General features: G+C 44.2%; 1 protein-coding gene and 1 long non-coding RNA gene across 3 annotated transcripts; both read left to right on the top strand.

Annotated features, from left to right (window-relative positions):
- Nucleotides 1-1,619: 1,619 nt before the first annotated feature.
- CREG2 (cellular repressor of E1A stimulated genes 2) lies at nucleotides 1,620-36,028 on the top strand. 2 transcript variants are annotated; one of them, XM_082747084.1, is made up of 5 exons: nucleotides 1,620-2,307; nucleotides 4,435-4,604; nucleotides 28,252-28,365; nucleotides 30,732-30,883; nucleotides 31,003-36,028. In XM_082747084.1, exons 1-4 carry the CDS (start codon nucleotides 1,891-1,893, stop codon nucleotides 30,877-30,879), a joined length of 849 nt encoding a protein of 282 aa, XP_082603210.1. In that variant the 5' UTR covers nucleotides 1,620-1,890; the 3' UTR covers nucleotides 30,880-30,883; nucleotides 31,003-36,028. The 2 variants fall into 2 exon arrangements, with proteins under 2 accessions (XP_082603210.1, XP_082603209.1); XM_082747083.1 differs by having other exon boundaries at nucleotides 1,622-2,307; nucleotides 30,732-36,028.
- A 129-nt stretch (nucleotides 36,029-36,157) lies between these two features.
- LOC309872647 lies at nucleotides 36,158-39,883 on the top strand. Its single transcript, XR_014316036.1, has 3 exons — nucleotides 36,158-38,097; nucleotides 38,638-38,818; nucleotides 39,039-39,883. It is a non-coding gene; the product is annotated as an uncharacterized lncRNA (long non-coding RNA).
- The last annotated feature ends 21,065 nt before the right edge of the window (nucleotides 39,884-60,948 follow it).

The raw sequence follows: 60,948 nt of genomic DNA, 5'->3' as shown, positions 1-60,948 counted from the left end.
CAAGAATCAGGCATTTATTCTTCACTTCATGTGCTGGGGCTGGTGGAGGAAAACGCCCCCTTTCACCAGAGCCTCAAAGGAAGAGGGAGTCCCTCCTGGTCAAGAGCAAGAGCCTTGGGGAAAGGAGGCAGCCAGCAGGCTTGCCCAGTTCCCTGAGGAGCTCATGAAGGGAAAGCTGCTATGCTGAGCATCTCTGGCGCGTCAGTGCTGAGCTCCTCCTGGCCCACTGGGATAGATGTGACTGTCCTTATTTTGCAGACACAGCCAGTAGGTCATAGAGCAGGATTTGAATTAATCTGAAGTCGTTTGAGGCAGCCCATGTTTTTAATGACTTGCTCCAGTGTCTCTGCAAGACATCATTCTGGGGACGAAGGAGAGAGGTGGGTAAGTCAGCAGTAAATAAGGATGGCAGTGCCATGGGAGGAGACAAGATCCCTAGGAGAAGAATACCAGAACTCCCCCTGAGACTACCAACAGAAAGAGGGCATCCTGGAAGGATGGTTGAGTGGGATGGGAGGAGGCCACCCTGAAGTACACTGAGGAGGTTAAGTAGACTTTAGTAGGATTATTGATTTTTTTTTTTTTTTTTGACAGAAAGGGACACAGCAAGAGAGGGAACACAAGCAGGGGGAGTAGGAGGGGGAGAAGCAGGCTTCTTGAGGAGGAGGGCGCCTGATGTGGGGCTTGATCCCAGGACCCTGGGATTATGACCTGAGCTGAAGGCAGACTAAATGACTGAGCCATCCTGGTGCCCAATTAAGTAGACTTTTTAAAGAATAATGGCTTTGAAGAGAAGTGAAAAGGAGGAGGGTAGATGGGGGCAGGGGCAGGGTAGACAATGAATCCTCTGGTTACTGCCCAGTGGAACATTTGCCAAAATACCTACAAAAAGTCTGGTGCTAGTTCTCGTTACTTTGATCCATAACAAATTGTAAGTAGGACTATTTGATTTGGGATAGAAAATCTAGAGCAGAATATATCTCTTTATGGGCAGATAAGGGAATGCTATAAGCAAAAAATGTAAATGATTTTGAATTATGTTGATATCTATAAAACTACTATCAGAAATAGCCCAAATTTCCACCAGTAAGAGAATGTTTTAAAACTGTGGTGCATTCATACAGTTCTCTGCCTCATCCATCCCAGGCACTTTGTCTCTGGGTGTCTGCTCTCTTTTACTTTAGTTGATATGTAAACATTTGATTTTGCTTTCAGATGAACTGACGACAATGCGTTCCTGTCTGAGTAAAGCGTAAAGACGGTCATTGTCCTTACAGAGCAAGGGAATCGGCTTTGGCATCAGATTAACTCCGTGCTGATCTTACCTTCACCGTTTACTCCTCTATAAAATGATACCAATCTCTACCTTGGTCTATTACCAAATATAATGCCCGCTCCATGCCACACACCGTTCTCAGTCTTTGCAAATGTTACCTTAATCCACCCATCCAACACCCCTATGAGCTAGCTACTCTGGTTTGCTCGTTTTTCTAATAAACTGGGGCACAGACAGATTGAGTGACTTGGCACGTCACAAAGCTGGTGACGAGAGGAATGTGTTGATTCGGGATTTGAACGCCCACCGCCTTCTGGCTGCAGAACCCGTGCCATCCAACAGGAAACCAGCCCATTCCCGGAGCTGGCAAGCGGTGAGGACTCTGCGCACGGCGGCTGCAGGACGTGCGGCGTGCAAGTGGAATCGGCTTTTCCGGGAGGGAGGCTGGACTTCTGAGCGCGGGCGTGAGGCGGTGAGGACCCCGCCCGGGAATCCTGCGGCGGTCCGAAGCGGAGTCCAGTTCCGCGCGTCCGCCGCCGCAGGGGGGCGCTGCAGCCCTCGCCGGCAGCCCGCGCGCTCCAGGCGGTCCCCGCGGCAGGGCGCGCCGCTGCAAGATGTCCGTGCGCCGCGGCCAGCGGCCCGCGTGGCCCGCCACCCGCCTCTCCTGGCTGCTGTGCTGCAGCGCCCTGCTGTCCCCGGCCGCGGGCTACGTGATCGTGAGCTCCGTGTCCTGGGCCGTCACTAACGAGGTGGACGAGGAGCTGGACAGCGCCTCCACCGAGGAGGCGCTGCCCGCGCTGCTGGAGGACTCGGGCAGCATCTGGCAGCGCAGCTTCCCGGCCTCCGCACACAAGGAGGACGCGCACCTGCCGCCTCCGCCAGGCGCCGCCCGCGCCAGGCCGCCCCCAGCGCCGCCTGGGATGTTCTCCTACCGTCGCGAGAGCGGCCCAAGGCTGCGCCCAGGCATCGCCCGCTTCCTGGCCCACGCCAGCGCCTGGGGCTGTCTGGCCACCGTGTCCGCCCACGAGAAGGTAAGCCGCCCAGCCGGGAGCCGGCTGCAGGTGCGTGCCTCGCGGTGGCCTGGGGACGGGGAAACGCTAGAGGCCGCCCCCGGGGCTCGGACCCAGGTCTCACAGACGTGCCCAGCGGGCTGGGTTGCACTGTGGACGGCGCATAAATAATGGAACCAGATTGTGCTTTGCTTAACGTGGCAGAGGGGGAGGTGCTGACAGCCAGGCATCCTGCCAGGTGGATGGGGACTGAAGTGCAGTCTTGAGATGGTCAAAGAGAAGTACGCATAACCAGTGCCTGACCCGTCCAGACCTGGACAAAAGAAGCCAGACCTGCCTTTGGCATCCCAGAGTAGGCGTGTGCGGCCTCCCAGCCCACGGCACCCAACAGACCCGAACTTCCTGGTCACCTCCTGGAAAAAAGATGCCACGGGGTTTTGATGGAAATTGACATTTTGAAATAATGGAACTCAAGAATTTTCCTGGAAAGGAGGTTTAGGGTGCAAAGTGTATACATGCTGGAATGAGATGTTTTCTGCTGCAATTTTATCATTCAGTTCGCAAATGTTTTAGTCACCTGTTAGCCAGATTTCCACCTTAAGCCCAATGGCACGGATAAATATGGAGATGTGACATCCATAAGTACACACCCTCCAGAAAGCTTTCAGGGCTGGTAAGATCCATATAAGGGTTTTATTACAGGGAGGTAGTTTGAAATCCTACTTAATTTATGCAAAAACAAATTTGGGGGGAATTGTAGGTCATTGGGCAGCAGGCAGGCTCTGAGCCAGGTGTGGGTCTCAGTCTCACCCATCTGGAAACTGGCCAAGTCACTGGGTTGTCCACTTTGCTTTCTTCCTATGTGAAGTTAAGTGGTTGGCTATGTAGTTCTGAAGTTCCTGTTTTACTCTTAAAAATTAAATAAGTTTATTCTGATTATGGCAGTGATCTTAACCACAGTCACAGTCTCTAAATGGTTTCTCACAGTTATATATTATGCTCCTAAGACACACCTTATGAAAATATGAAGCTTAAATATGAAGCTGATCTTGGTTTAAAACACAAATTGTGGGGTGACTGAGTGGTTCAGTTGTTAGCCATCTTCCTTCAGCTGGGATCATGATCCCAGGGTCCTGGGATCGAGCCCCGCATCGGGCTCCCTGCTCAGCAAGGAGTCTGCTTCTCCCTCTCCCTCTGCCCCTCCACCTGCTTGTGCTCTGTTAGATAATAATTCCTATGTACACATCATGTGTGCAAAGCATGACTCTAGGCAGTTGGACAAGCTGAAAAACAGAATCTGTGAATGAACTTATATTACCATTTTGGAAGACTCCTTAACATTGCATCTTCTTCAAAAAGGAGAGCCATCCCTTATTCCAAGTCTACACACCCCTGCCATATAATACTGGAAAGACAAGGACAACCCTTGAGTTCTGAGCTCAGTGACAATAAGGAGCACTCTGTAAAGAGTAAATAAAGCTCAGGAAGATTGGGAGGCAGAAACCAGCAGGGTTTGGAAAAACCTAAGAAATATCTGAGAACATGACCTCCTTCACTGGATGATCATGAACAAAAGTGAGTGTAGCGTGTTTCTGTGACTTCTAGGGTGAGTTGCTGAATCATATAATGGAATATTGATTACAATAAAAAGTGTAACTAATACATAAGAAAATGGTGTGGCTCTAAAAGAAATAGTTCCCCCCGGAGACCAGAGATCACATAAGATATTGAAGTTAAGACCTAAGTTCTATCCCCGAAGTTTTCAAAACCTTGGGAGAGTGGGGATCCCAGGGCCAGCTTGTGGGAAAGATTCTAGCACCCTTCCATGAATTTCATCTCCCCTCCCACAAATAATTTTAAATTGTGTAAAGTGAGCATTTTCCTATGTAGATGCAGCAGCTTCAAGGACAATCTCCTAGCTGTTCTTCCACACAGAATGCCCCTGTTCAGCTCCTCTGTAGAAATTCTGGAGCCCTCCCCGTGTGAACTGGGTCAGTTGCAAACTACTGTGCCTTCATTTACTACCTGTCAAAACCACAGTGATGCCATCCTCGTTGTTATATTTCCTGGCCAGAGACACACGTGAAGCTCCCAGCTCAGATCAATCCAAAACCTTGCATTGAAAAAGCCCTTTGCGCTGTTTATTAGATCCCAGGACTGCCGTTTGGGAACTGCCTGCCCATCAGCGACGGCCCCTTGAACAACAGCACTGGGACTCCTTTCTTCTATGTGACACCCAAGGACCCTGCAGTGGCCGATCTGATGAAGAACCCCATGGCTTCCCTCCTGCTGCCAGAATCGGAAGGAGAGTTCTGCAGGTAGACAAAGGGGTTGGCCTTGCCTTCCGAGGTCCGAGGTCCGCTGCATAAAGCCGGGAGGCTGTGGGGTGGGACCGCTCTGCGTCACGTGACTTTAGCAGGGCCGTGTGATGCCAAGTGATGTGTTCTCACCAACCTGAAGTGGCAAGAGTGGCTTTCCACTCTTCGGGATCAGATTGGTTTCTGCCACTCACCAAGCTGTGTGGTTGGGAGCAAGTGGCTTCAAATTTGGGGGCATCCGCTTCCTCCTCTGTGAAATGGGAATAATAGTTCCTGCCTCATAGGGTTACTGGGAGGGGTGAGGGTCTTGTACAATACCTGGTGGGCAAATGGCAACTCTTGTTATGATGGACAAGAGGTAGGAAGGGGAGGCTGGTGAAGGAGGGATCCAGTAGTTGGTCTGTGAGGCACCCGGAGCGTGGAATCCACTTACCGCCCTCCAGGGGGCTTCCTAGTTCATTCTCTGTTGATTGTTTTTCAAATTAATTTCAAACCCGCCGTTCCCCACCCAACCAGAGATGTGTGCACAAAGACCCCAAGTTCTTTAACCCTCTTTTTCAAAAAGTCTAAAGGAAAAGACACTTAAGTGCAGATGGAACTTTAATCCTGCACTTGTGTAGAGCCTGAAATCGCATCCTGTCTGGGAGATTTCTGCCCCAAGCTCGAGTGGGGGGCTGCCTGGCAGCACCCCCTGAGGAGCAGCGAATGTAGCAGGTGGCCCCAGGCAAGTGCCCCAATCCCCAGGACTCTGTCGCTTCACTGTAAAAGGTAGTGACGCTTTAGGAACTAGGCTAGGATTCATCCCAATTCCAAAATTCCGGTATTCTTTACGCAAAGCATAAAAAACATATTAAGCAAACAAACTGATTCATTCTTTCGGGGGGTGGTAGTAAAGCAAATGTCACCCAGATAAAAGACCCCATCGCGTACCCTTGGGCACTGACGAGGAGGAGAGACTGCATCGGGCTAGAGACAGTTCAGCGGACCCAGTTCCCTCTGTAGGGCCCGGCAAGAAGCCAGAAAAAGGGATGTTTCCTCTTTCATGGAAGAGTCTCTCTGTTCTTGGGCAGCCACGCTTGCTGGCCCCAGAAGGATATTCCCAGGATACCCTTCTAAACATCTGAGCAGTTCCTAAATCAGACATCCTCAAAGTCATCACAAGGCCGGAGCGTGTCCATGCCACACCTGCTCATGAAGACCGCAGAACACAGAGCCGTGCAGCTGCAGCAGCTCTCAGGGTGTAGGAGGGATTGTGGACTGGAAAGTCCCAGGCGGACGTCAGCAGGAGCTGAAAGCTGGCAGCCCCGAAAAATCTGGCTTCGAGAGGTCCTCGCTGGGGGGATCCAGGTCCCTAAGAACTGGGCATGCCTTTGTGCATGGTGTGTGTGCTGACCAGCTGCAGAAAGGGCAAACCCCAGGGACCAGCCAGGGTAGCTGGCCGAGGCAGCTCAGCTCAGGACCCAAGGCAACCCCCTGCCGGGCCTGAGGGCCTCGGTGTCTCAGCACCATTGCCCATCTGGACTGGAAGAGAAGGAATGAGCTGCCACCCTTGGTGCCCCTGTGTCTAGATACTCATTCGAAACTCCTCAGAACTGCTCCCTGCTTGCCCTGCTTGAGCTTCTGAAGCATTAAAATCGAGCTTAAAGAAATGCACATAGAAATCAAGTTTAGCCATAGGAAGCCCCACAGCTCAGGTGACCAGGCCATGGGGCGTGCTCTCACCCCCAGAGCCACTTCTTCCAATGAACCGCCTGCACCCAGGTGTGTTTCCTCTGTGCGAGCTTCATCGTCCAAGTTCAGTGTTACATTTTGGGCTTGGCCTCCAGAATCGTGGGGATGTTGAACACAGAGACTTCACAAGAAAGACAGACTGACACGGGAGCCCTGAATAATTAAACCAAGTGGGAGCTCCTCGGACCACAGGAGCATAGCATGGCATCAGGTGGAAATGGCCATGACTAAGAACTACCCCAACACGCAAGAAGTTCAAGGTTATGGCCCGGCCAGGCTGTATCCAGCTCGCCCTCCTACCTGATCCCACAGCCCAGAGGGATGGCGGCTGTGACCAGGGCTCTTTGTCAAGCACATCAAAGCATTTCCCACAGAGCAGCAGGGTTAAAAAACAAAAAAACAACTCCCATTTCTCAGATGATGTTGATAAATCAAAGCCACCTTCGGAAGGCAGCTCATACTCAGAAAAATGAGCATTTTCTTCGGTCTTTAAAGCTGGTGTCCATGGAAATTGAAAAGGTGCCACAGCCTTTGTACCTTTACTTTCGGTGCAGGCTGTGTGCTCAAGGTCCTCTGACGCTCTCTGCCCCTGGGGAGGGCCGGAGGCTTTCCCATTTCACCCTAAGTGGGCAGACAATGCCAGGTCCCGTCTTCTGTGGGATGCCTCGCAGGGCTGTGTGGGCCCTGAGGGCCATGCATGGGCTGAGGAGCCCGCAGCCACGGAACCACAAACCAAGGCCAGACAGGAAGGAAGCAGCGTGGCCTCCGATGCTCTAGAGAAGGAAAAGAAGTGCCTTCCCAGCCATTTCCTGAATGGCCCACCGGGCATTTCAGCTATAGCCTGCCTCTGCATGCATCAGGGTCGGCCCTGGTGCCCATGGAGTCTGCACTTGGGACGGGCTGGTGAGCCCCCTTTCCAGGGACCACAACCTCAGAATGAGGGCTGCCCCAGTGCATCTGATTGTACTGCAAGGGCAGGCTGATCAGCCCTCTGCTTGTAGAGCTCCACACGCAGACAGATAGCTGTGGGTGTGAGTGTGTGTGTGTGCACATGTATGTCTAAACGTGCATGCCCTGTCACACACATATCCAACTATTACCATTCTGAGGGCGTATATTTCAGTCACCTCCACTGGTTCCCCCCCGCCCCGCCCAGTCCACTCTGTCACCTTGAATTCATCCTCAAGATGAATTCCTCAGAATCCACATCAGATCCTGGAATTCCCTGCTTAAATGCTTTTGTTGGGAAAAATAACAAAATTCTTGCGCGGCCGGGAGCCTGCCTCCCCCTCAAAATAGAGAAGAGAGCCTGTGTCTTCACTAATTGGCTTAATAGTTGGTTGATATCCTAGTTTTATTAATTTGAGAGGTTTAACCTAAAAGCTTGTTGTCATCAAAGCTGATAGAGGTGTTTAGCGTGTAGCTAAGAAATGCGTTTTTTTATTGAGATGGAATTGCCATGTAATATCGTACGTTTAAGGTGCACAATGGGTTAATTTGATACATTTGTATATTACGGTGTGATTACACCATGGCGTTCACTAACACCTTTGTCACATCCCATAATTCCTATTTATTTTTTGGAGTGAGAACATTTAAGATCTGGTCTCCTAGCAACTTTGAAGCATATAATGTATTATCATTGCCTTTGATCGCTGTGCTGTGCGTTAGCTGTCCAAAACTTACCCATCTTCCAACTGCATGTCTGTATCCTTTGACCAACATCTCCCCAATTTCCCCCAGTCCTCAGCTCCTGGTAATTGCCATCCTACTCTCTGTTTTGGTGAGTTTGGCTTATTCTGCATTCCACATGTACATGAGATCATACCGTATTTGTCTTTCTCTGTTAGACTTTTCTTGCTCAACATAATGTCCTCAGGGGCCATCCGTGTTGTCCCCAGTGGCAGAGTTCCCTTTTTATCTTGGCTGAGGAATATTCCACTGTATATAAGAAGTGTTTTTCATTCAGTAATACCACATGTATGCTGACGCAGATCATGCCTCCCAAAAATGGTACTTGGGTCTATCAGCTGGCCTGCAGATTAACAATGAAGTTGGATCTAAACTGCTATGGTGGGGGAGGGGGGAATGCCTAGGTGGCTCAGTGGTTAAGCATCTGGCTTCAGCTCATGTCATGAACCTGGGGTCCTGGAATCAAGGCCCATCAGGCTCCCTGCTCAGTGGAGAACCTGCTTCTCTCTCTCACTCTGCCTGCTGCTCCCCCTGCTTATTCTCTCTCTCTCTCTGTCAAATAAATACATACATATATATATATATATGTATGTGTGTGTATACATATATATGTGTATATATATGTATATATATACATATATTGTATATTTATATACATATATATGTATATAAATACATATATATATGTATTTATTTTTTTTTAAACTGCTATGGTTGAAAGACATTGAGTATCCAAAACTCTCAGGAAGTTTAATGATGAAGAGAATACACAGCAAATGTCCTTCCTTAACTGAAGCTGGGCGAGGCCAACATCTTGAGGATAAGCAAAGGAACAAGTATTTCTCCGTATCTTACAGGCTTATGGGGACTTTAAAGAGCTTTTCAGTGAATCTGTAAAATTCAGCCTGGGACAATCCATTCCATCTAGCTATGAGGCTCCCCCCAAACTTTTTACCACCCTGATCCTCTGGTCCCTGAACATACCCTAAAATGTCACAGTAAAGATACTAGACTTAGTTAACTGCACACAGTTGTCTTGATTCCCACCCAAGGCATATCGAATTGGGTGCTATTACCCTGCCCTTCTTCCTGGAGGAGATCATTTGGAAGAAGAATCTGACTGGATAATTAGCAGAAAGCACCTTTCAGTGCCGAAAAAGGATAGGATTGGAGGTTCCTAAGGGACGAGGCTCAGGTTTCTCAGCTCAGGTTAACATGACAGATTGAGAATAAGATTCCACTTTACAAGATTTCACCAGCAATGAGCAACCCCCGCTCTCTCACTTTCCTCTCCCCTCGAAGACACCAACATGTAGAGAGGCTCCTATGCCTAAGTGAATTTATGCTCACCAGAGACCCAATGGTATGAACATCCAATAAATATTGATTGACAAAGAAAGCCCACTGGAGACATTTCTCTTCTGCAGAAACATCTTTCCTTACGGAGTATGCAGGCCTGAACACCATGGAGCCTAGGCTTTGCATCTTCTCAGAGAACCAAGGCGAAGCAAGTCATCTGGGCCAGGGAGGGCTCTTCTGTTGAGTGACATTCTGCTCGTTGGCATTAGATGAACTTTCATTTTGAAGATCTGGAAATAAATAGAACCTAAAGGGGCTTATCAGCAGCATTATCCCTGCAATGAAAAAAATCTGATAATTGAGACACAGGTAGGTTTCTACTTAGTTATCAAGAAAGAAAGATCTGAGGGGCACCTGGGTGGCTCAGTCGGTTAAGTGTCTGCCTTCAGCTCAGGTTATGATACCAGGGTCTTGAGATCAAACCCCACGTTGGGCTTCCTACTCACTGGGGAGCCTGCTTCTCCCTCTTCCTCTGCCCCTCTATCTGCTTGTGCTCTCTCTGTCTCTCTCTCTCTCAAATAAATAAATAAAATCTTAAAAAAAAAAATCTGAGAACACCTGTTTACTTTCCCCCAAAAGGCTTTTCATGAAATATTGCCATGGCTCATTCATTTCCCCCATCTGAGGGCGTCCCTGCCCAAACAAGAAGCTTGTCAAAGCTCTTTAATTGACCAGGGCTCAGTGTGGTTGGGCGTTAAGAGGAGATGCTAAGATTTTGGATTGTAAAGGAATCTAGTTTCTGAGAGGCAGGTGCCAGATTGTGAATGGATTGCAGCTGGGTGGGTGTGTAAAACACAGTGGGATCCCTTGAGAAATGATGGTCCCTCAGAATTATTTGCTTGGAGGGGTGCATGTTGCAGAGGCAATTCAACATTAAAAAATCATACATCAAAAAAGTACTGCTCACACTAGAGAGTTTGGGACAATGTGCTGGGACACAGGTTCCCGCCCTCTCCTCTGAGCAGCCCTGGCATGTGACAGAAACTTTGACAGCACGAGAAGCTCCTTTGGTGAAACGTGGGAGGGTGTTGGTGGGAGGGCTGGTCTGCCTTTATGCCATGAGCACAGGCTAAATGCTTGTTGGGCACGTGCAACTGAAATAGTGCACCAAGTTTAATCATTTCTTTGCATAAAATAGCAAGAAATTCTGGAAATAGGAATGTCCCTTAGCCTACATCATTTTAACCATTCTTGTAAGGAAGAAAAGATGATGTTGAACAGTAGTTAAAAAACCTTAGCCCAGTCTAATGCCAAATGCAGGCTCTGGGATTTGTGCCCCAAGAGCTGTGTGTGGAAGGCTCTCTTTTTCATCCTTTTCTAGAAGAGTTCAGGCAAGTGAGCACACAGTGTAAGCATGTGCTTGCAACAGCTCGCCTGCTAGCGGCCAAGCTGCATCTCTGTCCGCACTTTGTCTACCTGAGACGTGACATGCATTTCAAAGCGCTGGGCCCAGCCCTCATCAGATGAAGAAGCTGAGTTCAATTTCTCTTCACTGAATTTTGTTCATTCCCCTCGAAGGCAACATATAAATCTTCTAAACAGATGGCTCTCTGTCCAGGTTCACTTTGCCTCTTCTCTCTTGTCTGCACATCCCTGCAGTCCTGCAGCTCGCATTAACCTGAGTTGATTTCAGAAGAGCTGTCTGGGAGAGAAGGCAGCTGTGTGGGGAGAAGGCTTCCTGAGCGGATGTTCGGGGATTCTCTCCTGTCTTCTACTCATTTCCCGGGTCAGCGCTCCCAGGAACCCGCGGCCACCTCTTTCTCCGTAATTTCCTTTCAGCTCCATGAAGTTCTGTCCTCGTGGTTCCCAGGGCACTCGTTTCACAGGTCCACCGATGATTCTGGTTCCTGGGTCTTTACACCGCCTCTTCCCCACATCTCTGCCTACCTTTCCCCATCAGTCACCTGTTAGACGTGATTCTACTTTAAGCTAAAACGATTTGGATTCGTGATAAGGATGTAACTCCCGTAAACATACACTTTCCAGAAAGCTTTTAGGGTTGTTAAGATAGATGTGTTTTCTTACGAGGCCCTTAGCCTCTGGAAAGTGCTAATCTATTTTGTGTATCTATTGAATGTGTCTATTCTGGACATTTCCTGTAAGTGGAATTATATAATGTATGCTTTTTATGACTGATTTCTCTCACTTAGCACAATGCTTTGTCAATGCAAAATGAACAAATCTTTTAGAATCTCTAACAGCACGAAAGAGCATTTAATCGAGCCCAAGTTAGGATAGCTGCCAGGGAAACATGCTCTTCATAGGGAAGAAAGTACTCCGGAGAATGAATCGTTTTTACAAGGTTATATACTTTTTACATCCTGTTAGAAGCTCAAAAGATTATGGATTAGCATATAGGCAGGAATCAAGAGTTTTATCATCAAGGAATTCAGGGAGCAGGAACATTGATCACTACTATCTCAAGGACAAGATGGTTTCCTTTGGGCTACTCCTTCACAAAGCAGGTGTACAATGTATGCGTGGAGGGCCGTAAATCAGGCTTTGGGTTGGAACAAAGTTTATGAACAGTCATGCTGACTTAAAAAGAAATCTAGAATGGTTTCTCTTGTAGATCTTTATTTTTTTTTTTAAGATTTTATTTATTTATTTGACAGAGAGGCAGAGAGGCAGGCAGAGAGAGAGGAAGGGAAGCAGGCTCCCGGCCAAGCAGAGAACCCGGTGTGGGGCTCAATCCCAGGACCCTGGGATCATGACCTGAGCCAAAGGCAGAGGCTTTAACCCACTGAGCCACCCAGGTGCCCCTCCCTTGTAGATCTTTAGAGAGTTTTGCCCTTATCAGCTTTCAGGGTTCATTATGTTTTAGCATGTCTCAGTATTTCATTTCTTCTTATGGCCAAATACCATTTTATTGTCTGAATATGCTGCATTCTAATTATCTGTTTTTACTGATCTATTCATCAGTTGATGGACATTTGCTTCCATGTTTTGGCTGTTATGTATTATGCTACTATGAATATTTGGAAGTTTTTGTACATTTTTTTTTCCAATTCTCTTTGGTATCCTCCTAAGAGTGGACCTGAACTGCTGGGTCATAGGGTAAGTATATGTTTAACTTTTTAAGGAACAGAATGTTTTCTTCACTGGTTGTGCCATTTTATCTTCCCATCAGCAATGTATGAGGTTTCCAGTTTCTCCACATCCTCACCAACACTGGTTATTGTCTGCTTGTTTATGATGGCCATCCTAGTGGGTATGAAGTGGTATCTCATTGTGGTTTTGATAGGCACTTCCCTAATGACTACTAATGTTAAGTGTCTTCTCATGTTCTTTTTTTTTAAATTTTATTTATTTATTTGAGAGAGAGCATGAGAGGAGAGAAAATCAGAGGGAGAAGCAGACTCCCCGTGGAGCAGGGAGCCTGATGTGAGACCCGATCCCAGGACCCAAGGATCATGACCTGAGCAGAAGGCAGTTCCTTTACCTGCTTTTAATTGGGCCATTTGTCTTCTTATTATTCAGTTGCCAGAGTTCTTTCTATATTCTGGATATGATCCTTGTTGGATGTATAATTTGCAAATATTTTCTTAATGTATTTTTGTCTAATTTTCTCTTCTTTTGTCATTGGAAGAAGGAGAAAAACTCAGGATTCAATATAGACATTTAAATTCTAGGGTACCTAATTGGCTCAGTTGTTTCAACGTCTGCCTTTGGCTCCAATTGTGATCGCTGGGTCCTGGGATAGAGCCCCACATTGGGCTCCTTGCTCATCAGGGAGCCTGCTTCTCCCTCTGCCTGTCACTCCCCCTGCTTGGGCTCTCTCTCTCTCTCTCTCTCTCTCCCTATCTCTCTCTCTCTCTCTGTCAAATAAATAAATAAATAAATATTTATAAATAAATAAAATCTTTTTAAAAATCATTCATTCATTCATTCTATGTAGTCTTGCTTAGCGTCCTTTCACTTTTGTGAGGTGGGTCTCCCCCATTAGAGGACATACTTGAAGTAACTCTCCTGAGACAATACAGAAGTGTACCTAAATTATCTATGTAGAACGGTAAGAAATGTCTAAGAAAAAAGACTTTAACTAATTGGATTACAAAGGAATTTGTGAGGGAAAGCTGTTATTCTAATAATGTAGAGATGTGGGGTGGGAAGATACAATTCAATTAAACATTAATTGAATTAAGTGTATTGTATGCAAAGGAACATGGTAAATATTGTGATGAAACTAGGCAAATTTTCTTTCAAACAATACTTACCAAGCATTCCCCAGGCAATGACGACGTGTGTAAAGGGCCCTTAACTGTTAAAACCACATCGCTCCACAGTAGGGGAGAAGAGTAGAAATCCACACAGGAGCTGTGATTTCCACTAGGTCAGCCTCTCCTTCACATCTGTCTGTCCACCATTTCCATCTCATCCAACCCAACCTGACCTGTCCTTCAAACTAAGAAACTGAGGAGCCTAAGTGGCTCAGTCCTTTAAGCGCTGGACTCTTGATTTCTGCTCAGTTCTAAGGTCATGGTCTCAGAGTCCTGAGATGGAGCCCAGGTTGGGCTCTGGGCGGAGTCTGCTTGAGATCCCCCCCTCTCTCCCTGCCCCCTCCCTGCCTCACTCATGCACTGTCCCTCCCTCTCTTTCTCTAAAGTAAATAAATAAATCTACAAAACAAAAACAACAAAGACAGAAACCTCTTGAAAGTCCCTTCCTTTTTTTTGCCTCTTCCTTCCCGGGTTAAAGATGTGTTCACATTTTCTAGTCCCAGTAACTACGAGTTAGTTCATTCCCCAGGATGTGCTTCGTTTCTGTCTGCCTCTCGAGGAGAGCCCAAGTCTCAGCCCCCCACATCGCCCAGTCCCAGGACCCCCTGCTCTGGGGCGTCTGCAGGCTCTCCACTGCCTTCCCAGTCCGTTCCCCTGGAGGTGCCTGTGAGCCGGCAGTGCTGAGGTTGATGCAGCTGCAGCTGCAGGCAGATGTGATTCTCGAAGTGGCACAGCTTTCCTTATAAGGTGGGACCAGGCTCCAGGATGCTTAGTGGTACCTACAGCCCCTGAGGGCCTGGCCCTAGGCTGCCACCTTCCGTCTGACAGATTAGGAGCTGAGGGCTGAGAGCTGGAGTGCCGACGTGGAGGATGCAGGGTTGCCCCTCCCCACACACAGTCTCTGCAGAGGGACAGCTCTGCTCCCCACTGAGCACGCATAGCCTCTGGGTTCGGCTCCTCTGGGGCTGCCTTCTTTCCTTCTCCCCTCTCAAGTGAGTTAAGTGGCAGAGGGCCACGCAGCTTCTCTTGCTGGTTCCATTGTTTGCTGCACGACTCCGGGCAAGATGGGTAATAGGATTTGGGGAGGGACACCTGAACAAGCAATGCCAGACAGGTTACCTCTTAGGCGCGAGCCCCAACAGCTATACCATTTTAACACAGAATAAGGACCAAAGCAAAGCACGCTCTGAGGGCTCCTGTGGGATTTGTGGCACCTCCTCAGGGAGTGGCTGTGCTCCCTCTGACCCAGGAGCCATGGTCCAAGAAGCACAATCACAGGAGCTGAGCAGCAAGCCCCGCTTGCCCAGGACGGGTTTCCAGCGGTGTGGGCAGAATGGCATAGGAGGCTTGGGTGGAATCCTGGTGGTTTGGGTGGTTTCAGGGCAGCATCCAGTCAGAGCCCAGCACTGCAGATGAGGAGCTGCCAGGGTACCCCTGCCTCCCTCTCAGAAGACCCCACAGTGTCCCCGCTCCGGTCACTGGCTGCCCCTCATTGCGGGCACGGGGAACGCCTCTGCTCCTTACCTCCAGCCTCCAGCCTCCCGGCACGCTCCCTTCTAAACACCATGTCTCTTGCCTGGGCCTTTCTTTTTCTTCTCTGAGTTTCAGCAACCTCTGCAAACAAAAACAAACTCTTCTGTGTCTCCTGCTGGTACCGGGATCCAAAATGCAATGACACCAGGGAGGACACCTTTTACAGGGTTGTATGCACTTACCTGCCTTTCCTCTCGTGCACCAGCCTGGGTGCACTGGGGAGGGGGCCTTGTCTTGTCCTGATCACTTAGACTCATTCATGTGCTCTTGTAAACAGAAGAGCAGCCCTTCCTGAGATGTGCTGGCTCCCCTTCACCCCCCCATCCACCCGTAGCATCCTCTATCCCCGGCACACAGAGACGCACGAATTCCTGGCCAGCCTCAGTCGGTTATTGTTTCTTTAGCAGTGAGTTTATTTTCTTGCTCTATCAGGAGCCAAGGAATGCAGGTAAGCGAGAGTCAAAGGTCAGGAAATAGCAGATGGGGTATCAGACTGGGGCGCTGTGCAAAGTGATAACCAGTAACAAGAAGTAAACGGACAGACGTGGAGGAGCTTCAGGAGAAGAGGCAGTTCCTTTCCTGCCAGAGCTACACACATCCCCAGTCTGGGGATGGACCAGGAGGGTCCTGGACTAATCCAGAAAGAAGAGGCCACCGCTGGATTCCAGATATCAAACCAAGAAAGTCATTTTTCCTTATTTCACTCTATAATCCCTATAACAAAATATTTTTGTTTAATGGGCAGATCGCGCTTTAAAATAACTCCTTCCCCAATTTTTGTTACTCAAAGGTATATATGCATATTCAAATCAGAGCCTGGGATCAGCATGATATATTATTTTTACCTCTCTGATTTGAATGAATTCCAAGCAAAAGCAAAGAAACTTAACAGTTTTATGTAGTGCTGACTGTGACAGGTCTTAAGACCTGACCCTGTTTGCAAGCAAGTTGGCCGTGCTCCTTCTAATCACCAAGTGAGCCTGTCGTGGTTTGCAGATCCTGGCGGAAGACACAAAACTCATGGGTCAGAGACAAGGGACTGTGTTGCTCGCCACAATTACAGTGACCAGAGCAACGGTGTGTTATGGCTGGGGTTCCCGTGGACCCCAGTTCCATGGGAGGTGATGAGGGCCAAAGGGCATCTGTACGCACAATGGGTTACACAACAAGAGAGGAACCCTCAGCCTAGAGAAACAGAGTCTTATGTAACAGAGAGCAAGCCTGCCTGCCCCAACCACCATCCCCGAGGAAGACCATGGGTGGGTAAATAAGCCTGCCCTTTGTCCCAGAGGGAAACACTTTATGTTCCAAGGCAGTCTGCTCTATAAACATCTTCTGGAAAAGACGGTCCTGAACAAAGGAAGCGAGTCCTCTGCTCACAAGAGGTCGGAAACATGAGAGACCCATGGAGAATTGCCTTCAAATGGATAGTGTGTGGAGGGAGTCTTATCTCCGAGAAATGCACAAATTTGTGAATATTTTTTAAACACGGGCCATCTTTGCTTTGCGCAATACAGTATTAGTAGAAACGGATGCGTGCGGGAATGATCCTTCCTTTATACAGTTCCATCAAGATTTTACTGCCTGTATGAAGAACAGTTTGTGGATCACTATTAATACCCCACAGCTTCAGGTGGTCTTGCTTCAACCCCAAGATCCGTTCTCAGAACAGGGAGAGTTCCAGAAACTGCAAACCCTTCTGTCAGTGAGGAACCTCTCAGATGCCAAGAAATAGGGGGGGGGGGGGGAGATCAGAGGAGCTTAGGGAAATAAATTCATTAGTTGACATATTTGAAAAGTCCAGAGGTAGGTTTTTCTTAGGGCCTCTGCCATGCCAGCCAAAATGAGATCTTCTCATTTCTTCTCTCTGCCTTCTCTGCTACACCTTAAGGGCGGCCCCACTTGTGATCCAGATATGGTGCCGGCCACTTCGAGGCCACTCCCTCTTTCTGTCCAGTGAAGGTGCACCCCTTTTCCAGGTAGATTCCAAGAAGATTAAGGGGGTTGCCATCCCGGAATCCCCAGCAAGTAGCTCCTTGAGCTTTGCTGACCAGACTTCTTGTGCCAATCCCTGAATCCATCGCTCAGGCCCGGGGATAGAGCGGGCTGGTGTAGGCGATCCCAGCCCTCGGGATCTGGGAGCGGGGGGGGGGGATAGATGGGATAGGGTTCCCTGACACTGTGTCAGGGAGAGGTGAATGCCTAAACAGTATGCAAAGCACAGTGTCCAGAGGAAGGAGAATGCGGTCTCTAGCCCCTGTTCACCAAAGGAGGCTCTCAAAAACGAAAAGGTCCCCCCAGTAACCTCAGTGTGTTGTGCTCATGTGACCAAGGCTGGGGCTGCCACCCCTCCTTTTTCAGATGCTAAATGAGTTTCCTCTTGCTGCGGAAATAGCACCACAACCTCAGAGCTTCAAACACTAATCTATTACATTACACTTATGCAGCGCAGAAGTCCCGAACAGGTCTTAAAGTAGGCTAAACTCAGGATGTAGGCAAAATTGTGTGCCTTCTTAGAGTCTCTAGAGGAAAAGCCATTTTCTTACCTTTTCCAGCTTCTGGAAACTGACTGCATTTCTTGACTTGTGACCCCTTCCACCTTCAAAGCCAACCATGGCCGGTTGTCCTTCTCATGGCTACATCTCTCTGATGCTGTGTTTTGACTCCCCCTGTGACTGCATTAGGCCCCTCTGCATAATCCAGGACAGTCTCTCTATCCTATGCCAGCTGATTAGCTGCCTCAATTTCCCTTTGCCATGTAAGTTGACACAGTCACATGTTAGGTTGCAGACATCTTTGGTGGGGGGCATTATCCTGCCTACCACAGGTGGGAAGGAACTTATACTGAGTCTAGCTGGGTAAAGGGAAAGTTTTCTGTGTACCTATTTAAATACATAATCTCCTTTTTTTTCTTTTTAATTACATTCAGTTAGCCAACATATCATACATCATTACATAATCTCCTTTCTATTCTGGGTAATCACCACCAGTGGAGAAGCACAACGCTCCCTATTTTAATGTGATGGCCCCTATTTAAATTTGGTGATGACTTACTTATGAATGCTAATTCATTGCTTTTATCAAAGAGCAACTTTGTGAAGAAATTAGCCGTAATAGTGAACAAAGAATTAGGTACAACTGCTGACAGTCTCCTCCAGTAGATGTAAATTTAGTTCCTGTTTACTGTTCTTGCTTATTTTCTCCTGTCTCAGGTGTTTTTACAAAGTTCTATGTAGACTCGTTTTTTGTGGTTATTCTGTGGATTTCTTCCCATCATTCTTTCATCTTAACCCACAAGAAAAATTCACAATTCAGCAACTACATTTTTGCGGTGTCCTGAACACAACAGACTATAATACTTTTGAACAGTACACAGTGTTCTCACATGAAGCAACTGACCTAAAGCTGGGCATGTCCACTCTCTCTCTTGTTATAACTCAGCAGGCTGTGTAATAAAGAAAAGATTCCAGGCAGGTGAAAACAAGTTCCTTAAATGTCAGCAAAATATACGCTTTGCTTAACAGATGTACCTTTCTCAAGATTTGAATGCAATTTAATGGGTGAGCATGAGTTTTAGTGAATCATGCTTCAGGGCTTTTGTTTTATGATACAGTGTCTGTAAGACTGATTTCAGTGACCCAGTCTCTGGACCCCACCAGGTCAATTGACCCTCTGTGGCCCAGGGTCTCAAGCAGACAAAACATCCCCATTAAGATATATGAATGTCAAATAATGATACCGGATTTCAAAGAGGAAAAAAGAAATGCTAGGATTTTCTCAAGGTGTCATCAAATTATAAAGCGAAACAGACAGATTGGTAACTAGGTGAGTAGATTTGAACTGAAATGCGCAGCCCAGCTAGAAACCGTCAAGGTTCTTCTAGTGGGGACAAGTTTGACCATGATGCCGAGGGACTTCATTGTGTTAGTCACCATTTCAGAGTCACCGTTCAGTCCCTGCTATCTTTGGACTTGTTCAGGCTGCTGTCACAAAATACCACGGACTGGGAGGCCGAAACAATAGAAATTTATTTTTTCACAGGTTGGGAGGCTGGAAGTCCAAGATAAGGGTGTCAGCAGGGTTGGTTTCCCCTGAGACATCTCCCCTGGGTTTGAAGATGGCCTCCTGCTTGCTTGGTCCTCACGTGGGCTTCCCTCTACATGCCCCTCCCTGCTCTTTTCATATAAGATCTGCTTATCTTCGAATGAGGACACCACCCTCATGACCTCATGAACCTTAAGTCATCCATGAACCTGAATTACCTCTCTGAAAACCCTGTTTTCAGATGGGAGTTTGTGCTTCACCACCGGACTTTGAGGGCCACACAGTTCGGTCCATGGCAGTCTTCTTGCTACTTCATGATCGATACCACCACCAGCCTAGGCTGTACAATTCTGGAACTCTCCAGCCACTCCACCCTTCCAGCCCCCAAGGGAGTTGAGCAGCAGCAGCAGCAGCAGCAGCAGCAACATCACTCTCTGAGGGCTTATGACAGGCCAGACACTCCTCTCATTACCTTACGTGAATTCATGCCTTTAATCCTCACAGAGGGATTCCAGGGGTTCCAGGAGAACCAATGATTTAAAGATTTTATGTATTTATCTGACAGAGAAAGAGATCACAAGTAGGCAGAGAGGCAGGCAGAGATAGGGAGAAACAGGCTCCCTGCTGAGCAGAGAGCCTGATACGGGGCTCGATCCCAGGACCCTGAGATCATGAGGAGAGCCAAAGGCAGAGGCTTAACCCACTGAGCCACCCAGGTGCCCCAAACAGCCCCACAGTCCAACCCAGGGGTCAGAAAATGGTTTCTGTAGGAGGAGGATGGCATATTTTGGAGGTGTGGTGGGCCGTACAGCTTCTGTCATGACTCCTCAACTCTGCCATTGTAGTGTGAAAGCAGCCCCAGGCAAACGAATGTGACTGTGTGCCAATACAATTTTTTTTTTTCAAGTAGACTGAAATCCAAATTTCATTATCAATTTCATGGGTCATAAAATTACTCTTCTTTTGGATTTTCTCCATCTTGAACAATGTAAAATCCATTCTTCTCTGTCACACCAAACAGAAATAGGGCTCAGGCCATCGTTTGCTTGGTCTAAACCAAGTGAGAAATAAAAGATTAAAGCTTAGGGGCGCCTGGGTGGCTTAGATGGTTAAGCATCTGCCTTTGGCTCAGGTCATGATCTTCAGGTCCTGGGATCGAGGCCCGAGTCAGGCTCCCTGCTCAGCAGGGTGCCTTCTTTTCCCTCTCCCTCTGCCTCTCTCCCTGCTTGTGCTCTCTCTGTCTCTCTCTTTCTCTCCAGAAGAAAAAAAAAAGAAGAAGATTAAAGTGGAGGGAATAGCGAAGTCTCACCTTTAACATTGACCAGCCAACATGGAGAACGTGGGCAAGAAAACTCCCGAATCTGACAGATTTACTCAGTCTGCCGCTTCACCCTAGACCTCCCTGAGCTGTGGCAGCTCTTTACAGCTTACGGCAGAGACAAGTAGAATAGAATGGGTACTTCCTGTAGGGAGATGTCAAGTATCTTCCTTCAGGTTCACCAATTGATTGAAGGCTGAGTAGTAGTTATCCCCACTGTTAACCCTCCTCGTCACAGTCTCCCTGTCTCCCCACACTGACATCTCACAACGCCACTATGAGGCAGGAACTCTTCATGTCTGTTTCTTACAGGTGAGGAAACTGAGGCATAAAGAGTTTGAGTCACAGACGGGATTCCAGTTGCGGAGGCTGATTAAAAGCCCACCTTTTTTTTTTTTTTCTTAAAATTTTATTTAAATAATCTCTATGCCCCACGTGGGGCTCGAAACCACAACCCTAAGATCAGGAGTCGCACACTTCTCCAGCTGAGCTAGTCAGGCGTGGCAGGAGCCCATGCTCTTAGCCACCTCACTATATGCCTTTCACGTCGTTCTGCATTTACCATTTATTAGGATACTCAGCCACACAGACTGTGCAGGACAGACAAGGGAAGAGCACTTTATCCTCCTTTCTCCTGGTTATACCTGGCCACAAGCAAAAGGGAAATGCAACCTGTCACCTGCTTCCTTCTCTCCTTTGATGTGTTGGAGAACAATCCATCATAAAGTTTTCTCACTCGATAATGAGATGCAGTGCCAGAAAAATCTTTCGAGGCAGGGGAAGGGAAATCATTTAGTCTGCCTCAAAGAAGAGTTACTCTATCTTTAACCTGCTCACATTAACTTACCATAGTCTCAGGTTTGTGTGAGAACAACATTCATTACTTCCTTATGACGCTCATCGTGCTTTTACAGATCTTTGAACTCTGTGAAGAAGACAGGCAAGAAATTAATGTCCCCACTTTCCAGAGAAGAAACTGAGGCTCCGTCCGTGGGGCTTCAGCTCACAAGGTCACTGGGAGCGGACACTGGGCACTTCCTGTGACCTGGCTCCTCCAGACAGCCTCACAGTACAGCGTGACATCACTCAGCATCAGAGCTGTAGTCTTCCAGCCCCTTCTGTATGCTCAGTGGACAGGAACGGTAGAAAAATGGTTGAGAATTCTGTGAGTAAATAGATCTCACAGCATGTGCTTCTCCAAATAAAATGTTCACAATTTAATTTTTAGGAGGAAAAAATAAGATAAAAACTCTATGTAGGATAGAATTCCAAGTTTATTTTAAAACACACTTATGTTTAGTTTCTAACATATTTTTATAGTCTCTAAATCTTCTACATGGAAACTAATTATGTTTTTATCTTAAAAAGGAAAAATTTTTGGTTTTAAGTTTTAAAATACAACTATGGACTTTATCAATCTAAAAATTGTAGGAAGAAAAACGTTCTTTTAAATGAATTCTCATAAGAAACAAAAAGAAATCCCTAGGGGTCAAAAATGAAGATGAAACCAAAAACCAGAACCAGAACTCTAGTGGGGTTTACCAGTCTGAGAAAAATAGAGGCTCAGGTGGTTTGGTTTTTTGTTTGTTTGTTCATTCGTTCGTTTTTATTTGAGAGACAGAGTGAGAGAGGAAAAAGAGCATGAGCAGTGGGACAGGGAGAAGCAGATTCCCCGTTGAGCAAAGGGCACATTGCAGGACTCACTCCCAGGACAGAGCTAAAGGCAGACGCTTAACCTACGGAGCCACCCAGGCACCTGGAGGGGAAGGCATTTTTTGATTGGTTGGTTTGTTTTGGTTTTTTGTTGTTGTTGTTGTTGTTTATTTTTTCAGGTAAGGTTTTAATACAAAAGGAAAGAAGAAACAATAGCTTGGACTGGGTCAGATGAAGAGTTGGAAATAAGGTCCATATATAAAACCAGACCTCCAAAGAGCTACACTTTAATCTTTCGATTAAAGATTGGGAGATCTTATTCATTTTAGATATCCTTATAATCAATGAAGTGTATCTTGGGTATCTATTTCTAATGTTTCTGTTTCTACTGGCTTTTGCTTTTTCCTGTGAATTATGGATGGAACTCATCTTCAACAAGGCTTCGTCTGAGAATCCTTTGAGGATTTCCCCAGGGATACTGAACAGCCCAAGAGAAAAAAATAAAACAAAAACAGATACCGAATAGTTAAGGGTCCCTCAACAGAACCATCAAAGCTGACCACCTTAGAGTGAAGTCCACTAGTCAGAAAGCCATACCCATGCAGTCAGAATTTCTAAGTGGCTTGGGGATGGCACATTTTAAAAATGAACAAACAGCCAAGGAAAAAATTTGAGGAAAATCTCTATTTGAGGAAAATCTCTACCATGCAAAATGCACAGATAGAAAGAACTAGGGGGAATTAAAACAATAGGAAGAGAAGGAAACAATTATTCAGGACAGAAGACAATATATTGCAGAAGAATGGGCTTTAAAATAAAAACAGGACCAAAAAACTTTTAAAGATGGTAAAATAGCCTGTTGAATGGCTAGCCCATATTCTGTCTATTTTGATGCCATTTGGTTTATTTCTACTTTGGGGCTGTTATAGATAAAACTCTAGCGACATCAATGTACAAGGTTTTGTATGAACTTACGTTTCAGTTCTTTTGAATACGATTAAATATATCTGGTGTTGGTTGTGCTAAAAAGAAAAGTTGGGGAATTAGTAAATGGGAGGCTTGTAGAAAATTAAACAAAAAAGAAAAAGGGGAAGTTATTACTAATTCCAAGTGAAAACAAAAGGTTGTATAAAAAGTTTATTCATAGAGGCTTATGTAAACACTGTGTTCATTGTAAACACAGTATTTATATGAGTAAAAATAAAAATTATGGCATAACTACTTTGGGAGGGAGAAAGAGAGTGTGTGTGTGAGAGAGAGAGAGAGGAAAGGACAGAGATGCAGTAATTTGGCCTCTAAAATATTTAGTGCATCTTTTAGTAACCGACAGAGCAAGCAAAAAACAACAAAACCTGCAAAGATATAAGAGATTTGAAGACACTCAAGATGCTTGCTGTAATGGTAATTTGTAGAACCTTGCACCAAACTGTTGGAGAATGTCCATTCTGTTCAGGCACGCAGTAACTGACCATGAGGCTTTAAGGCTGATTTTAACAAGTATCAAACAATAGATAGCACATGGATAACTTTCTGACCAAAATGTAGAGTCAGAAATCAGTAACAATGTAACTGGGGGGAAAAATTATTGGTTAAAAATCACAGTTTGGTGATGCCTGGGTGGCTCGGTTGTTAAGCATCTGTCTTTGGCTCAGGTCATGATCCCAGGGTCCTGGGATCGAACCCCGCATTGGGCGCCTTGCTCAGCGGGAAGCCTGCTTCTCCCTCTCCCGCTCCCCCTGCTTGTGTTCTCTCTCTTGCTATCAAATAAATAAAAATCTTTTAAAAAATATATTACAGTTTGAACAAATGCACTGTACTAATTCCCTGTGCTATGCAACAAATTAACCCTAGTGCAGGGACTTGGAATAGCAGGGAGCTGTTAGCTCAGTTTCTGGGGGGGTCACCATTCTGGACATGGCTTAACTGGGTCCTCTGCTCAGGGTACAAGCAAGATGTCAGCGGGGCTGCATCCCATTATGGAGCTCTGGTTCCCTGTGAGTTGTTCCTTGTGGAATAGTTCAGTTTCTTGTGTTTGTAGGACTGAGGCCACAGCTCCCAGAAGCCACCACAGTCCCCTCCATAGCCAGGGAAGCTGACTGTGACTCCAAGCAGCTGACCTCTTCAAGGCCAGCAGGAGAGTCTCTCCCATGGGTAAGACAGTCTCTATCTCTCCCACAGTCTCTAAGTCTCTCTCACTGGCGTGACACCTTATAAGCATAGGCTTACCATCCCTTCACCTTTGCCATATTCTTTTGGCTAGAAGCGAGGGCCATCTCCTGCCCACACTCTAGGAGAAGGGAATGTACAGGGTGGCGCCCTAGGGGTAGAGATGACCATGGCCGTTCCAGAATTGTGCCTACCACACTCACTGATAGAATAAGAAATGCTCATGGAAGTGAACAGACTTAACCCCTCGCTGACTTATGAAGTCTTTTATTAAGGAAGAATTTACATTTTAATAAGTCATATTCATCTACATTTGTGGTTTGTGCACTTTGTGTCTTGCTTAAGAAATTCTTTCCAACCCTGAAGTCATAAAGATTTTGTCCTTAAAGTCTTAGGGCTGGGGCACCTGGGTGGCTTCAGTCGGTTAAGCATTTGCCTTTAGTTCAGGTCATGATCCCAGGGTCCTGGGATCGAACCCCGAAGTCAGGCTCCCTACTCAGTGGAGAGCCTGCTTCTCCCTCTTCCTCTGCCGCTCCCCCTGCCTGTGCTGTCTCGCTCACTTGCTCTCGTTCTATCTCAAATAAATAAATGAAATATCTCTTTAAAAAGTATTAGGGCTTTGCTTTATACATTTAAATCATTAATTCAGATGTAGAATTTACTCGTACAAGGTGTGATATAGGGATCTATTTTTAGATATTTTCATACAGATAACCATTTTTTCCCAGCACTATTTATTGAATAAATAGAACCTCACCTGCTAATTTCTAATTCAGTCTTTGTCATATGTCAAGTAACATAAAAGTATGGATCTATTTCTGGGTCTTCTGGTCTGTTCCCTGGATCTGTCCTTGCACTGGTACCCACTGCCTTAATTAATATGGCTCTACGGTGGGGCTTGCTACCTGGTAGAGGAAACCCCTCACCATATTGCTTGTCTTTATCATGGTTTTGACTATTCTCAGACCTTTGTTATCCCAGGTAAAGATTAGATTCAGCTTGTTTAGTTTTATTTAACAAATAGTAGGACTGGTAGCACCCGACCAGTTCAGTCAGGAGGAGCACATTACTCTGGATTGCAGGGTTGTGAGTTCAAGCTGCACATTCGGTGTAGAGATTATTTAAAAATAAAGTCTTTTTTAAAAATCAGAATTTCAGTAGAAGGACGCCTACGTGCCTCAGTCTATTAAGCGTCTGCCTTAGGCTCGGGTCATGATCCCAGGGTCCTGCTCAGCGGGGAGCCTGCTTCTCCCTCTGCCTGCTTGTGTGCTTGCTCTCTCTCTCTCTCTCTCTCTCTGTCTCTCTCTTTGACAAATAAATAAATAAAATATTTTAAGGAAAAAAATAATTTGAATTGAAATTACCTCATCTGTAAAGATTAATTCTGGGAAAATTGACATCCCAGCTCGGGTCATGATCCCAGGGTCCTGCTCAGTGGGGAGCCTGCTTCTCCCTCTGCCTGCTTATGTGCTTGCTCTCTTTCTCTCTCTCTCTGTCTCTCTCTTTGACAAATAAATAAATAAAATATTTTAAGGAAAAAAATAATTTGAATTGAAATTACCTCATCTATAAAGATTAATTCTGGGAAAATTGACATCCCTATTTAATTGAGCTTTCCCATTCATGCATATAGGATAGCTCTCTCTTTATTTAGACCATTTATGCATTTCAATAAATTCATAATTTTTTCCACCAAGGTATTACAAAATTTTTGTTAAATTTATCTCTAGGTATTTTAGAGGTTTTGTTGCCATCTCATATACTTTTTTTAAGAATATATTTTATTTATTTATTTGTCAGAGAGAGCACAAGCAGGGGAGCAGCAGAGGGAGAGGGAGAAGCAGCCTCCCCACGAGCAGAGAGCCCGATACAGGGCTCGACCCCAGCACCCTAGGGTCATGACCTGGGCTGAAGGCAGGCACTCAACCAACTGAGCCACCCAGGAGCCCCTTTCTTATATGCTTTCTAATATTTAAAAATAGTTTTTTGCTTATAAGTAGCAATGCAGTTGTTTTATAATTATTGTCCTTGACTTCAAAAATCTTGCTGATCTTTCTCTTCAATACTAATGTTCTGAGTGTGAATTTTCTTGCATTTTCCTTTGTATACAGTCATATCCTTTGTGAATAACTATAACTTTATTATTTCCCAACCTTTATACCTATTTCTATTTCTTGTCTTATGACAAAAACCACAATATCTAGTAATATGGACATGCTTGTCTTTTTTCATAACACATAACATATGTGTAGGATTTTGATAAATATCCTTTGCCCTAGGTTGCTGGGAGTTTTTTAAAAAAATTATAAATGGAAACAAAAGCAAAATATGTAATTAGGACTTGATGAAAGTTTAAAAAAAACTTTCACATCAAGTCCAAATTAAAACAGGCATAGGATTTGAACAGACATTTCTGCCAAGATATACACATGGCCAATAAGCACATGAAAAGATGGCCAGTATCATTAGCCAACAGGGAAATGCAAACAAAAACCACAGTGAGGTGGCTGGAAGGAAAAAGACAGACCAAGAGGGGTGTTGGCGGAGATGGGGAGGAACCAGCCCGGCACACTGCTGGTGGGAAGGCAAGATAGCGCAAAAGCTGCTTGGAAAACAGTTCTGCCATTCCGCACAGAGTTAAACGTAACCTTGGCGATTCCCTTTCTCACAGTTCCACCGCTGAACAACATGTCCACACAAAAGCACGTGTGCACGTGCGCATGGCCGCATTATTTGTAATGACCCGAAAGCAGGCCACAACCCAGATGGCCGTCAGCTGATGAATGGATAAACACAACGGAGTCTAGCCATACAAGGCGATAATATTCTGCAATAAAAAAAATGAAATACTAATTCAAGCTACAGCACGGAAGACTCTTGAAGTCACGATGCTAAGTGAGAGAAAATAGTCCCAAAGACAGATTCTATTTGTCCTGGCAAAACAGGCACATCTCTAGAGATGGAGAGAAGACCAGTGGTTTCTTGGGATGCGGTGCAGGGCCAGGAGTGAGGAATAACTGCTAGTGGGTGCTAGGGTTTTGGGGGGTGATGAAAATGTTCTAAAATTCAGTTACGGTGATGGTTGCACAGCCCTGAGTATCCTAACAACCCTCCACAGTTGAAAGGGTGAAGTTTATGTAAATATATGCATATATACATATAAGTAAAGATTAAAAAATTAAAATTGAAAAATTAAATTTTAGATAAACAACAAATAATTTTCTCACATAACTATGTGTCATATACTATTTTATCTGGTGACCCTAATGAGAATTTTTAATTAGGAGAATTATATTAAATGTCATACCATATCATGTCATATTCTTTTAGCATTCTGTTTCACCAGAGAAAGAATCATATCCAGAAAACAAAATACACCCTCACTGCCAGGTGACTCCTTCAATGAAAGCAAGTCTTAGAAGAATTCTGCCACCGCGGGAACACTTCCTCAAGCAGTCACACGTGCAGTCGCAACGTTCTCATTGTTTCCAGCGTCCCCTATGCGGAGCGAGGAACCTCCTCCTTCTGATAGTGATGTCTGAAAACCTTCACCTTGGTCACCACTGCCTTATTTAGGAGTACCACTCAAAGTGTATTTAAGCGAGTGGCACTCCCTAGAGGTGTGCAAAGCAGCATCATGATTCTGGACAGCAGCTCCCAACCGCGATCTTAGAGTACCGGGCTGGTACATAGCCCTTGCACGAGGGTACTCTGGGTGTTTGCTGCCCCGAGGGTGCAGACCGGAGTGTAACACCCAAACACACCTTCCATGTGGCCTGCGTCAAAATATGTGAAAGGAATCACACACAATCTAAAAACCTGAATGATATGACCCACCACATGACTATTTTTCATTTTTAATAAAATCTTTGGTATTTCAGGCTGATGTTCTATCATCTTTTAACATGTAAAAAACGTTCTTTGAGTGCAGAAAAAACATCGTTGACCCAGAAGACCCCCGATGCGCCCGCCTGACGCTCACTGGCCAGATGATCGCAGTATCTCCAGAAGAAGTGGAATTTGCCAAGCAAGCCATGTTTTCAAGGTTTGTATATGCTTGAAAGTCGGTTTGCCTGGAAATTCACTGTTTAAGTTGAAGTTTAAGAATCTTGAAATTGAGGGACGCCTGGGTGATTCAGTTGGTTAAGCATCTGTCTTCAGCTCAAGTCATGATCCCGGGGTCCTGGAATTGACTCTCATTTTGAGCTCCCTCCTCAGTGCTTGGGAGCCTGCTTCTCCCTCTGCCTGCTCCTCCCCCTGCTAGTTCTCTCTGTCTCCCTCCCTCCCAAATAAATAAATAAAATCTTAAAAATAAAAAATCTTGAAGTTGAAGAATCAGGGCTCTAGGGGTCAATCGAGCAAGAGAGCAGAGTTTGGGAAGGGGGGAGGAGGGTGTGGGCAGGGAGGGGTGGTCTGGGGGGGGCTGGAGTGAGGGGCATGTCCATGTAGGGGCCACCTGCAGTGGAAGGTCAGAGCTGGGCCAAGGAGCAGCAGGTATCCTCCCTGGGGTGCAGGGATTGTTTTCATCAAAACAAGGGATTGTTTTCATCAAAACAAGTAGATTAACACTTTGTCTAAGTTGGAGGAAGAGTGACATGACAGCAGGTGGTAAATTGGAACTGCTGCCCACAGCCCCAGGAGAAGGGAAGATTTTCCATACAGAGGAACCATCAAATACGTAAATGTAGAAAGGAGAGTGGAAGTGTGGTTGCCCACTGTCATGGAAAAGGGGTTCACACACACAAATAGAGAAAATGGGAATGAACTCTGGAATTGGATCGCAATTGGATACATCAACATGAATGCAGGATTTTCAGAACATAGGTGAGAAAAAAACACTCATTTCGTGTGCGTGTGTGTGCATGTGAGATACACACACACACACACACACACACACACATATATATATATTTAAAGATTTTATTTATTTATATGACACACAGAGAGAGACAGTGAGAGAGGGAACACAAGCAGGGGGAGTGAGAGAGGGAGAAGCAGACTCCCCACTGAGCAGGGAGCTCAGGCGGGCTTGATCCCAGAGATCAAGGGATCATGACCTGAGCAGAAGGCAGATGCTTAACGACTCAGCTACCCAGGTGCCCCTGAACTCTATTTATCTTTATAAAGTCCTCTTTCTTTCTTTCTTTCTTTTTTTTTTTAAGATTTTATGTATTTGACAGAGAAAGAGAACTCACAAGTAGGCAGAGGCAGGCAGAGAGAGGCAGAAGCAGGCTCCCTGCTGAGCAGAGAGCCTGATGGGGGGCTCGATCCCAGAACCCTGGGATCATGACCTGGGATCATGCTTAACCCACTGAGCCACCCAGGTGTCCCAAGTCCCCTCTATTTCTAAACACTCCTCTTTTTGTGTTATGGTAGGCAGTGAGAAGAGGCCAAAATCTTGGGTAGACCACTGGGTTTATTAAATTCATTTCCTGCTTTCTGCATCACAGCAGGCACTGTGTTGACACATTTTTTAACACTATGTTCTTGGGCCCCTTTATCTCCCGCTTCCACCAACCTCGTCTTTCCCTTCTTCTAAGGCCTCACGGTGAGTCTTCCCGAGCTCCCTCCACCTGCCACTCACCGCCTTCACACGAATTCGTAAACCTGCCCCATGCCAGCAGGTGCCAAAATGCGTTCCAGTTCCAAGTACAAAACACATTTGCTTAAAATAACAACAAATCCTTTAATTCTCTTGACGGCACAAGTATTTGGAGGGTTGGGGCATCAGATCAGCAACTGCATTTCAAATGGTTTGGGGGAAAAGAAAGAGTTCGTTGTACTGTACTTTCAACCTCTCTGGGTGTTTACAGTTACTTCAAAACAAATTGTCCCTTGCAAAAGGCCATCAGCCTATTATCACGTCTCCGTTGTTGCAAATAGCCTTCCCAGTCTGCGCTTGGCCTTCGAGTTTTGTTTCTGACATGTTGAGATAGGAATCTAATTTTTTATTTTATGCCTTCGGTTCGGTCATGATCTCAGAGTCCTGGGATCGAGTCCCGTGTAGGGCTCTCTGCTCAGCGGGGAGCCTGCTTCCTCCTCTCTGCCTGCCTCTCTGCCTGCTTGTGATCTCTCTCTGTCGAATAAATAAACAAAATCTTTAAAAAAAAAAAAAAGAAAGAAAGAAAAGAAGAAGAAGAATGCATGTGTTCTTCACGTGAGGGAGAAAGCCGGTCAGTAAGTAGAAAGTGGAATGTCAGTAAGTAGAAGGCTGGTTTGCCCCTCTGTGCAGGTGGCCGTTTCCTGCCTTCCTGAGGCTGTCCCCCACCCCATTCCTGGTTCCCTGGCTTCTGCCTCTAGCCTCAGTCCAGAAGAGGCCTGGGGTCCGAGGCCTCCTAAGGACCAGGGCCCCAGGAGGGCCCGGCTGCTGACGGGAGCCACTGTCTTGTGACCTCTCCTTTACTTCTGCAGACACCCCGTGATGAGGAAGTGGCCTCGTCAGTATGAATGGTTCTTTATGAAGATGAAGGTAGAACATATCTGGCTGCAGAAATGGTATGGAGGAGTAGCCGACATTTCCAAGGAGGAATACTTCAAAGCAGCCCCAAGAAAGGCCTGATGCGGTAAGAAGGTCCTCGGGGTTTGTGGGAAACGAAAACCTTCTCCGTGGCACTGCCCGCCGGCGCCTGACAGCTGTCTGTCTATTGCCGGCTTCCCGGCCGCCCTGTCACCCTCCCCGCAGAACGAGAGAGGGTGACCGGGGAACCCCGTGCCAGGCTGGAGATTGGAGTGGTCATTTGCAAACCCCCAGCTCACGCAGGTACACGTATATATAACCTCTGTATCTTATTCCAACCAGTCTCACCGACTAGGGAATCATCGTTGGTTGTCAAAGTGACATGTGGAGACAGTTGCCGTTCTGTCCCTTAGGACCAAAAAAAAAAAAGTGTGTGCCATGTGATTGCATTGTATTGTGAGAGTATTTTTGTTGCTTGCTCCGCCCAAAGCAGTCTTGATTTGAAGCTCACAGGGAGCACGAAGGAGCTGAACCTGCATCACACGGCCTCAGTCTTGCATTTGGAGTGAGCACGCAGGACAGGTTGTCTCTGGAGTCCTCATTGTGCTACTTACCAGACTACAGATGCATTATCAAATCCCATTTGCTAGAATGTCCTGGTCACTGAGGAAGCCTTGGTCCCACTGTAGCCTGACAAACTTCGTGAGAACACAGAGCCCTGGGTGCAGCCGCATTCTGTGTGAGCCGGCCGTGGTGATTCATTCGTGGAATGGGTTGGCTTCAGCACCAAGCTCCCCAGGTCCCCACGGTTAATGCTTCTGACGGAGGGTTCCCGTCCCTTAGGCACGAGGAGTGGCATCCAAAATAAGAAGCATCTCATTCTGTGGCATGTAGGGAGGAGAGGGGGGAGGTAAGGAAGCAAGGACCCTGTACAAGGAAGCAAAGAAGGCAGTAATTGAAGGCACGCTCCCTGCCTAGCCTGGGACCAGGCCCTTGGCAGGGTCATCTCCTGTCAGCCGTACAACCAATGAGAACCATATCATCATTGCCACTTATAGACGAGGAAACTGGGGTCAGACAGGCTAAATCAGCATCCCAGGCTCTGACTCACCACACCTCATGGATGGAGCAATACTTAGATGATTTCCAATCTTGAGAACAAGACAAGAGAGTCACTGAAATGCACGGGGGTCATTGAATCAGCAAAATCAGTAAAGTAAGGATTAACGTGCCTGTCATTAATTTGCTACTGTTAACTACCAAAAAAAAAAAAAAGTCTCTGAAATTTGATTGTTACTACAGATGTAAATTTTTACAAATTATATGCAGGAGCTCCTGGTTTTGCAAGAAACGACATTGTACCCAAGTACACATCTAAGGCCTATAGAGGACCTATATGTGTACATCCAAGACCTCTTATATTGAAGTCTGTAAAGATCTAGCAGTACCCAGTTTTCCAACTTTTTATAATGGCTATGAACCCTCTGTGGTGGGTTAGGTGTGTTGTATAACATCAAAACATGACACTATCTGTAGGAAATTTACATTTCCTAAATAAGTAACATGTTATTAATGGTTATATTTTTATTTTAAATATTAAGACATGAACACAGTTTGAGATGTCAAAATATTTTTTAAGTGCCTGTTACTAAAAGCATAGTAAGATGCACAGAATTCTTTTTTTTGTCAAAATCCAATTCTCAAAAGAGTTCCTAACAATAACAATTTCTAATACATAAGAACAAGGTCACACTGATGGTACTTTCTATCTCTGAGTTAAAAATTTTCGCTACCCCCAGTTTAGAGATAAGAGGGGGAAACTGGAAGGATAAACCACCTATTTCATAAGTCAACCTCATACCTTAATTCTTTGGGCATCACTACCTCCAGATTCTGTCTTACGAATAATGTTTGTATGCTAAGTTTGCTTTTATAATCAGGTTCCACTCAGCTCATTAAGCCCTCTCTGTTGCTTCAAGGGGCTTTGCAGCATAGGTGCCATTTATAACAACTAATAAATGTTATCGGTTATTTATCCAAACCTTAGGAAATGAGGTCTAAACAGGTTGGATGATAAGAAGAGTGTTGAAAGTGCATCTGTTTAAGAATGATGGGCCCCATTCCAGAGATTTCAGCAAATCTCTGGAAATTTACATTGATGAAAATGTTGAAAGGTGTAGGAAATTCTACACATGGCAATAAACAAGAAAAATTAAATGCATATGATTAGAAAGAAAAATATCTCTGTTTACAGATGACATGATTGTCTGCATAGCAAATTCCAAAGAATCTATTAAAAAAAAAAGAAAGAAAATTCATAGAACTAATGGCCTTTGCAAGATTTCGGGATACAAGATCAGTCCACAAAATGTAATCACATTTCTAAATATTAACAATGAACAATGTGGAAAGCAAAATCAAAAGCACAATACCATTCACAGTCACTCCAAAGAAAAGAAATATTTTGGTATAAATTTATCAAAACATGTACAAGATCTATATGCTGAAAATTAAAAGATGCTAATGAAAGAAATCAAAGACCTAAATAAATGAAGAGATACACAATGTTCATGGATTGAAAGACACAAAGTAGCAAGGATGTCAGTTCTCCCCAGATTTATCTACAGATTTAATGAAATTTCTGTCAAAATTCTAGCAAAGATCGTAGATATATTCAAGTTTTTCTAAAAATTCCAAGGTACAGACCTTGAAATAGCTCAAACACTCTTATGAAAGAAAGATCAGTAGGAGAAATCACTCTATTAAATGTAAAAATTTATTATATAGCTACAGTAATCAAGACAGTATGGTTTTTATTGGTGGAGGCACAGACATAGATCAATAGAATAGAAAATCTAGAGAAAGAACCACAAATATACTCAGTTGGGTTTTCTATAAAGGTACAAAAGTAATTCACTGGAGGAAGCATAGTCTTTTCAATAAATGTTAGAGCAATGGGATATCCAAAGGCAAATAAAACCTCAGCCTAAACCTCGTACTTTATATGAAAATGAACTCAAAATGGGTCACAATCCTGAATATAAAAAATGTAAAACTAAAAAACTTTTTTAAAAAAAATATAAAATTGGGGGCACCTGGGTGGCCAGTGGGTTAAAGCCTCTGCCTTCGGCTCAGGTCATGATCTCAGGGTCCTGGGATCGAGCCCCACATCAGGCTCTTTGCTCAGCAGGGAGCCTGCTTCCTCCTCTCCCTCTCTACCTGCTTCTCTGCCTACTTGTGATCTCTGTCAAATAAATAAATAAAATCTTTTAAAAAAATGGAAAATTGTAGGGACCTAGGGCTAAGCCTCAAGAATACTTTGATTTGATGCCAAAAAGCGCAATCCATAAAGAAAAGTTTGATAAATTCATCAAAATTATAAACTTTTGCTCTGAAAAAGACCATAGTAAGGGAATGAAAGAACAGGCTACAGCCTGAGAGAAAATATTATTTGCAAGCACATATCTGACAAATGACTAATACCTAGAATATGTGGAGAACTCACAAAATTCATCAATTTTTTTAATCCAAATAAAAAATGGAGAACGTATACAAACACTCCATTGAAGAGGATATGCAAATGACAAATAAGTCCATGAAAAGACATTCAACATCCTTGATCCTTAGGGAACTGAAAATTGGAACCACAGTGAGAGAGAGACCACTGTGCACTCAACACAATTGCTAAGATCAAGTAACAACACCAGAGATCAGCAAGGATGCAGAGAAACGGCTTCAGCCATACAGAGCTGGTGGGAATGTAAAATGGAACAGCCACTCTGCAGAAGCACTTGGCAGTTTCCTGTAAAACTAAACATGCAGCTGCCATACCACTCAGCAATTGCACTGTTGGGCATTTATCCCAGAGAGATGGAAACTTATGTTCACACAAACACTTGCATGAATGTTCATAGCAGCTTTATTCATAAAATTCAAAAAACTGTAAACAACCAGATGTCCTTTAATGGGTGGCTGGTTAAACATGTGATACATCCATGCCGTGGAATACTACTCAGCAATAAAAATAATTTTCCATATGAGCAACAACTTGGATGACTCTCCAGAGAACGATGCTGAGTGAAAAGTCAATCCCACAGTATTACGTGCCGTACAGTTCCATTTATACAACATCTTGAAATGCAAAAGACTAGAAATGGAGAACAGATTAGAGGTTGCTAGAGAGGAGGGAGTGACACAAGGGATCCTTATGATGGAAACATTCTGTGTCTTGACTGTGTCAATGTCAAAATCCTGGCTGGGATATGGTATGGTTTTGCAAGATATTACCCTTGGGGGAAGCTGGGTAAAAGGCAGACAGGATGTCTTTGTATTGTTTCTTAAAACTGCATGGGAATCTACAATTTCTGCAATTATCTCAGAATCCATAATTATCTTGGAGTAAAAAGTTTAATACAAACAAAATAAAAGGCTTAGCTTAGGTTAAGGCATTTATGCTATCTCTTGTTAGTCCCTAATGAAAACAAAGAACTGAACTATGCCAAAATCTAGCAGAACAGACATTGGTTGTCTTTGGTTAACCTTTAATCATACGCATCTGTGAAAGAGGGAGAAGATTTAAGTTTCCTTAAATGTATTCAACTTCAGATTGAATATGAATTAATAAGAATTCAACTTATCTCTATATAGATTTTATGTGGGACACTTGAAAAGGAAGGATATCTTCAAGTTTCTGACATAAGCATGTTGAGTAAGCTATAGATACCCGAGTCTGTACATACTGATTCTCCCCTGAGGTTTATAGCAAAGAACTGTACTCCCAGCAATCTTCCTGGGATATTCCTAAATATTCTGGGAAAGAATTCTTTTGTTTCTATCAATAACTATATCCTAACCCCCATGTTTTTATTTACAGTAATTGTACTTATCCGTCATGTTGTTTCAATATACCTTGTATATATTGACACATTAGGAAAGAGTTATTTTTTGATTGAACTGTATTTCTGCAACTTTCTCAGAAAGTCTGTATTTCACTTTTAATGAGTTAACCATCAAATACTGCTCTGAAAATAAAACATGTCTAGAATAATTTATTGATGCACATTTGATTGCTGTAACGGCAAGTCTGTTATTAGACAATTTGAATTATAATGAAGCTATGGTTTGTCTATGCTATGTAATGCATGTGGAGTGTGAAATCTATTTTCAACACTAGACATGTCTATTTAACCAAAGACTGTTTCATTCTTGATATGATTCTCATGCTCAATTAAATAAAATTATGATATTTATACATAGTCCCTTCATGTAATATTGCAAATTGACATTATTCTATTCCTAAGAAAGTAGACATTATTATATCAGCATTTAAATTTCTGCTAAATAGAAAATAATTTGCAGGGGAGCTTTGTCAATAGGATTCTTTAAGGTTCTGAGTACGATGCACTTAACTTGCAGACTTGAAAACGCTGATGTAGCCACACTTTGGCGTTCCCGCTCTTGGAAGTATTTGCCATTTTTAGTGTACCTGTTATGCCTAGAGCTCAGGGTTATGAAGAAGCTCCCTTTCACTGCTGAGAAAACATACCCAAGGAGTCCCACATCAAGGGTGGCACAAAAAAAAAAAAAAAGACACAGGTCCGCAAGAGTGATTAATCCTGCAACTTTCATAGACCAACTGATATCCTGGCTTCTCAGAGATATTCCCGTCCACCACTTAGAGAACACTCAGCCCATTTATCCAGGACTGAAGGTTCTCCAGGACATGGGGCTTTCAGTGGTAGAGTCAGGAAGGTCTGGGCAAACGGAGATGGATAGTCACCCACCCCCCTGACTGGACCTCAGGGCCTCGGGTCCTGAGCAGATCATCTCCAGAAGTGACTCATCTCTGACACAGTGCCTTCGGACACCTTCTGCAGCCGCACCTTCTCTCCTACGTCCTTCTGTCCTGCTGCCAGAGCCCCAACGTTCTTGATTCATCATCTGAATTAGCCTGCTCAAGGAGTGACCCACCACAGGGTAAGATTCCATGGAGAACAGGCCCTGCCCTCAGGACGCTTCTGTTTGGTCAACTGTAAACAACCAGGTTTTTAAGCCAGGCCTTCTGGAAATGTCTGTAGATTCTCCAGCACTTTGGCCAGTATCCCCAACATCCCTACTGCTTTCTGTTGGAACCACCTGGCACACCTCCCCCGCCCCCCCCCCACTCCTGCCCTGGATACACTGGTTGTTCTTAACTGCAACCAAGTAGAACACAGGAAAGCCACAGCGCCAGAATTGGTCCGATCTTAGATCCAGGGCCCACATCCTCCCCGTGGCCCTCCACACCTCCAAGCTCCTCCTTGGGTGCTCCCCCTTCTCTCAAGCAGATGTCAGAGCCGCTCCACAGCCTTCAGCCCTGGGAGCCCGCGTACTCGTTCCCCTCCCCTAGGACTCCGAAGCCTTCGGATGAGCACCACCTCAGCTCTGTTCAGAATTGCCTTCCCTCCTCTTCCAATAGGCTCGCCTGCGGAGAGGTTTCCTACCAGCTGCAGGATGCAGACACCAGTAAGCACAGGTGATCGAGGTAGAAGCCAGCACCATGGAGCAGGGTGGGACAAGGGGGAGCTTCGGGTGTTCTTTAAGGGTAGCAGATACGCCACATAATGGGAACTAAGCTGGGGAAAGAAGGAAGTGAAGTCAAGGAGAGATGACCTCAGGGAGAAGCTGGGCCAGCTGTCAGGGGACCCAGGACTGCAAAGAACAGCTGTGCTAACCTTAAAAATAAAACTGTCAGCTATCTTCCCGTCAAAAATGGGTTTATTCAGGAATGGTAGAGAATGGCAACTTGGGCCAAGGAGGCCCACGCAATTCTACAAAACAAAGGAGAGGAGGGTCTTTCATAGAGGAAACAGGGGAGGTGGGTGAGCTGTTACAAACACAATGTTCATTGGTGTAAACGGGGAGTTCAACGTGCAGCGGCTTTTCATTGGCTGAGTTGTGACAGTCTCCCATTGGCTGGGCTGTGGGAGCCGGGAGGAGAGAACCCTTTCTCCCTCCTGCCTGGAGAGTGGAGTGGTAGCTAACTGAAGGGCCTCTCCCCTGCGGGTTAATTAATTCTTCCGGTTGGGTCTGCAATTGACAACCGACGGCAGTGCGTGAGAGCTCCCCCTGCTGGCCTCCTCACGTCATGTTCGGTGAGGTTTCCTTTTACCAATTTTCCACAGCTGCAAGGGGGCACTTGAGCCGACCAGCTGCAAGGCCAGGTCGCTGTAACAGGGAGACGTGGGAACTAATGCTCCCTAGAGCCGAACTGTCAGTTATCACCACGGCCAAGCTGTGGCTGTGGGAGGCCGCTGGAGTGACCAAAAGATGGTGGTGAAGGTGAGCCAGATGCCTTGGTCAGTGAGTGGACAGTGAGCAGGAGGTGGGAGGTGCCAGCAGGGAGGAGGGAAAAAAGAGGGGCACCTGAGCCTAGTAGCGCGTGCTCGCCATGTTTGTGGGTTTTTTTTTTTTTTTTAAGATTTTAGTTATTTATTTGACAGAGAGAGAAATCACGAGTAGGCAGAGAGGCAGGCGGGGGAGGGCGGCGTGGGCGCAGGAAGCAAGCTCCCTGCTGAGCAGAGAGCCCAGTTCGGGGCTCCATCCCAGGACCCTGAGATCATGAACTGAGCCGAAGGCAGCGGCTTAACCCACTGAGCCACCCAGGCGGCCCCTCCACCCCACCCCCCGCCGCCGTGTTCCTGACCACGCTTGCTGAGACTAATCACAAGTGGTGCTCTTTGAAGGAGCGGGGCTGTTTGTCTTGCTCTCCTGAAGGAGCAGTGATTTCAAATAGAGCGGCACGGCTTGAATCTGTTGTTTCTCAGCTTGTGAATTTGAGAAATGAGTGAATCCCTTGAATCCCGGCTTCTTCGTGTGCAGAGAAGGAAGAGTATCACCAAGCGCCTGGCGGAGCACAGGGGTTGAAGATAGATGATGGCATGATGTCCCGTTATTTTCACATTTCATATTAGCCGTTTGTCCGTGTGTCAGACTCCTCGGTAAGACTGTGAGCTGCTTGAGGGGGCTGATTTCACAATGCGCGCTGTTCATGGCTCGCAAGGTAAGCACTTGGCTAACGTTTTGGCAAGAATGTGGGCTTTGGGCCAGAGCGCCTCCCCAAGTCCCATGGGTACCTTTCACGGACTTTTTTTTTTTTTTTTTTACCTCCTTCTCCTGCTGTGACTCTCATCCCTGCCCTTCATGCCCCTCACTGAGATCGTGCGTCCTCCTGGACACTTCCAGATAAACTGCTGACCCTGACAGAGCTTCTGACTTCCCAGGCTTCCAAACCTGGCGGATTTTTCAGGAGAGCCTGGCAAAGGATCGCTGCGCCACCTGCTGGCGATACCCGGGAACTTCACCCTTTTCAGAACCAGGAAGCCGGGGACAAAGAATCCGGAATCCAAAAGGCAGGATCCAGGCCAGAGAGGAAGTGCGGCCCCGAGCCACCTTTAATGAAGTATCCGTGGTGGACATGAATGCACACCACGCTCTCCCTTTGAGAACATACGCAGATAAGTGTTTTCCGGCACATGATGACAGGACAGATACAATATGGCATTTTGATAGTGATTTTTTAATTAAATGTCTAATTATTTCAATTATTTGTAATTATTTATGTTAATTGTTTATTTAAAAAATTATTTAATTGTGACAGTTCCTGTCGTTGAACTGCTATAAGCTAGGTTTTTCACATAGTTAAAAAAAAAAAAAAAACAAACCTCATTTAGTTTTTACATCTGCCTTGCAAGGAAGAAAATGCTTCTGTTTTCCACGTGGGAAACCTGCAGCTCAGCAAGCTCTTCAGACCTGCACTCCCAGGACGCAGGTCTAGGTAGGCAGCCCAGCAGGTACTAAATCCAGGAAGGGACGCCTGGGTGGCTCAGTTTGGTTAAGCACCTGCCTTCAGCTCAGGTCATGATCTGGGAGTTCTGGGATGGAGCCCCACATTGGGTTCCTTGCTCAGCAGGGAGCCTGCTTCTCCCTCTGCCTCTACTGCTCCTTCTGCTTGTGCTCTCCTTCTCTCTGACAAATAAATAAAGAAAATCTTTAAAAAAAACAGGACTGACTCAAGACTGTCCGACTCCAACCGCCCCTCCCCGCTCTCAACACTTGTAGGGGTTTCAGGAAGATCCTGGTTCTTTCCATGTAATTTTCCTTCCATTCTCCACCAGCATGAGTGGCCGTCCTTGGCATGGCCTCAGGTTTAAAAGCAGGTGCCGCTTCCAGCAAATTGAAGGACTGCTGATGTGTGGTCCAGGCCTGCTATGAGCTGTTCACCAGGTGTGCCCTCGTTAGCCCCTGCCCCAACCCTGGGAGGGAGGTGCTCCTCTAATTGCCAAGTGAGAAAACCTGCCTGGAGTCTCGGGGCTAGGAATCGCTGGTACCTTACGTCCATGCTCTGAACCACCACTCAACAGGGTACTCTGGGGATTTTTCAGTACTAATTTTTCAGGACTAATTCACTTGTGAAACAAGTCCAGTTTTAACAAACTTGGCCCATTATTTACATAAGCTCAGCAAGAACAGTTGAGTGTGATCATATAGATCTTTTAGAATCTGCCTTGCTGGAACTTCTTATAAGGAATCTCTAGGTTGAACTTTTAGTAGCCTCTCCGGGCCAGAAGCCAAGCTCTGTACTTGCCATCAGGCATGCCTGCAATACCTGTCGATTTGGGCGAGTTCCTCTTCTGAGTCTCCGCACCTACCAAGGAGTGACATTCTTTACTCACCTGGTGAGGCTGCTGGGAACTCTGTAAGCAAGGTATCAGGCCAACAGTCCCAAGGGGCTTTATGGCTCCAGGTTTCATAAAGTCAACCTTAGTTCCTTTAAACTGTCTGGTCATATCTGAGTCTTTTCAAATATGACATCCCAGTCAAAGCCCTGGTAAAATAACCAGTTTCCAATTCTTTCCTGTTACAAGGAGAACAGATTCTTATTGAACTTGTGCAAATGACTGATTGCCATGGAAGAATGAATACTTACTGAGACCTTTTGGTTTCAGAGGGTTCAGATAGAGAGAAAAGCTTGAATGCTTTGAGCACTTTTACAAATGAGCACTTATACATCTCTATAAGTTACAGATAACTTAAGAAAAAGTATCCCTAGTCTGGAAGAGCAAACATTAGAGAGAACCGGCAATGTTTAAAATAAGACAAAACATTAAGAGACACAACACTATAATCTTTTAGTTCACTTAGTCCCATGTTACTAATTCTGGTGAATGCGGCTTTAGTCAGTTTTGGAAATTCTTACCCATTTCAGTTTTAGGATTTTAAAGTATATCAAATACCTGTATTTGTCCTGAAAGTCCTTTATATGAATCTCCTTGAAGATAAAACTCATTAAAATAAGAGAATTAAAACAATTATAAATGACAAAAACTCAGAATGGATATGGTTAGAGCTAAAGAGACACGGGAGTTTACAATTTAGCTGCAAGGAAATCAGGTTATTTCTGTGATACATAACATTTCCATAATTACAGTATCAAGTGATGATCTCTCAAAACGTTAAAACTTTAGGAAGTGCGTAGAATCTCTAGAATAGTTATAGTATTTTCCCAAATGTAACCCAATGTTTATCACTGGTTTAAATCTTGTCAACAATTGCTAAAACCTTAGAAAGTTTAAAAACACATGCCTAAATATAATTAGGGATGTTAAACACCTGATAAAACAAAACATAGGAACTGAATTTTTCAGGCAGGCAAAGAGAAAACCACTTACACTTTTTAACAGATCAATTAGCTAAGAAAACTTTGCCCCTTTTAAACAGAAAGAAAACCAGCTTTTTATACCAGTGTCTTTCCCTTTTTTTTATTTTACTTCTAAGTGTGCAGTCTTAAGATAGGAGTTTTCTGGGTTTTCCTCCTATCATGAATGATGTCGCAGACAAGGGAGGGATATTTCCCCTGCTGTCCTGTTTGCATCCCTCACGGGAATTTAGGAGCGTCTTAGCTAAGGCCTGTCCGCATAAACCCCGGACCAGGCTACTCCGTGGAGTAGATGACCGTTATGCCATATGACGCCCCGCGAGACTCCAGGTGCAGCCCACTCAGACTCCGTAGCCGAAGTGGTGGAGCCATACAGACACATTCACACAGTCAGGCACTCTTCAGATTCAAACAGGTTGGATACCCTCCCCTTCTGGGCATCTCTGGCTAATGGGAGGTGATCAGTCTCCCCTTTCATTCTTTACAGATTAGAGTGAGTTTCTATGGTTACAGGCAATGGAGGATGGTAACAGGGTGTTTTCGCAGTGCCTCAAGGTTGGGCTGCTTCCTTAATCTCTCAAGGCCAAATGGCCCTTATACTTGGAAGTATAATCTGTGTGGAGGCAGGCCCGGAGAGTGCTAAATCACCTTGGAGGCTGTTTTTCTTTCTTTTTTAGTCTGTCCTGACCATATCTAAAATTTCTTTTGTGAAGATTTCCGTTCACAAACCTTCTACAACTTTCCTTTGCATTCAGGTTTTGTCCCAAGCCATTTCCTTCCAAACAACCATCTCATTTAGGACAAAATTACCTTCCCTTACCTTCAACAAAATGTATTCCCATTCCTTAAATCTTTCTTACTTATCATCTACTTTCCTACAGAGTTTCCCTTATTTCCATCAGTCTTAGTTACACTAAGCAGAACTTTGTATTCTTAGAAACACCTTTAGTTATTAACCAATTGTAAACTGTTACACAACAGAATTCTTCAGGTGGCAAATTTATGAATCAGTTAAGTGGCAAACAAGTTTACCAACAGATTTAAATACTCTTAGTTTCGTTGCAGTAAGAAGTCAAAAGCACAAACCTACATCCAGTAATTAACGACTTAGCATTTTATCCTGTTTGGTTAAGACCTAGATGTCCACAATTTAATTCCATTTGTCATCCAAGCAAAACTTTAAAACTTTCAGATTACCAAAGACTTTGAAAGCTACTTCAGCAATTACCCATTAGAACTTTGAGACAGACAATTAACCATCAGTTTAGTCATTTCTCTGCTAACAAATTTTAACAAATAACACGAGCTTATTTGACCTTCAGTAAATTTTGAAGTTTCACATTTACTGCTGATAACTTAAAAGACATGTCTATCTTAATTAAACCAACAAACTTAACTTAATTCCAATACTGATTTACTTTCCACCTGGGCCAGTGAAGAGAGGAGCCGTGGTGCATGATCTAGAGGCTAGTCATGCAGGCTGCACGCACGTTGGTGCACAGAAACAGGAGAAGGGGGAAACAGAAGAAACAAAGTGCTGCCAGGAGGCAGAGAAAGGATTCCCGGTTTTGGAGCTCATAAGCCCCAACAGAGGAGCAGACGCCATGCTTTCCCATCAGCAAGGGGGGAGGGGTTAAGCAGTCCAAGTCGGCCAGAGAACACAGGGAAACTTCCCCGAAACAAATTCCCCGAAACAAAGAGAGTTTCGGCAGCTGCTTGGGAATATTCCTTATGGTCTTGTCTCGAGTTAGACTAACCCCAGTTGGCTCCAGTTATAGCCATTAACACGGGAAGTGAGTGTGAGAGAAGCCCCCACATTTATTAGGAGAAACAGGGAAATAAAGCCAGAGTCCCCTTTGCTAGGGATGGCCCAGCAACCTGGGTTTACTAGAAGAAGGCTTATTTACGTAATTACCATCCAATATGTCAGGAGAAAGTTTACTAGCTGACTCATTTGGGCAAACACATTCCACAAAAGCCCCTTACTTGGGGTCCTGGTGCAGAGCAATGAAGGCCTAGGTATGAGCAGTGAAGGTATCTTAGGTCCATTTGCCCTGCTTCCTGCAGAGGAGATCTAACTGATAGATCCCACTGAGGCCATCCAGTGTTACAGGAGCTCAGTCCTTTCCTAAGTTTTGCAATCCAAATTATTTCAAGTGGGTTAAAAGGCACCCCAAGGTAGAGTCCTTGAGAACTGAGGAAGCCTACTGAGGCCATGCTTCCAGAAAAGTAAAGAAGGTCCATTACCAAATCCCCCCTGACTCCTGGGTAGCGTCCCACGCAGGATATGTCAGAGGTTCCTGTGTGTCAAAAGCGACCAGAGGCGTCTCTCAAGATATCGCTATTGATCACCATCCTGCCTTCCCTGGGAAGACATTCCTGCCATAAAAGGCCCTGGAGGGGTGCCGGCGTCCCTCCACTTCCCCATCGCATCCTAGGCTGCTGATGGGTGCCTGGTGAATGGACCAAAATGCTGTGCCATGCCATGCTCATTGTCTGTCCTGAAGACTGGATAGTGTTTTGCCATTTTAACCCATGGAAATACTAGAAAAGTTTGGCAAGGGGAAATTACCCAATTTCATAGCTTTAAGCGGTTTGCAGACGACACTGACGAGAAACAGTAAAGACTGAAATCCATCATGGTCTAAGCGACATTCCAGCACATGTGGTCCTTACAGCCAACTTCCCTAGGAAACGGTCCCCGGTTGCATTTTAATTCAATCGGGTACTGGTTTCGGCCGGCTCCCAGTGGAGGTCTCGTGGCCAGAAGTGGCTAGACCGGGCATGTGGAGGGGATCACATTAGATCAATCAGGAGGAAACCTCACACGGGAGTCTTGAGATTGGCAGCCATCCTGGTGACTTAGGTGGCTGTCCCGTGCCCAAGAGAGACAACTTTCTATAAGAACAGGAATAAAGAGAGGCCATCAAGTTTCTGGGTCTTATTGCCATTCCGGCCAGGGCACTAGCTTACAGCCAAAAGGCAGACGTTCTCCTCCCCGTAGAGTAGCCACGGGCTAGAGGATTACAGCCTGAGCAATTGACATGCAAGTGTTCCAATAAGCCCATACTCCTTGAAATGCCCTGGAATGAGCGTAAAGGAAAAGGAGAGAAAGTACTCACCAATTTTGCACCGAAGCTCAGAGTCCAAATGTAAAGACTCATGAATCTCCTGGCTGGCTCGCCAAAAATGATGAAGTCCCAGAACCTAAGTCATGTTTGGTGGGGTGAGGTTTGGAGCTGACGACTAAAGAAAGAATTCTTAAGACATCTTTGGTGCAAAATGGTGGTTTATTAAAGCACGGGGACAGGACCCGTGGGCAGACGGAGATGCTGCTGCCCCGGGTTGTGAGGAGTGGCTGGTTATATACACAGGAGTTGGGTAGGTGAGGACAAAGGGTTGTTCAGAAGGGCTATTGGGATAAAGAAGACTGTCAGGATATGGAAGTCCTGGTTACTATCAAGCCAAGGCCACTTTCCCTCTAATGAGGCACTAACATAAAGACAATTGGGAGTCTCCCGGTGGAATGTTACATTCCTGCTATCAAACGTCCTTGTTAGTGAGATTTAGGTCTTAAAAGAAATTTAACTTTATTTACTTTTCCTTCTACCTCCATCTCCTTCGGTTTTTTTTATGGAGGGGAGGGTGATGTTAGGGCTTGAGGAACTGAGTTATGTATCTTTGGAAATTGGGCTATTGATAAGGCAACTTCTTTGTTGTAAATCTCAAGGACATTTGTAAACCAAGAGAGACTCCTGCCTTGCAGGACTGTGATCTCTGCAAGATAACCATTTGCTCTTCTTTTAGGGCAGTCAGGGGTGCCTGTGAAATGTCACACATATTACCAAGGGGAGTGGGTGGAGAGGGGGTGCAAGGTGCCAGCCCCTGCTCCGTTCTCAGCCAGCCTCCTGCTCCCTCATCAGTTCTGAAACATAGCAATTATTTTTTATTGTATTCATCTGTGGTGTACATTCAGCAAAGTAGCTGGTGATTTTTTTTTTAAAGATTTTATTTATTTATTTGACAGAGACCATAAGTAAGCAGAGAGGCAGGCAGAGAGAGAAAGAGGGGGAAGCAGGATTCCTGCTGAGCAGAGCCTAATGTGGGGCTCAATCCCAAGACTCTGGGATCATGACCTGAGCCGAAAGCAGAGGCTTTAACCCACTAAGCCACACCGGCGCCCCGATTTTTTTTTTTTTAAATAAAGATTCAAACAATTCCCTCTTCAGACACTCTACTGAGAAAGGAAAAACTGCCCTACCCTGAAATCTGGCTGGCAGAGCACACACAAAGCCAGCTGCAAAGTTAACTAAAAACAGTGTTACTCCCAAGGTCAGAATCCGCCATTTTGAGTGACTTCTGTTTTTTGGTGAGAAACTGTGCTCTAAAATCACTGGCTGTCGGAAACTTGGCTCTTTAAAATCCAGTCGGTGAGAATGAAAGATCCCACTTTTGCCGGAAGATCTATGTCTTTAACATAGAAAAACAGGCACAGTTTCAACCCAAATGCAGTGTCCATGATGAAGTCCCAGAACCTAAGTCAGGTTCGGTGGGGTGAGGAGGTTCGGAGCCGATGACTAAAGAAAGAATTCTTAAGACGTCATTGGTGCAAAATGGTGGTTTATTAAAGCACAGGGACAGGACCCGTGGGCAGGAAGAGCTGCTGCTGCCGCCCCGGGGTTGTTAGGAGTGGTTGGTTATATACACAGGAGTTGGGTAGGTGAGGACAAAGGGGTGTTCAGAAGGGCTATTGGGGCAAAGAATACTATCAGGATATTGAAGGCTTAGTTGTTATCAAGTAAAGACAATTGGAAGTCTGGTGGAATGTTACATTCCTGCTATCAAGCATCCTTGTTAATGAGATTTAGGTTTAGAAGAAATTTAACTTTATTTACTTTTCCTTCTACCTCCGCCTCCTTCGGTTTTTGTGGAGGGGAGGGTGACATTAGGCTTGAGGAACTGAGTTCTGTGTCTTTGGAAATTGGGCTATTGATAAGGTAACTTCTTTGTTGTAATCTCAAGGACATTTGCAAACCAAGGGAGACTCCTGTTTTGCAGGATTGCGATCTCAGCAAGTTAACTATTTATCATTTTATGGCAGTCAGGGGTGCCTGAGCAATGCTACACATATGGAGGGGAGCGGATGAAGGGGGGGGTGCAAGGCGCCAGCTCTTGCTTTGTCCTCAGCCAGCCTCCTGCTCCCTCATCATCCAGATAAGGGTTTTCTAGCCAAGACATTTCTATAGCTATCTTTTTTTTTTTTTTAAAGATTTTATTTATTTATTTGACAGAAAGAGATCACAAGTAGATGGAGAGGCAGGCAGAGAGAGAGGAAAGCAGGCTCCCTGCTGAGCAGAAAGCCCGATGCGGGGCCTCGATCCCAGGACCCTGAGATCATGACCTGAGCCGAAGGCAGCGGCTTAACCCACTGAGCCACCCAGGCGCCCTCTATAGCTATCTTCATTTGCTAATTTCCAAGAAGCAAAGCCGTGAGTCTGATTTGCAGTTAACACCCAGAACTGACCTCTAACACACAGCCCTTTTGCTTGAGGCTATCCAAACATTACTTCATTTAAATTTTACCTAAACTCCCTTCCCCCAAATTACATAATAACCTTATCTCTTTCTTTCTTTGGTCAAATGCCCCAGGGCTCTGCTGGTATGCAGGTTCTATTTCCTTGAACCAATAAACCTGACTTTGTCGGACTTGGGGTTTGTCCAGATGGCCTTTGGCTGAGCCGAGCAGGCTAGGACAGCATCCACAGATCCACATGTTCTGCCTCATATTGATGACCGCCCCCTCCCTTCCCAGCCATCAGGAAAGCTGAATTCTTATTCAGAGTTCTTTGACAGGCTTAAAATAGATAAAAAGAATAGAATGGGTTTGAAGCGGTTATTCATCTAAATTCAGAGACAAGCAAACAAGATCATCTTTATTCCCCAACAGAGGATGTGGCCAAATTATTCTTATAATCCACATTTAGTGATTCGCTCCCTAGAAGATGGTGATTAGTAAATGCTTAATATCACTATCAAAGCTGTATTGGAAGGCCCCTTTCTGTAACCCATGAGACATTCTGTCTCCAACAATTTATTAAGTATTGGCTTAATTAGAACTACTCGGTAAGTTTTGAGATGTCCTGCCATGATAACCAGTAACTTCCATATCACTGATTTAGTGGAGTTCGACTATATCATGTTTTGGTTATCTATTGCTGTGTAACAAATTACCCCCACACTCAGCAGCTGAACATGATGAACATTTATCATGTCACACAGTTTCTGAGGCCGGGAATTCTCATTATGCACATTGCTAGAATCCTTACGGAATTTAAATCCAGATAAAAATAAAGTTGCTACTGCTCCTAATTGAATGGAGATACTATATATGTAAATTACGTTCATATAAATGCAACTTTATGAAAGCCTTTGTCATTGTATTTGTGTATACAGTCTGCATTTTCACATTTCTCAGATCGGGAATACAAATATGGTTTGTGTTAGGATCCATAACCCATGGAAATGGCACAGTTCAAAAGTTGAGCAAGTCAGGGGCACCTGGCTGGCTCAGTCGGTGGAGCACAGGACTTGTGATCTTGGGGTTGTGAGTTTGAGCCGCAACACATGTTGGGTGTGGAGATTACTTGAAAATAAAATCTGAAAAATAAGAGCATGTTTATGATAATATCAAAATATTTTAGGAAAGCAAAATGACAATTAATTAATGATTCTGTTCATATGATTGTGCCCAAAGAAAAACTAAGTGGGAGATCATATATATATGTATATCTATATATTAGTATAATTAATTAGGATCCTGAAGTAAACTTTTGCTTTATACAATAACCCATGTTGCAATGGCCATTTAAAGTAAATCAGCACTGTCCTCCTTTTTTTTTTTTTTCCTGTCCTCCTATTTGTATTAAAAATAGAAAAGGTATGGAGTGCCTGAATGGCTCAGTTGGTGGAGCGTGTGGCTTCTGATCACTGGGTTATGGGTTAGAGCTCCACCAAAATGCCCAATGTGGAGCTCCAACCCACCCTGATGCAGATTATAATACGTATTTATTCTACGTGGCATATTTTTATAGGTGACATCGTATTTAACATGCAGTCTGGTAATCTGTCCATATTTGAAACATCTCATCAGGACTTCACAAAAGATGAGGCAGATAGAGTACCAGCTGGGTCCAGGGCAAGGGACTCAGACAGACCTGAGGCTGAGTACTGGCTACACCACTTACTACTGCGTGACCTTGGACAAAATACTTGACCTCTCTGACCTTCTATTTTCTCCATAGTAAACTGGGAGTAATAATACATAAATACCATAAGAATTGTTCTGAAGATTAAATGAGAAGTGTAAGTACCTCTGGGTGCTGTGCCTGGCATGTCAGTCCTTCTTTGAGTGGCAGCTGTAATTATAGTCGGTCCCACATAAAAAAGGCAGTGAAACCAGGTACAAATATAGAGCCATTTTCAGTGTCCATTGGTCAATTTGAAAAGTTAAAATTCTGTTAATAAATACTACAGAATGTATACGGGTAAGCATAAAGCTCTTTTGTGATAATTTCTATGTTTTGTCTCCTTTTATTTTTCTGTTAGTCTAATATACCTCCACCCATACCTTTATGCATAGTCCTTCTGCATCATTTTGTTTGGGGTATGTGTCTTGCTTGCAGCATATTGTTGGGTCTAGTTTTATGCCTCAAAGTGAAAATCTTACTCTTTTAGTAGATGAGTTATACCTGTTCACATTTATTGATGTAACTGGTATGTTTGGTCTCTGGCCTATTTTATAGTGATATCTATTTTATTTACTGTACTTCCCTTTCTAAAAGATGTGCATTCTTGGGGTGCCTAGGTGGCTCAGGTAAGTGTCCAACTCTTGGTTTCGCTCAGGTCATGATTTCAGAGTCATGAGATCAAGCCCAGAGCCTGCTTCAGATTCTCTCTCTCTTTCTGCCCCTCCCTCTCTCCACCCCCACACACGTACACTCTCTTAAGAAAAAAAAAGTGTGCATTCTTTACTAATATTTATTAAAAGATTCTTGGTATTTAGGAAAGTTCATATTTTCTTCTGGTGGTTACCTCTGTACTTAGGCCTTGTTTCTTCTGCAGTGTCTAATTGGCTACTAATTTCTGTGTGTGGTTCATCTCTAGAGCTTTCATTTGTGTCTTTTTTACATATTTCTTGTCTCTATTTAAGACATTCAAGCTCTTCCTTCTTGAGCATAATTAACAGTTATATTAACTGTTTGCTTTGCCTACTGACCTAATCATCTTATCATTTCTGGGTCTGTTTCTGTAGATTTGCTTTTCTCCTCACTGTGGGTTGTATTTTTCTGCTCCTTCACGTGCTTATAATTTTTTTTTAAGATTTATTTTTAAGTAATCTTTAGTTTCAATGTTGGACTTGAACTCACAACCCAAGATCAAAAGTCGTGTGCTCTACCGCCTAAGCCAGCCACATGCCCCTGTGTGCTCAGAAATTTTTGACTGAATACCAGAACACCAGAATTTTTTTTTGACTGAATATTGTATCTTGTTTTGAGTACTAGATGTTTTTGTATTCCTAGAAATATCATTAAGCTTTGTTCTGGGATGAAGTTAAGCTATTTAAAAACAGTTTGATCCTTTCCATTTTGCTTTTTGGGTTGGTTAGGTGGGATCAGAACAGCCTTTCCATCTGTGACTATTACGACTCCATTACTGAGGGGGTGACTTTCTGAGTACTCTACTGGCTCACCATGAGTTGTGAGGCTTCCCCCTCGGGCTGGTGAGCCCTAGAACAATTCCTAGCCCCTTGTGACCTCTCAGGATTGTTCCCTTTAATCTGAAAGGCTCATTCTTTCCACAGCCTTGAGTACTTTCCTAGTAAACATGCACTGAGGAGACTAGAAAAAGACCCTCTGCCAATCTCTGGCGCTGTGTGCATGTGTGTGTGCGTGTGTGTGTGTGTGTGTGTGTGTGTGTGTGTACACACACAGCTGTCTCCTGACACCTTACCCTGCACACGATAGCCATTTGGGCCTCCCAGAACTTCTGATCCCATTTCCTCAACTCAGGGAAACTGCTGGGCTCTACTTCGCTCCCCCACAACCTGGAGATAGTCTCCAAACAGAAAGGTCGGCACTCGCTCTCCTCTCCTTGTATGTTTCCTCTCTCAGGAATCCTTGTTCTTCCGCACGAGAGGTGCAATGTCTGAAAACCATTGTGTCACAGCTTTTGTCTTTTTTTTTTTTTTTAGTCATGTTAGGAGGGGAGAGTGAATCCAGTCCCTGTTACTCTATCTTGCTAGAGGCAGAGTCCTTTGTAAGTTTTTAATGCCCTTGCTCTCCTGTTTTCTTTTCTTCTTTTTCCCCTTTTTGGTTTTTATTTCATAACCGGAATTTTGTACACCTCAATCCCTTTCATCTATCTCACTCTCCGCACCCCCCACCCAGCTTCTCTCTGGTAACCTCCAGTTTGTTCTCTGTATTTAAGAGTCTTTTATTATTTGGGGTGGTTTTTTTGTTTTTTTAGATTCCACATATAAGTGAAATCACATGGTATTTGTCTTTCTCTGACTGACTGACTTAGCATGATGCCCTCCAGGTCCATCCATGTTGTTACAAATGGCAAAATCTCGCTCTTTTTTATGGCTAAGTAATATTCCTATGTGTGTACCACATATCACATCTTTTTTTATTCATTTATCTCTCGATGGACACTTGTGTTGCTTCTATAACTTGGCTGTTGTATAAGTAATCCTGCAATGGGCATAGGCCTGCATGTACCTTTTTGGATTCATGTTTTCATTTTCTTCAGGTAAATACCCAACAGTGGAATTCCTGGATTGTGTGGTATTCCTGTTGTTTCCTATTCCTATTCCTAATGTTTTAATGTACTTCCATACTGTTTTCCACAGTGGTTCATGTACCAGTTTGCATTCCCACCCATAGTGCATGGGGTTCCTTTTCCTCCACAGTGTCGTCAACACTTGCTATTTCTTGTCCTTCGATACTAGCCATCCTGACAGGTGGGAGGTGGTACGTCATTATGGTGTTGATTTGCATTTCCCTGATGATGAGTGATGCTGAGCATCTTTTCATGTGTCTGTTGGCCCTCAGGATGTCTTCTTTGGAAAAATGTCAATTCCAGTCCTCTTCCCATTTCTTAATTGGATTATTTGGTGTTTTTTGAGTCGTAAATATTCTTGATATATTTTGGATATTAACCTCTTACTGGTTGCATCAATTACAGATATTTTGTCCCATTCAATAGCTGTCTTTTTGTTTTGTCCACAGTTTCCATTGCTGTGCAAAATCCTTTTATTTTGGTGTAGTCCCAGTAGTTTATTCTTGCTTTTGTTACCATTGCCTGAAGAGAACTATCCAGAAAAATTTGTTATGGTTGATGTCCAAGAGATTACTGCCTATATTTTCTTTTAGGAACTTTCTGGCTTCAGTCTCATGTTTAGGTCTCTCCTTTATTTTCTTATTTAATTTTTATCATCTAGTTCATTTTTTTTAATCAGTATCTTTTTTTTTTTTTAAGATTTTATTTATTTATCAGAGAGAGAGAGAGGGAGAGAGCGAGCACAGGCAGACAGAATGGCAGGCAGAGGCAGAAGCAGGTTCCCTGCCAAGCAAGGAGCCTGATGCGGGACTCGATCCCAGGACGCTGGGATCATGACCTGAGCCAAAGGCAGCTGCTTAACCAACTGAGCCACCCAGGCGTCCCTTAATCAGTATCCTTTAAAGCCCACCTATTATCTACAATAACTAGTAAACTCATTCTATTTTCTACTTCCTTGTTCCCTTCTCTGATATTTAGTTTCTCTATTTCAGTTTTGTTACAATATATAACTTCTGTACACTGGTCTTCTACCTTTGTCCCAATTTTTTATTTAACCTTAGAGGCACATTTATATGCTTCAAAATACTCACCATCATGTTTCCTGAAGTTTTTGCAGTCATCATTTGGTTAAATAATACTCATTCTGTAGTAAATCTCAAGGAGGATTGTTGGATGCAGATTTCCCTATGTTGTTATGTCTAAAACTATTTTTCTTTAGCCTTGATATTTGAAGAACAACTTGGTTGGATAAAACCCTTGGGTTTTCTTAGAGGTTTTTTGGTGTTTTGTTTTGTTTTTTTAAATGCTGTCCATTGTTGCTTTCTTGGTATATAGACTGAAAAGTTTGCTGCCAGACTAATTCTTCTTTCTTTTGCAACTTATTTGATATTTTTGCCTGGAGGCCTTTAAGACTTTATCTACTTTTTGAAATCTAATAGTTTTATTAGGCAGTATCTCAGAACGGACATCTCTGGGGTAATTTCCCCAGTACCCAGGGAGCACATTCAGTGAATAGGTCTTTTCTCATTTCTTCTTGCCATTCTGGTCAGTCATCAAATTAATACTCAAATCCCACAAGTAACTAGATAGTTATGTGCTTGAATCAGAAAAGATAAACACTTTGAATTAAAATAGCAATTTGACTGCTAAATGCTAACCCACGTGAGTTCTAACCAGCAACCTGGTAGAATATTGTGTGGAGAAGCAGACCATACAACGAATGTCATAGAAGCAAAACAAACTTTTACTCACTTTGCAATATGCTTTGTAAAACTTATGGAAAACTTAAAAAAAAAAACAACTTATGGAAAACTGGTTTCTTTATGACAGCAAACTCACATTGAAGTGAGTTCAGGTTATTCGACACTGAGATGCTGCTGGATACTAACTTAATGTTTCTTAGTTAACAAGTATGAAGTAATACTACTTGTAAGAGAATGTAACAGACTTCCATTCATGTTAACAGCCCCCTAGATTTACAAGATGTTAACATTTTGCTTCAGATTTCCTAAAGAAATAAATTGATACCCTTAACCCTTTCCTCTCCTTTCTTCCTTTCCCCAGGGTCACTGCTATGCAACAGATGGCCGGTATATCATCCCACATTTATTTTCATGAACCGTGTGTTCCCCCACACAGTATATCGTACTGTTTTATGTTCTTTAAAAATTGATATAATTGGAATCTTTTGCCAGTATCTTTCTGTAGCATTGTGTGTTTATGCTTTATTTTATGGTACATGTGGTAGGCAGACTAATGGCCTGCCAATGGTTTCCGTATCTAATCCCCAGAATCTGTGAATGGGTTGGCAAAAGGGACTTTGTCTTTGTGATTAAGTTAAAGATCTTGAGATGAGGAGATTATTCTGGAATATCTGGGTACAGCTAATGTAATCATAAGTCTTTTAAGTGAATGAGGGAGGCAAGAGAGTCTGAGTCGAAGTGATGTAATGTGAGAAAGACTCGGTTGGCTACTGTGGGCTTTGGAGACGGGGCCATGAGCCAAGAAATACAGGCAGCTTCTAGAAGCTGGAAAAGGCAAGGAAAATTAATTCTCCCCTAGAGCCTCCCCGAAGGAATGTAGCTATGCTGACACCTTGATTTAAGTTCATTGAGAACCATTTTAGACTTCTAACCTCCAAAACTTTAGGACAATAAATGTATGGTTTTGTTTTTAAGATTTTATTTATTTGACAGAGAGAGTGAGAGAGCACAAGCAGGGGGAACAGTGAGGAGAAAGAGAGAGAGAAGCAGACTCCCTGCCGAGCAAGGAGCCCGATATGGTGCTCCATCCCAGGACCCTGAGATCATGACCTGAGCTGAAGGCACCCCAATTAGTATTGTTTTAAGCCACTAAGTTTGGGATAATTTGTTACAGCAGCCATAGGAAACTTACACAGTATATATTTTTGACAAATTAGCTCCTATAGGGGCACCTGGGTGGATCAGTCGTTAGGCAGCTGCCTTCGGCTCAGTTCATGATCCCAGGGTTCTATCATTGAGCCCCACATCGGGCTCCCTGCTCAGAGGGAAGCCTGCTTCTCCCTCTCCCAATCCCCCTGCTTATGTTCCCTCTCTTGCTGTCTCTCTCTCTGTCAAATAAATAAATGAAATCTTAAAAAAGAAAATTAGCTCCTATAAAAAAGGAATAACACGTGAAGGATAAGACCCAGTTGAATACAAAACTCAGTTTACATGAATGAATTGGATCTTGCTCTGTTTAATGAGGTTAAATTAGGGCTTCTCCTTACTTAAAAAAATAATGATAATGCTAATCACTTTTTATTCATTATGCCAGAGACCCAAGTCATAAAAATTGGGAGAAATGAAAGAGTCTGATGTAGCCCCTACGCATATACAATAAAAGGTTTTCTTAATATAAATGGGCATAACTATTAAGAATATAGGATTTTTGTAAAAAATTGGAGTCCAGTAGATTTTGAAATTTGGAATCTAGAATAAAGATAAAATATAATAAACAAAGAAAGGATCTATCTGCCCGCACATGTAAGGTTAAAATTTCCAGACAAATGATGGTCCTCATAATTTGATATTAGAAAAATCCTCAGCAATATATAAAGCAGACCCATGACAGTTCCACTTGACTTGATTTTCCTGCAGAGCCTCTATATAACTTTATTTTGGGGGAAAAAAAAAGCCAAGCTACTATGTATAGAGACAGAAACTGTGAAAAATAAAATTAGTAAATACCAAGCTTCAGAACTATTTGCATTCATGTCATAATATTTCACTATAATCATCTTACATTCCCACAATTTAATTCCTCCCCCCAAAATTCCTTTTTAATGATTTCCTACAAACTCATAGAAATTTAAAATTGGTGATTTTTCTGAGCATGCCTAAGAAAGTATCCTGGGATTTCTGTGTATTTTTCACAATTGATTATTTTGAGCCTTTTGAAATCACAGGGTTCAATAGCCAGTGCAACAAGTCCTCCATATCTTTTTCCATCTATTAAGTGATGGAAAATCATGAGTTCCCCCCAAAACAAAAATGATCCAAGATCTGAGACCTGTGAAATAGCTCTCAGATTAAGGATAAGCTGAAGTAGACAATGAGAAGCATTTTTTTTTTCAATGAGAAACTTTTAAAATGTCCTTGAATCTAGGTGAAATGATAGGCAAATAAGTTTTTCAGCATGAAAAAGATACATTAAGAAAAGTGTTTTATTTAAGCAAAATTCACATAATATAGAATCAGCTTTTTTTTTTTTTTTTTTTTTTTTTTTTTAAGGAGGTTGGGGCATGAGGGATGGGGGGGAGAGAAAATCTTAAGCAGGCTCCACACCCAGCCCAACATAGAGCTCAATCCCACAACACTGAGATTATAGCCTGAGCCAAAATCAAGAGTCGGACGCTTAACTGACTGAGCCATTCAGGGGCCCTAGAATTAGCCATTTTAAAATGTACAATTTGGTGAGGTGCCTGGATGGCTCAGTGGGTTAAGCCTCTGCTTTCAATTCAGGTCATGATCTCAGGGTCCTGGGATCGAGCCCCAAGTCAGGCTCTCTGCTTGGTGGGGAGCCTACTTTCCCCTCTCTCTACCTGCCTCTCTGTCTACTTGTGATCTCTCTCTGTCAAATAAATAAATAAAATATTTTTTACAAATGTACAGTTTGGTGACATTTAGTACATTCACAATATTGTGCAACCAAAAAAATATGTTTTATATGTATTTGCACAGACCTTTAAGACACAGAATTATTCACCAAGTGTTAATATATAATTTCTACAAAGACTCTAATCATCTCAGCTTAAAAGAGGTCAAGTATCAAATAGCTGTCAAACAGTGACAAGTCTGTCCTTTCTGATGTCAGCAAAGATGTCCAAATCCCATCAGCTAAAAAGTCAACAGAGATCAAAGAGGCTCCTAATGTTACTGCTGAGAAAAAATGTATGCTGTCTTTACACATTTTAATAAATCAGTCATGCCCAGTGACCTACTGGGTGGATAATGTTTCACAGGCTTTTCAAGAGAGAACAGTCACAATGGCCAGGGTGAATTTGATAGGTATTTGTGACAATTAGCCATAATGACCCCATGCTGATGTTTGTAATTTTTAGTACAATGTAATTTGGTCTGGTAATTTTTTAGCCACTTAGCAACTTCATATACAAGGCCCAAATATTTGGAAAAGCTGATAAAATGATTTTTTATTCTCCAGTTAATTTGAACATAGACACTCTTGAATACTCATGGGATTTCACCTACTGAAGGAACAGTTTCTCCCCTTCTTACACCTTTGAATCTGCCATTGCCGCTTCCTATTGGCAGAAGGTGACAGGAAGTCAGCCAGCAAGACTGCTGGGGTCTTCCAAGATTCCACACTCCAAGAGGGTTTGCAGACTCCCAGCTTTCACATTACAGAACCAACTAGAAAGGGGGCATTTCAGTTATAAGAGACAATTGGCCAATAGTTAGCACAGTCTACCTCTTCAATTATTGTTTAAATGTCCATTCACCATCACCAAGAAACCTCATGCTTCCACCTCAAAAGACCCAAGTACACATTATACAAATAAAGATTCTCTCTCTCTCCCTGAAAAGGGAGATTTAAAGGCCCTTCCTCCATTGTATCTCACCCTGGGTGATATTAATTCCTGTCCACATGTTCTATAATCCAAGAACCAAATTAGAAAGTTAATCATCACCCTCACTCCTCATATAAAAGGACAGAGAAAAGGAGGAGGGAAATTTTTACAGATGAAAATATAAACAACAAGAAAGAAAATATACCAGCCATTAAAGTCCTTATTATATAACTGGTCACAAGGCCATGGTTGATAAGCCCCACTTTCTTCTCCCACTATCCATTCCATGTTCGTTTTCATCTCTGGTAGCAGCTCAGGTAAGTTTCTTCCCCCAGAGGATTGACCCCAACCTTCTTTGCTGAAAGGACTGGTTCTTTAGCAGTCCTCTCTTTACTGGTTGCTGTAGCCTTCTTTTACATTTTACTAAGAGGTTTCCCACACATCATATTCCCTTTGTGTATCAGGAGACTTTCCTCTTGGTAAATAGGATCAGTCACCCAGACAACCTGCCTGTTGGTTCAAGGGCATGAAGAACCCCCATGGTCAAATGCCAGTCCCTGCAGTGAACCTGCCACCAGGTGGATCCCTTTGGAGATGGTGCCATATTGGAGGCCAAGCACCGACATCTGTTGGTGGCAGAGCCAACGTGTAGTGGCCACAGTAGCAAGACCATTCTTGTGAAAGCAAGCATAGGTTGTCGAGTCCACACATTGTCCACATCCTCACCTGCACGGGGTGAAGGCAGGGCTGGCAGGAAAAAGAGGCTAAGTGACATCCACAGAACAGGGTGTGTTGTTCTTCTGATTGTGAGGGTCCTCCTCTGCTCCCTGGTGCACATTCACATGGGGTGTTAAATGTTTTCCCAGCTTTGGCGCATTCCAAGCTGTCAATGCACATTCCCCCTTCTCAGGCCTCCTCTTCCACAGTCTTTTGTTTGCCAGGTCCCTGGCTATCTAGCCAAACCATTAGCGATATAGACCATCTCTTTGGTTGTCTCTTCATCTGGGCAGTCCTGCCCAGGATTTGTCTTCCATGTCACCTTTAGATGGCCTCCTGGGTGAAGACACAACGTTGCAGCTGTCCACTTCTGGGTGACTGAATCATAAACTGAGCTTAAGGGGCGCATGGGTGGCTCAATCAGTTCAACATTGGACTCTTGATTTCAGCTCGGGTCGCGATCTCAAGGTCATGGGATCAAGCCCTGCATTCAACTCAATCTGAGTGGGGAGTCTGCTTGAGATTCCCTTTCCCTATCCCTCTGTCCCCTCCCCCATACCTCCATCCCACTCGGAGCACACACACACACACACACACACACACTCTCTCTCTCTCTCAAAATAAGTGATTAAAAAATGCTAAGCTTAAGTTTTTCCACAGTGATCTGGTCATAGAAAACTCCCCTTTGGAACTAGGTTATGTGGGCTGTAACCTGCCATCTCAGAACCAGAAGACCAATTCTTACCTAGATTCTGGTAAAATAAACGATGCCCATTCTTCAGCTAAATGCTTGCATCACTGGGCTCAGTTATTGGTTCTGCTTGAGAGAGGAAAAAGAGAAATGAAGCAGATGCAGAAATCATATCTTCACAGCAGCTAAATAAAGAACTATTTCAGGAAAAATTGTCTACTGGAGAAATAATGAAAACCCAAACTGAGCTTCAAGAAAGCCAAAAGACCACAGAACTAGATTTGGGGAAAACAAAACAAAAAAATGACTGGTCTCTTTCCCTTTCTACTCATTCATCCATTGATTTTTTTTGTTGTTGTTGTTATTTTTCAACTTGTTTATTCATCTGTTGCCACATTCATTGATCATCTACTTCATGCCAAGCACAGAGAGGCTACAACAGTGAACAAAACAAAGCCCACGCCCTCACAGAGCCTCTATCACAGAGGCAGGCTATGCAACAATTAGGTGAGTTAATACATACATAGTACATAGAATAGGGCCTGACATACATTAAGCCCAGAGGAAATGTTTTTTTTTACATTCCTTTTTCTACCCATAATGTCACATAGAAAGAAAACTTAAGAGTGAGAAAGGAGCCTTATAGGGCAGACAATCCAATCTTCACATTAGAGATACAGAAATGGAGACCCAGAAGAGGCCCCTCAGGCTACCACTGGTGGGGCCCCCATCACAACATGAGACCAAGGTGGACACTCCCAGGTGTGATTTGAGAGATCCCATCATTGAGTCAGACAACTAAATATATGTGCCAGGCCCCATCAGTCCATAATTATAGAACTCTAGGCAGGCTCCTCTTATCCATGAGGAAAAGGAGGAGGATCGTGAGAGATTTCTCTGAGACCCTGAATATGATGGTGTCTTTACAGAGAAAGGTGATCCTAATTGTGAAAGGAGAAACTTCAGTGTTTCCTTCCTAGTCTTTTCTGATTTTGTCTTGAAAGGATTTTCTTGAAAAATGGAATATAATACATCCAGTGAGAACCATCTCTGCCTAAATTTAACCAAAGGAAAGTCTCGGGATGCTTTAGGGATGGCCACAGACTTGAAAGAGAGCCACAGTTCCTGGCTCCTAGAGGTCTGGTTCAGAAGCCCAGGGAATGCGCTCCAGAGTCCTGGCCTCTGAACGAATGTTCTCCAGCTTTCTCTGGTTTTGTGCTGCTCTAATTCAGGTCCTGGGAGAGAGCCCCTCTTTGAGTTACTTGCCAATACTTGAGTGAGAGAGGGAGAGCATCTTGAGTGATACTCCTAGCAAGACTGTATCCAGCGTAGAAAGCTATTTACACAAAACAAAGCAATGGTGCTGCTAGTAGAGGAACAGGAAGTGGGCCCTGGGCAAGCACTCCCAACAGATGTCCACCACACTTAGCTCAGTGGTTGGTCACAGAAATATGTTCCCCCGCCAAATCTTAATCCACCAACACTGTCCCTTTGTCTCCTTACCTGTTAAATGGTGTAGAGGAAACCTACATGCAGTGGTTAATTTCATGTTGATTTGACTGGGTTAGGGGATGCCCAGATAGCTGCTCATACATCATTTCTGAGTGTGTCTGTGAGAATGTTTCCCAAGAAATTAGCATTTGAATCACTAGACTAAGTAAATGTCCACTTGCATTGCCTTACCAACACAAGTGACATTCCCCCCAGTCCATTCAAAGTCTGAATAGAACAAAAGAAGAGGAAGAGTGAATTTTTTCTTTTGGTTGATCTAGGACATTCCATTTTCTCCTGTCCTTGAGCATTGGTGCTCCTGGTTCTCAGGCCTTTGGACTCAGACTGGGACTTAATACTGTCATCCCCCTGATCCTCTGGCTTTTGAACTCAGATTGGGACCCTCAGCTTCCAAGGACAAAAACCAAAATCCAATACCATCAGCCCCTTTGGTGGCTAGAGTAATGCTAGCCATTAGTCCCTCTTGGCCTCTGGCTCCTGATGCAAAGTTCTGCATCAGTCCAGGTCCTCCAAGAAGCCAACTACAAGATGTGATGAATGGTGCAAACATTTTATTATGTGAGAGAGAATGGGGAGGGAACTGGGAAAGTTTGGAAGCAGCATTAACACCCATGCAAACTTGACCCTGAGTGAAAAAGACAGAGAAGAAAGACTGGCTGGAGGTGTCCTAGACCTCTGTGTGACGTGAGGAAGGTTCTGCCAAAGGAGAGATTCCAGCCAAAGTTGGCCATCAGAAGAAATCCATGTCTTTCAAGAATGCAGATGCCTCCACTTCTCTGGCTGAAGCACCCCATCATTGGCCAGAAGCATGCCAGCAGCAGCGGTTACTTACACCCCTGCTGTTTGAGGTCAATGAGATTCACTGTAGGGCCACAGCAGGTTCACAGTCATCTGGGCCTAAAGGAATGTTCTGCCCCAATATATGAAATTCTGAGAGTATAGGTCTGTAGACTGCAAATGTTCATGTAATATCTAAATGATTATTCATTTTGTCTTATACCTTCCTCATGAGGTCTCTGATTTTTTTTTTTTTTTTAAGAAAAGCCCATGTCCTTGGCTAAAATATTAGATACTCCTAATTGAAGAGAGCACTAAATTCTGAATTTCTTGACTTCAATCTTGGCAATATAAGAGTATAATTACAAGAAAATTGCCTCTGATCCT

Source organism: Mustela nivalis (assembly GCF_964662115.1).
Source record: "Mustela nivalis genome assembly, chromosome: 8".
Classification (NCBI taxonomy): domain Eukaryota; kingdom Metazoa; phylum Chordata; class Mammalia; order Carnivora; family Mustelidae; genus Mustela; species Mustela nivalis.
The sequence above is the reverse complement of the archived record's forward strand: the minus strand, read 5'-3'. Positions and strand labels throughout refer to the sequence as shown.

Bases quoted from the DNA above. Each gene is read 5' to 3' on its own strand.
- CREG2 (XM_082747084.1), top strand. From the start codon at position 1,891: ATGTCCGTGCGCCGCGGCCAGCGGCCCGCGTGGCCCGCCACCCGCCTC. The intron at 4,605-28,251 runs GTAGACAAAGGG...CTTTGAGTGCAG, and splicing joins TCGGAAGGAGAGTTCTGCAG to AAAAAACATCGTTGACCCAG. The intron at 28,366-30,731 runs GTTTGTATATGC...TTACTTCTGCAG, and splicing joins AAGCAAGCCATGTTTTCAAG to ACACCCCGTGATGAGGAAGT.